This window comes from Schistocerca americana, chromosome X, assembly GCF_021461395.2.
Source record: "Schistocerca americana isolate TAMUIC-IGC-003095 chromosome X, iqSchAmer2.1, whole genome shotgun sequence".
Classification (NCBI taxonomy): Eukaryota; Metazoa; Arthropoda; class Insecta; order Orthoptera; family Acrididae; genus Schistocerca; species Schistocerca americana.
In genome coordinates this window covers 874744917-874817005 of record NC_060130.1, presented here as the reverse complement: position 1 = coordinate 874817005, position 72089 = coordinate 874744917, and the positions used below count along the sequence as shown (strand labels likewise).

The 72089-nt window shown below is 39.5% G+C and overlaps 1 protein-coding gene across 1 annotated transcript; it reads right to left on the bottom strand.

Annotated features, from left to right (window-relative positions):
• Positions 1-15346: 15346 nt before the first annotated feature.
• LOC124556516 (omega-amidase NIT2) lies at positions 15347-49121 on the bottom strand. The gene is made up of 6 exons (XM_047130471.1): positions 48872-49121; positions 40591-40737; positions 38732-38916; positions 20861-21029; positions 20548-20781; positions 15347-15698 (listed from the first exon to the last, which is right to left on the bottom strand). The coding sequence occupies exons 1-6, from the start codon at positions 48882-48884 to the stop codon at positions 15604-15606; spliced, it is 843 nt and encodes a 280-aa protein (XP_046986427.1). The 5' UTR covers positions 48885-49121; the 3' UTR covers positions 15347-15603.
• Between the last annotated feature and the right edge of the window lie 22968 nt (positions 49122-72089).

Here is a 72089-nt window from a genome sequence, read left to right as displayed (position 1 = left end):
TTTGATGTACCATCATCTCCTGAGCTGTTGAGAAAGACATTGTCTCACAGACATAAAGAATGGAGTATTGAAAGTGCAAGGTACCAGTTCACCATGCCTTGACTTTCTTACCATAACTCATCAATGTTTGACGGAGGGTCAGCTTTGCACAGGAGAGCCATCAAAATAAGGGGAGTCATAGGCATTGGGATGACTGTGGCATAATGCCCATGCATCCTCGACTATACGGTGACAGTCTGGGATCGTCATGTTGGCGACACTGAATTTCCACAAACCAAGACTATGCCAGACACACTGTTGGAGGAGAGTGACATTGCAGATGTATACTTCATGGTCTGAAAAGGCCATGGGCCAGACTTCTACATGGTGGATGCCATCAGCAAGCGAGCTGGTGAGGTAGATGTGTCCAGGTGTCAATGAGTTGTGGGTGATCGATGACCACCGAGAGAGCCGCACAAGATGAATACTGCAGGAGTTGGCCAGTAGTTCCTTGTTTCAAGTTGGAGTCCTTGAGCACCAAATTGGCTTGTGGGCCTGTAAAGAGTGGTGTGACCTTCTTGACAAAAATGAATGTTGGTTATGACAGCGGCTAGAGCCAAATAGGGCAAGTGCCATACCCCAGGCAGTGGGTAGGTATACAAAGTCCTCAGCAGGGAGCCCAACGTGTAGGAGGATGGAGACGCCACTACCAGTGTCAGAGGCATGAGAAATATGGGCAGTGTGCCCAGTGGGCACTTGGAAGTCAGTGACCAACACTTCCTGTAGGAGTGCAATATCAACATCTGCATTGTATAAGGTGTCTCAGAACATGACCAGTTTGTCAGGAGCACAGATGGTGGCAAGATTCATTGTGGTGACAAAATATTGCTGTGTACAGTCCATTGCAGTTGATGCAGAATTTCTTATGGAAGCCGCTGGGTCCTCTGCAGTGGCTATGATTACTGGCAGGGCACCAGGTCAGGCATCTCCATGGGGTGCACCCACTCAGACACGCTGGCAAACTGATCCATTCCGTCTTCAATGTCATGGGCCCAGGATGCTGAAGTTGAATACATTTGACGCTCATGTACTCTTGGAATGGGTGAAGTGAGTGCTACGACAAAAGCTGTGGGGGGATCAATTGTACTCATATACTGCCTACACTGAGTACATGTTCTGGATTGAGAGAGGATCTGTCACAGAAGGTGTGCCAGGACTGGCCGCACTGTTTCATTGGACACAATATGGGAGGTCTTTGTCAGACATCCGGTTGTCATCTCACGAGGACATCTGAAGGAGGGCATTGTCGGAGGGTGTTCGAGATTATTCCTTGCTCTTCTGTGGCTACCACTTTTTCCTAATGTGTTGTTCCAAATCAGAATGTGGTCACCCATCATCTGATGCCGTACTCGTCTGGATAAAGGCAGAAGTCAGCACGACATTTGTCTTCTGTCATGGTCCTCAGATTGGATGATCCTGATAAGAGCACTGGAGGTGACCCAGAAGTGATCTCATCAGTGTGTTGTAATGCAGTGAGTGGTGTTGAAGAGTCTTCATGCATGTCCTGGAGTGGTATGGCAGGGTTCCATGCCACCACTGCGCAGGTAATGGTGAGGGACATGAGCGTCAATGCCAGGGTCGCTTCACTCAATGGTATCTGTATCGGACATTGGTGTACACATTCAGACCAGACATGTCCTCCCTGGCCACATCCTTTGCATGGTTGTGGTTGGCTATCGTACATTATGATGGCACAACACTTAGAAGGTGCAACGGGTCTACTAAAGAGACTGCTTACACCACACTTGTCAGCCCCATTCTGGAGTATTGCTGTGCAGTATGGGATCTGCATCAGATGGGACTCACAGATGACATTGAAAAAGTTCAAAGAATGGCAGCTTATTTTGTATTATTGTGAAATAGGAGAGATAGTGCCACAGACATGATACATGAAATGGAGTGGAAAGCATGAAAACAAAGGCGTTTTTCACTGCGATGGGATCTTCACACGAAATTTCAATCACCAGTTTTCTCCTATGATTGTGAAAACATTCTGTTGGAACCCACCTACATAGGGAGAAATGATAACCACAATAAAGTAAGAGAAATCAGAGCTCGCTCAGAAAAATTTAAGAGCTCGTTTTTCCTGCATGCTGTGCAAGAGTGGAACAGTAGAGAGACAGCTTGAAGGTGGTTCATTGAACCCTCTGATTATTATGAATAGGAGAGTAATCACGTAAATGTAGATGTAGAGGAATCATAAAGGATAACGGAATGTGTTTCGTCAGCTCAATTTTGATCTGCTTGGTGCCACTTAACACTGGGTAGGTTGTAATTGTTTACCACTTCTCTACAAGATGGCAGTGACCACTTCTTGAGGTACTTTGAATGGGATCTCAAACACCTGCAAGGTCGGGTGAACGAATCTCTCATCGTCCACTGTCATTGCACCTACATATCCATCAGAGTGTTCAAATTTTAGTCTGGTGACATGTTGTTTGACAACTTCAGCACATAGAGCACACAGAGACAGCAAACAGCTTGGGTGAACAGTTGACAGAATGGATAGTGCCTTGAAAAGAGGTTATAAGATTAATATCAACAGAAGTAAAACAAGGGTATTAAATCAGGTGATGCTGAGGGAATTAGATTAGGAAATGAGACAAAGTAGTAGATGAGTTTTGCTGTTTGGACAGCAAAGTAACTGATGATAGCAGCAGTAAAGAGGATATAAAATGTAGACTGGCTATAGTAAGAAAAGTATTTCTGAAAAAGAGCAATTTTCTGACATCAAATACAAATTTAAGTGTTAGGGAGTCTTTTCTGAAAATGTTTGTCTGGAGTGGAGCCCTGTACAAAAGTGAAAATTGGACGCTTAGCAGTTAAGGCAAGAAGAGAATAAAAACTTTTTAAATGTGGTGCTGTAGAAGAATGCTAAGTAGATTGTGTAATTAATGAGGAGGTATTCAATCAAATGGGGGAAAAAGAAATTTTACGACACACCTTGATTAAAAGAAAGGTGTGGTATCGTCCAGAGATCATGGTGCCACACCAAAGTCGGCAACGCAATTCAATACCACAGACATTAGTGAGGACTCACTGCAATCTATGGTAGTATCCAGTAGACCACACCTCCCTCTTAGCATCAACAGCACTCTCGCACTGAGGTCAACACAGTATTGAGCATTCAAGAGCTCTCCCAGTTTGAGACCTCAACCCTAGCAGTCATCATCATCATCGAGTAGGACAGTTACAGTTAAAATTTCAGACAAACTTGTAGTGCTCCTAATGTTGAAAATTGAACTGCAAGAGAACAGTTTGTTAATGAGTGCATCAAGTGATGTTTTGTTAGTCAATGACAGTTTTAAATTATCCAGTACTCCCATGGCAAAAAGAAGTGTGTCAAAGTTAAATAAATCTTTTATTCTGTAATGTGAACTAATATCTCATGTGTTCTAGTGTAATGAACCTTCTTCCAGAGCAATCAAAGAACCCACAGTTGTGGCCAGACAAAGTAGTTTCACCTGGTTGCAGCAAATAGTGACAATGACCAGCATTAAACTGACTCGTAATACACGTCAGCTGTCCTGCCTGTTGCGCATATCTTTTTTTGTAAATTTTGTTGCTTTGCCTCTGTTCACTAGTATTGTGTGTCCTATGCCATTTCAACATGTCTGAGCTGCCACAGAAAATGTCTCTAACCAAAACTGCACAGTTTCAAGTGCAGCAGATAGAATGCCTGCTGCTCACTGTCAGCCAATTGGTGTAACTACTCAAAAAACAAGCAGCAGTGCCATCGGCAGCTGCTCCAGAATTGTACCCATACCACAGCCAGGACAAAGAATGGTTGGACTTCAGGGTGTAATTAGAGGCACACTTCACCATCTACAAAATAACAGTTATGGAACACAATGCTTTTGTCCAGTGTGGGTCCTGCGGGGTGTAACCTCTGAGCGAATTTGTATGCCAAAACTGTTCCCATGAAAGCCACATATAATGGTTTATGAATTGCTAGATGAATATGATGACAGTCAAATCCATGTAACAGCTGCATGGTTTAAATTTTTTCTTCTGAAGCAACCATATGGTAAGACAGTCAAACAGTGGACCCCGAAACTCAAAGATTTCACCAGGCATTTCAAGCTTAAATATTTGTGTGGAATTAACTATAGTAAAGTAAGGTTGCATGATGGCATTACACAGAATGAATCTGATGCATGCTTTCATACTTGACTCTAATTTAAAAACAGTACTGTCCAGAGTGGAATCTCAAACAATTGTGGAGTCAACAGAGGTTGATTTTGAGGCTCCAAGTATTTTCTTTGTTCATAGTGCACCAGATACTCAGTCTCATGTAACTCAGTCTCATGTACAGAATAGTGTCCAGGTGACTCAGAATTGAGCTCAGACAAGCAGTAAAAACAGTAAGAACAGAAGAAGTAAAACTTTCAGGCTTGTAGCACACAGAGTGTGTTAGAAATCTCTGAAAGAAAACTGTGCCCTCAGTGTTTTTTGAGGCATGATTAGAAAGGTTGTCTGAGGCATAAAGCTAGTTGCTTTCAGTGTGTATGTGAAGATCATATTCAGATTTTGTGCTTACATGGCAGGCAAGGAAAAAACAACAGCTGCCATCGTGCTATCAGATGCTCTGGTGCAAGCCAACCCAAGTACTATGATATCGTTTGACTCTTGTTTTGCAATATGCAGGCAGGGGAACAAACTTTTTGTTCATGTAAAAGTGGGAAATAAGAGAATTAAATTGGAATTCTATACTTGTGCTTCTGTTTCCCTGATAAATAAAGAAACTTATGTCAGAATCAGTAGCTCACTGCTAAAGCTGCCTACTTCTATTTTGTCTGACTACAATGGACAAGAAATTCCAGTCCTTGGTTAGTGTAGCTTTCCAGCAACTTTTCAGAGAGTGACAAAGTGGGTTTCTTTTCATGATATTGTCATCACAGGTCATACATCTATTGAATATTTAAGAAATTTAGTCTGTCTGTTTCAAGTTCTTTCTACAGCTGGCTTAAAATGCAAGAAGGAAAAGTGTTCCTTCTTTCAGGAAAAATTTAACTTTTTGGTCATGTAATAAATGCACAGGGTATACATCAAACTACATTGCCCTTGGCTGCAATCAGAGATCTGCCAGTACTCCATAATATTAAGGAGCTACAGTCAGTTATTGGTATGTTTACCTATTATTTCAAATTTATTCTTAACACTGTGCCAATTGCTGCACTGTTTAACCAGCTTCATTGAAAGATTGTTCCTTTTGTGTGATCCAAAGAGTGCCAGAACACATTTCATCAACTGAAAGAGGCATTTTTAAGTCGTATATTTTTTATTCACTTCGACCCAGCTTAGCCTCTCATGTTTCCACTCAACTTTCAGTGTGTTACTGAGGCAACTGCTTCTGATGCAGCTCTTCAGGTTGTTTTGCAATATATTCACCATGGATGGCCATGCAGTTTGAAAGAAATTCCCCACCCAGTGGCATAATGTTATTTTTTGCCTTGTCACACTTTCCATGCAGTTTGAAAGAAATTCCCCACCCAGTGGCATAATGTTATTTTTTGCCTTGTCACACACTTTCCGTGTGATCAGGTGTTGTGCTATTGAATACAGAGAATGATGATGCATGGGCTGTCATTTCTCAGTCCCTATCTTTATTGTACCAAGATCATTAGAGAGTAGTTTGCATGAAGCAACTTGCCTGTCATCATTGTACTTGGCGGGGCATGGACACTCAGATTGAGCAAATGATCCCTCATTGCAGAGTTTATGAGGAAAATCAGTCAGCTTCACAACATTTTATGAGTAGCCATTTCCATACAGATTGTGGTAGCATTCATATTGATTTCACAGGTCCATTCTGGAACACATCATGGTTGTTGGTGGTAGATGTTTACAGTAAGTTTCCTTTTGTTATCCCCATGACAATCACCTCTACTGCAAGTACAGTATCTGCTTTGTCTTCTATTTTTTGTCTTGAAGGTCTCCCTGAGGTCATTGTCTTGGACAATGATCCATAATTCATGCCAGCCAATTTCCAACAGTTTTGTGCCATCAATGGAATACACAATGTGACCTGTGCACCTTTTCATCCACCGCCTAATGATGGAGCTGAATGGTTCATTTGAACATTTAAAAGTCAAATGGAGAAACTCTGTTACTCCAACGCACAGGACCAGGCATTGATAGCTTTCCTGTCCTCCTGTCGCTCCTTGCCATGTGACAGGGCATTGCTGGTAGAATTGTTACATGGTCAAAGGCACCATTCTCTGTTACATCCTGTTGGCCGCCATGGAAACAATTCATTCTGCCAGCCTGGGCAAAGTTTCAGCTGCAGGATGCAGTCTTTTACAAAGTCCTTGGCAAGAAACTGTCTTGGGTGTGTGGAGTGAATACCAAAGCTATCACACACATGTCTTATGTCTTCCCTGCTTCTGCTGGGCTACTGTGGCACCAACTGCACCATGCATATGAGTATGTCAGAGGTTCTGCTATAGAATATTTGTCCACAGACCCAGCATCTCACTGGGGTCCTCATCTGCAGTTGCAGCCATCTCTGTGCTGGCTGCAGCTTATACCATTCATTGCGGTGCCCATGGACGTGCACACTCCATTGCTGCGGCCACTGATATCACCAGTGCCGGCACCCACCCAACTGCCCAAACTGAATCTGTGGACGAGCTGGCACCAGAAGGGCACCCCAGTAGATCCCCTTTCTGTCCAGCCACTCATAGTGTCTACATTTCTGGATGCAGTCACCCTGCATCTGGTTTTTCGGTTGGTGTTCCTGGATGCCCTCACGGTGGATACCTGGATCCAGGCAGTGAGGCACCATCAGCCACAGTTACCCTCCCTGCCTCCTCATCTGTATCCACATTCAGTCCTCCCATCACTGTCATCACGTGCATCCACCCTACACAATGACAGAGCAGAGGTTTGGGAGGGGGAGGGGGATGGGGGTGGGGGGAGGGAGGAACGTGCTATCGTCCAGAGACTGCAGTGCCACATCAAAGTCAGCAATGCAAATCGATACCACAGACATTAACAAAAACTCACTGCAATCCACAATGACATATGGGAGGCACTCTAGGAGACCACCACTTCCTCTCAGCAACAGCAGCATCCAAACACTGAGGACTGTACAGTATTAAGCATGCAAGAGCTCGTCCAATTCGAGACCTCAGCCACAGCAGCCAACATCATCACGTAGGACAGTGACAGTTAAAGTTTTAGTTGAACTTGTAGTGTTGTTAATGTTGAAAACTGTACCGCAAGAGAACAGTTTGTTAATTAGTGCATCAAGTGATATTTGCTAGTCCATGACAATTTTTAATTATCCAGTACTCCTGTGGCAACAAAGTGTGTCAAAGTTACATAAATCTTTTATTCATTAATTTGGACGAATATTTCATGTGTTCTAGTGTGATAAGCCTTCTCCCAGAGCAATCAAAGAACCCACAGTTTTGGTCAGATGAAAGCAGTGTCACCTGATCACAACAATGGGATTATTCAGTAGGACTCATCCTGAGGCATCAAGAAATCATCAGTTCAGTAACAGAGGGAAGTGGGAGGGTGGGGGAAGGGTAAAAATTGTAGAGGGAGACGAGCAGATGAATACAGTAAGCATGTACAAATGGATGTAGGTTGCAGTAGTTATTCAGAGGCAAAAAGACTTGCACAGGATAGGACGAGTGTGGTGAGCTCCTTCAAAGCAGTCTTCAGGCAGAAGACCACAAAATCTGGAAGCAGATCAGTGAAATATTATGCTGCAGTTTATGTAACAACACAAACTGTGATCTGGAATTATAGTGGACCTCTAATTTTTCTTTAGTAGTTAGCATGGTTTTTCATTGCCACTTGATGGCAAACCTTACATATGATGGCAAATAAATGAATAATATAAATGTAATGACTCACTGTGGTGATTCTCTTTTGGATAGTGCACTATCTGATAGATGAACCCAAACAGCAAACTGGTTGACCAGACTAAGTAATAGCGGCAAGGACAGGAACATGTAATGAGAAGGTTTACTTTGTTGGATGACAAGACAATATAATTACTTCAGCCAAAAGTAACTTATAATTACTGAAGCAGGGAGGCAAAGGTACAGCCCTGCATCAAAATTTGTGTAGTAAGGTCTATGGGGAGGAGAAATAAGTGGGATGCTTTTGCACAAGATTAATAATAAGTCTCTGTACTGAACTTTGCCTGTCAAACACTAAGGGAGACCTCCCCCCCCCCCCCCCCCCCCACCCAAAAAAAAAAAAATTAAGAGCATGTTATTTGCTTCTTATTTCCTTTGTACCTAGGTGGCTACCCTAAATGATTGAGTTGCCCTTTCGACTTATCTCACTGTTTATGGACTTGTAGAGAAGCCCATTGTAATGTACTTTGAAAGTTTAAGATCTCTTTATTGGGCTTATAAAATTTTCACTGTATCATTCCAGATCACAGTTTATTTATTTTTGATAACAGGTTTTAGCCACTATAGTCCATCATTGAATCTAAAAAGCTGTTGCAACAACTGTTGTTTACCATCAAGTGAGCTGACAACATGCAACAGCTGCTACACAGCTTTCTGGATACGAAGATGCTTATTTTCATTTGCCTGTGACATACAGTAATTCTTCCCATTTAAAAAGAGTATTTTTGATTCAGAAATGGGCAGTTGGAGCAATATGTGGTGTAAGATTGCAAAGCTCGGGTGTTGACCCCTGTTCATGAGTCTAGAGAATTCTGACATTTGCATCCCATATCTATTTCCCTTAACGTCATTAGTAGTTAACAATATGAGCTTATTTCCAAGAATTAACTGCTTTCACTCAATTAATATGAGGCAGCAATCCAATCTGCATTTGGAGTGCACCTCCTTGACTCTTGTGCAGAAAGGCATGCAGTATTCTGCTGTATCCATTTTTAGAAAGCTACCATGGTTCAGAAAATCTTAGCAGTATTCCTCATACATTCAAGTCCAAACAGAAGAATTTGCTCATGGATCAGTCCTTCCATTCTCATGGGGAGTTCTCATTAAGAAAAAGCTAATTACTGTGTTAATTGTGAATTATGGTAATATGCAGGGCTATTACAAATGATTGAAGCGATTTCATAAATTCACTGTAGCTCCATTCATTGACATATGGTCACGACACACTACAGATACGTAGAAAAACTCATAAAGTTTTGTTCGGCTGAAGCCGCACTTCAGGTTTCTGCCACCAGAGCGCTCGAGAGTGCAGTGAGACAAAATGGCGACAGGAGCCGAGAAAGCGTATGTCGTGCTTGAAATGCACTCACATCAGTCAGTCAGTGCAACGACACTTCAGGACGAAGTTGAACAAAGATCCGCCAACTGCTAACTCCATTCGGCGATGGTGTGTGCAGTTTAAAGCTTCTGGATGTTTCTGTAAGGGGAAATCAACGGGTCGGCCTGCAGTGAGCGAAGAAACGGTTGAACGCGTGCGGGCAAGTTTCATGCGTAGCCCGCGGAAGTCGATGAATAAAGCAAGCAGGGAGCTAAACGTACCACAGCCGACGGTTTGGAAAATCTTACAGAAACGGCTAAAGCAGAAGCCTTACCGTTTACAATTGCTACAAGCACTGACACCCGATGACAATGTCAAACGCTTTGAATTTTCGGCGCGGTTGCAACAGCTCATGGAAGAGGATGCGTTCAGTGCGAAACTTGTTTTCAGTGATGAAGCAACATTTTTTCTGAATGGTGAAGTGAACAGACACAATGTGCGAATCCTCACGCATTCGTGCAGCAAATTCGCAATTCACCAAAAGTTAACGTGTTTTGTGCAATCTCACAGTTTAAAGTTTACGGCTCTTTTTCTTTCTATCTGGACATGCTGGAAAATTGGCTCATGCCACAACTGGAGACCGACAGCGCCAACTTCATCTTTCAACAGGATGGTGCTCCACCACACTTCAATCATGATGTTCGGCATTTCTTAAACAGGAGATTGGAAAACCGATGGATCGGACGTGGTGGGGATCATGATCAGCAATTCATGTCATGGCCTCCACGCTCTTCCGACTTAACCCCATGCGATTTCTTTCTGTGGGGTTATGTGAAAGATTCAGTGTTTAAACCTCCTCTACCAAGAAACATGCCAGCACTGCGAGCTTGCATCAACGATGCTTTCGAACTCATCGATGGGGACATGCTGCGCCGAGTGTGGGAGGAACTTGATTATCGGCTTGATGTCTGCTGAATCACTAAAGGGGCACATATCGAACATTTGTGAATGCCTAAAAAAACTTTTTGAGTTTTTGTATGTGTGTGCAAAGCATTGTGAAAATATCTCAAATAATAAAGTTATTGTAGAGCTGTGAAATCGCTTCAATCATTCGTAATAACACTGTATACACACAGTTTGTCATCTGCAAAAGGATTCATCTACATTTTATTTTATCTATGTCAATTTCTTGTACTGACTTGTACTATGACCATGGAGATATGCTCCTCAGTTTGGACCTACAGAACTAGATATGTAACAAAAAAATAAAAAAGAACCTATACTTCCTGAAACCCATCATCAAAAATAAATAAATTGTGTTGTAGACTGTGTTACTCAGACAACTTTAATATCAAGGCACGGTTCACCTGCTGACTGTGTATGATCCTTATCCTGAGAACCTCTTCAGAATCACGAAAGAGTATGTGAATGTAGAATTGATGGATTCGCAGATTATGTAGTATTCTACTGTCCCCTGTAAAACAGATACAAACAAGAGATGGAATGAAAGTATCGATTAAAATATTACAGTCAAATATCCAGAATTACGAGAAGTTGTAAATAACACAGTAGATGCCATTTCTAATCAACTGCAAAGAAAGTACTTCTTTGGATGTCACACCAACCTGTAAGACAGATTTTGAAGGCATCACATTCCCAATTTCAGTGTCAGACAAACTGAAAGAGTGAATTATGATGTAATTAAAAGAATGGCACTTGCAGAAATGCTAGGGGATACAACACATTGTGCTGGAGTGCCTGCTTTGCTTGCATCAAACACAATGTCATGGCCATTGTCATCATCTACTGAAATGCCAACAGCCGCAGGCAAGTGCAGTGGATGACCCCTGAACATTTACCTCAGAACTAAGCAATGGATTCGAATTTAGTATCTTTAAAGTATTTTGATAGCTTTATTTATTTCTAAAATGCAAGCAGTATTTACTGTGTGATATTAACCTATCACAGACTTTACTACTGGAACCATGCATGAATTTCACAGATTTGGTGAAGTATGCCAGTAGCAGTAGGTCTAGTTCCTACTGCAAAAAACACTATACGTGTATGAGTAGATCTGAAAGTTTCCAAGACATTCTCACAATTGGCAAACAGGTGGTGGGAAACAGTGGGTGAAGATAACTTTTTCTTTTTTTAGTAGAGTAGACTTATTCATAATTAGTTATTGTATATAGTGTTCCTTGTTTGTCTTTAATACTGTAAATTTCTAAAGCCTAATTAACTGTACATCATATAAGATGATGAAATAATTTTGGTCTTGTAATTTCGAAACTTTAGTGAGCACAATGAAAACAATTTTTGAATACAAGGTAATGGGTTTAATACATGCAACAATTCAAATGTAGACCAATAAAAACTGTATTTCATTTGACACTTCAGTTTTATGACTCCTGAGACGACATGTCAGCCATTACCCCAAATGATTGTAGCAAATAAGAATTATTAGCACTGATCGACAAGTAGTTCTGTTCGTGGGATGCTCTGTTCAGAACATCAGTTGTGTCAAATACTCTCAGTATCTGTCACTCAAGGAGTAGCTGGATTTCATATTCTGAGGAGGAGATATTCACACTCCAAAAATGTTTGTTTCAGTTTATGTCTAAAATTCTAGAAAAGCAAAGCATTAAATATAAAAACTACTTAATGGTGGGTTGTGGATGATACTTTGTGTACCCCTATAATTTCTCCTTCATTGTTCCAGTCACAAATGGTGCACAGGGACAATTGTTGGTAAGCCTGTGAGTGAGCTTTAATCTGTCTAATTTTACCTCTGTGATCTTCTTGTGAGATATACATAGGAGGAGGCAATATATTGGTTGACTCTTCCAAGAAAGTACACTCACAGAATATGCCTGAAGATTTTCTCTCTGTTGAGAATTAAATGCCATGTTCTAATTGCTAGCAACTCTTCACTCCAGCCACAAAGTTGTTCTTATATTCTAAATGCTGGTATGTTCTTAGTTGGGCAACTGTGAATACTTTTGATGTCCATCATTCTGACATTCATGTTACAGAGAGATTTCTTTATTATTGTGTACATGGTATTGTGGACCATAACCAAAAATTACCATCAGATCATACAAACAAAAGTCTAGGTGATTGAAGAAAGGCTGATGTTTCTGGCCATTTATGATCAAATAAATATGTATGTCCACTCCTGCTAAATTTGTCAACGCTCTTATGTCCATTTGAAATCTGACTTCCTGGTTGAAAATGAAAATTAACAAGTATAGTTTTGTCAATGACTGAGAATCTGGAAAACAGTAGTAATAATGTTGATGTTCATGCCTATAGACCTGTATTTCTGAGCTTGTTTTCCTTTGTGACTGTCATACAGTGGCTATATGACCTTTCATCTTGCAGTAACGGTGCATCACTTTGCAGAATGGACAAGAGGTAGTACTATGACTTAATATAGTCAGAGCATGGTGGATTTTGTAGCAAAACTGCATCTTATTTGTGCCATAGCAAAACTGCATCTTATTTGTGCCATAGTGGACACAATGTTGAGTCGAATTTTTCCTGCTCATGAGAGTCTGGCTGCTTCTCAGTGTTTGGCTGCTGTCACCTTGTGCTAAACATACTATCCATTTACTGTCCTGACTAGTAAAAGGAACACTATGTTATTCCTGGTTTTACATATTCTGATGAACTAGAAAGCAGATTTCTGATTTTTTGCAGTTTCTAAACTGTACATTATCTGTCAATTACTATTTCAAATGACTTAAAATTGTTGAGAGCTTCTGAATATGTAATTTAGGGAAGAGTCTATAGATTTCAGTGCCTCTTGCTGTATTTCCTTTCCTAGAGCTAGGCATAGTACTACAACTTGGATTAATGTATTCGTATCAGATTCTTGATAATGCTGAACTGCAATCAATAATGGTAAAGTCTGCGCTGGTTGCTGTGAAAGCTAGTGGAATTTCATTCAAGAGACGACAACATTGCTTAACTACATAAGTATGTGCTTAACTTGTTACATATTTCATTTAAAGACAAATCTACAGTATCAGCTAAGGGTGCTTGTTTGTAAAGAAGACTAAAGATCTCTCGGTTTGGCTTATATGAAGAAAACGATTTTTGAACTTCATCATGCGTTACCTTGAAGGTGGCAAAATGTTGCCACAGATGGTGCAACTATGAATCCCAACCTTCTTTAAGAGTGGTCAAGACATGCAAACACTAGAAGTGGCACGTGAGATAGTGAAGTAAATGTCTAAGTTTGCTGTAGCTTGACAAATAGGTCTACCTGCTGCTGTTGGGATTGTCACTGTTGTGACATGTGCTGTTGTTACAGTTTATAGTGTTTTCCTTGACATGCCACTTGCTGTTGATGTTCTAAGAATGTGAGAAATGCCTGATGTATTGTTTGGCACTTTTTTTATCCAGGGGGGACTACATGAGCTTTACACTGTTCTGCACATGAAAACCCATGACGTTACTGTCCTTGTTGATCACAGGTGAATATTGAAAGCCCTTAACACATCTGATGTAACTGTAGTAACAGTTAATCAGTAACATATGATTGGCAGCTACACTGAATACTCATACATAGAGAAAACTGTCTGTAGTACAGTGCTGGAAGTACACTGATAAAATCACTGAATAAGTGTTATCAAAAGAGAACCCATTAAGGTATCTGGTCATCATAAGTAGTGCACAGAGAAAAATATGAATGAACATCTAAATCATAAACAAATGGTGCACAGAAGCTGTCATAGAATAACAAGCCACGACAATACTACATCTTAAACGCTAGTGAGACCCAAGCGAGGCCAGCTAAGGTGGCGCAAGCTTATTTATGTGCATACAATGGTGGGTGGCTCTGCCCAGAGGACACACCTCCTGTGAAGCAACTGGTGGTGATGTATTTGCCCTTTACAGCAAAACTGTTTCCATTAGCTCTGTTTCTGTGTCAGCACTGATGTTACTGGTCGCACTAGTACACCCATAGACTATCCACAGACGCAGCAACAGAACACTGGTGGCACTGAACCTATTTCTCTATAAAATGTTAGTTGGGAAATATTTTGTTGCAACAGTTGGCATTTGTCCCGAATTCAGTCCGTGTTTTTGCTGATTACTTGTTCATGATGTTTCAATGATGGAAAAAGTATTGTTACATTGTAAAAATGCACTTGACCATGATGTGCAGGGAGTAAATTACTGAACAACAAATACTTTAGTACATGTTCTTCCACTGTATCCAAACAACACAAATTTTATTTACATCTCGATATTTGCAAAGTCCCTCTACCTTTTAGTAGTCAGCAGTACAACAGCATAAATATGGAATCCTACACTATTTAAGAAAGAACTAAATCCATTAAATAATGAGACAGAATTTCTGACTAGTACTTACCTTAAGGAGTGAAATATTTACATACAAAAGTAAAAAATATATGATGGTATCAAAGCTTTCAGAACTATTTATTCCTTCCTTGGGGAGGAGAGAAGGCTGAATTGGTAAGTCACACAGATCCAGGGTGAGGCACACACCTGAAGTGAGGATGTGGGTGGGGTCTGAGTGACCTGCCCCTCCTTTTTAATGAAACGTGTTGCTCTTCTTTGGAAATTTTCTATTTATAAATTCTGTCTGGTAAGAGTCAAAGACTATCATTTTCACTCTAGAATATCAAAGCTCCATGCTTTACTGTACTTTTTTAATTAAGTTAATAACATGTAATAGCATAGTCTATGACCTTACACCATTCACACTGAGATCTAACTCAATAACAATCAAATAAATGAATGATAGCAGACTATGTGAAAATTGTGACTTTGTTGATAGATAAATCCACAGTTAAGAATTTAATCATGATCTTTAAGATCCATAGATAATTTCTTCAAGAAGCTTCATGCATAATTTTACAATTTAGATGACATTTTCTTTCTAACAATAACCAAAATTAATTTTCTGGTGGAAACTGGGATTTTCATAAAATCACCAAAACCAGTTTGTTTTGAGTTGACACAAACAAAAAACTGAAAATCTCTTCAGAAACACCAGAGGAATTACAGCTGATGACTTTTAGGAGGGAATGTAATTGGTGACATCATCAAAGTCTAGAAAACACAAATTTTTTGTTCCTGATAAGGCATCCCAACAGAAACATTTATTTTCAAATCAAAATTCATTCACAATGACACCATCCCTTAGATACATCATATCAAAAATATTATTTTAGATTGTTTTCATATCAGTAGATCAATGGCAGTTACAGGTGTAGTACGCCAGTTGAACAGCAGAGATTCTGAATACACAGTACAGATTTTCCATTTCATTACAAATTATTTGTAACTACACAAAAGCATGGCACCAAACAAATAATTTTACACGGCAAAAATCAGTCAGATTTCACCTTTTTTAACAGTGTCATACAAATCAGTTCGTCTCTGCATAGAAACTGGTATCTGTTGCCTTACTTCTTTCACAGTGGATAAATCTGAAAAGAATTTTGTGTTTAAAATAATGAACATAATCAGTTCAAAAGCAACAACAATAAATAAATTAGAGACTATTGCAGTCAAACTGGAAAAACAATAAGGATGTTTCTTTCATGTGCGGTATATTCATTCACGAGTTGTTAAATTAGCAGTGTATACAAATCTATGGAGAAAGCAGAGGAGAAAGGAGGATAAAAACAATGAATTCTAATGGTTGAATGAGTGCAAGCGATATGATGGATGGTGAAAAGTAACAAGAACCACACGCAAAAACTGGAAAAAATTTTAGGGTAAACCAGAAAAATGAAGGTTCAGGAATAACAACATACAGCTGTTACATTAAGTTCAATTTAGATCACATTTTTGTTTTGTTAGTCACTGTTCATTTTGTGTATTGGAAAAGTAGCATTTTCTGGTTGTGGAGTAAAGGTTACTTACGTTCATCATCTGATAACATGACAGGTGAATTTTATGGAACAATAACTGAGAAAGTGCTTGCTTTTCAATGGAAACTAGTCACACACTTATTTTTCAAATGCAAGTTAAATAATTATAGATAAAGGAATCTTTTATATGTGTGCATATGTATTCAACGCAGTGTTAGAGAATATTAAATGTCTTGTCGGATGGTAGAGTTCAAGAGTGAATTAAAGAACTCTGCCTTAGGCTGCTACTACTACTCTGCTCAAGAATATTTTCACATGAACGTGATGTATTCTAATTTAAAAGGGTTATAACATACTTAATATTATTATTGTAATACTACTATATTTGATAAAGTTAAGTTTAGCTATTGTATTGTACTTGATGAGTATCTTCACAGGGATTCTTAAAATTAGTATTTATGTTATAATTCAAATTATGTAAATACTCTAGGAGTAAAGGAGACCATTCATGAAATAGCAGAGGTGGTGAGACAGGCACACGCAACAGAGAAAGAAAATCATGTTTGGTGCATGCATTAATGCAATACCTGTTTTATGTTCCCAACAGAACTGGAAAGTGATGTTAATTCACTTGCTATTATTCTACTCTTCTTAAATAACTACACTCCTGGAAATTGAAATAAGAACACCGTGAATTCATTGTCCCAGGAAGGGGAAACTTTATTGACACATTCCTGGGGTCAGATACATCACATGATCACACTGACAGAACCACAGGCACATAGACACAGGCAACAGAGCATGCACAATGTCGGCACTAGTACAGTGTATATCCACCTTTCGCAGCAATGCAGGCTGCTATTCTCCCATGGAGACGATCGTAGAGATGCTGGATGCAGTCCTGTGGAACGGCTTGCCATGCCATTTCCACCTGGCGCCTCAGTTGGACCAGCGTTCGTGCTGGACGTGCAGACCGCATGAGACTACGCTTCATCCAGTCCCAAACGTGCTCAATAGGGGACAGATCCGGAGATCTTGCTGGCCAGGGTAGTTGACTTACACCTTCTAGAGCACGTTGGGTGGCACGGGATACATGCGGACGTGCATTGTCCTGTTGGAACAGCAAGTTCCCTTGCCGGTCTAGGAATGGTAGAACGATGGGTTCGATGACGGTTTGGATGTACCGTGCACTATTCAGTGTCCCCTCGACGATCACCAGTGGTGTACGGCCAGTGTAGGAGATGGCTCCCCACACCATGATGCCGGGTGTTGGCCCTGTGTGCCTCGGTCGTATGCAGTCCTGATTGTGGCGCTCACCTGCACGGCGCCAAACACGCATACGACCATCATTGGCACCAAGGCAGAAGCGACTCTCATCGCTGAAGACGACACGTCTCCATTCGTCCCTCCATTCACGCCTGTCGCGACACCACTGGACGTGGGCTGCACGATGTTGGGGCGTGAGTGGAAGACGGCCTAACGGTGTGCGGGACCGTAGCCAAGTTTCATGGAGACGGTTGCGAATGGTCCTCGCCGATACCCCAGGAGCAACAGTGTCCCTAATTTGCTGGGAAGTGGCGGTGTGGTCCCCTACGGCACTGCGTAGGATCCTACGGTCTTGGCGTGCATCCGTGCGTCGCTGCGGTCCGGTCCCAGGTCGACGGGCACGTGCACCTTCCGCCGACCACTGGCTGGCGACAACATCGATGTACTGTGGAGACCTCATGCCCCACGTGTTGAGCAATTCGGCGGTACGTCCACCCGGCCTCCCGCATGCCCACTATACACCCTCGCTCAAAGTCCGTCAACTGCACATACGGTTCACGTCCACGCTGTCGCGGCATGCTACCAGCATTAAAGACTGCGATGGAGCTCCGTATGCCACGGCAAACTGGCTGACACTGACGGCGGCGGTGCACAAATGCTGCGCAGCTAGCGCCATTCGACGGCCAACACCGCGGTTCCTGGTGTGTCCGCTGTGCCGTGCGTGTGATCATTGCTTGTACAGCCCTCTCGCAGTGTCCGGAGCAAGTATGGTGGGTCTGACACACCGGTGTCAATGTGTTCTTTTTTCCATTTCCAGGAGTGTATTTTTTTCACTTTCATCTGACTGTGTTTGTACACAGAACACTGTACATACAATATTTCTCATTAATTTATTTTTCAGGTGGTACTGATTAGAATGATATAGTTAATTTTGCTGGAAAGCATGTTAATAAAGAAACTGACAGTTGAAATTATTACTACATTGTGTAATGGTCAAAGTAATAAGAGCTAAGGAGAAGTTCTGAAAGAATTGACATCACTCATTAGAAAGCCCTCAATTCATTCTTTCTGGCAACCTCTTTCAGTTTTCCAAAAACTAATTTAATTAGAAACTAACTACCTGTAATTAGAGATCAGTCACACTCAACTTTACTTTTGTGAATTGAGCCACTGTACTTGTTAAATTCCACGACTGTACTTTATATCTGTGTTGCTGTAATTTTTCTAAACCAGATAACACTCTTCATTATTTAGTTAAGCCATTACTACTGAGTCCAGTGACTGTGTGATTTGACACCAACTTTGTGATGTCTACCTGTCAGAGTACATATGTGAAATTGCCCTGTATACACTTAACCATGGTCAGTCTGATTTGGAGGTGAGAGTTGACTGACACTGGTCACCATGTTGCTATGAATGTTAATAAATGTGGAAAGCAGTTATGGTAATTATATTGAGAAATCATCATAAAACTATTTTACAGCAATTTGGTGAACTTCTGCTGATGGGACACTGAGAGCAATTCAGTGATCACAGGATAGTACACTTACAAACTCATGTGGTGTGATAAAGTTCACAAGCCACTATATTCACCTGTGAGCAACTGAAGTGGAGAAATGTTCTGTGTTTCAGAAAGAGCAATCCCATCACCACAGTGAAGGGAATAGTTAAAGACGTCATATGACTCACGTGTCACAATTATGCAGCAAGGCATTCAAATACAGTTAGATCATGTAGTCATGTTGTATGGGATATCTGATCTCTGATGACATGAAGGCTCTGGATTTTTTGCTTGTTACAATGTCAATGGCATACCCCGGGTACATTGATTTGTGCTAAATTGACACAGCCAGAGGCAAATGCCACGGGCTACAACAATACGTTTCCAACTATTGCAGTTTGTAACAGCAGATACCTAAGCCACTGTACAGGAGATCATTCACAAATTCAGTGTTGAATAGCAACAGATGAACAGCAATGCCATCCAGAACCAGCACTTTGCTCCAGGGCACAGAAATCACCATCACATAGGTATAGCTCCACTTACTGCATGTTATAGGAGACAGAGATTAACAGTGACTCCGAAGTATAACCGCTTGATACTTAAAGCATGGAAAAAGGTTGTCTGTAGTCACAAGTTGTGGTACATGTGAGTACACACTGAGAGCTGAGAGGAATAGGAGTTCATCAAAAACTATATAGGGTGACACATGCTGTTTACTGCAGGGCAGGTGGTGGAGGTATTCCCATGTGGAGGATGTTTACATGGGATGATTGGAGCCCCTGATATCTGTGCCATCATCTCTCATCAGTTATCAACACAAGAATGTACTTTTTGATCACGTGAATCCTCACATCATCTTACAGGTGATCTGTAGCTTCAGCAAGTCAACACTGTGTTCATCACCATCAAGCTGGATCAGAATGGTCTGAAGAACACTCCACAGTCAGAAGGGCGCTTTGGTGATCCCCAGGTTATCTGACTATTATCTTATTGAATGCAAATAGCATGCCATTGAGCAAGAATCTCCAATGAATCTCTGTGAGTTGTGGATGGTGGCTGAGCAGTTATGAATCAGGATAATGCCCCAAAACTTAGATGTCTCCTGGAGTCTGTACCAAGATGCCTTGCCATTGCATTCCAAATGAAATGGCTTGGTATATGCCACTAATTAACAGTCTTTAATTCAGTTGCTCCTAAGTGTATTCTCTGTAAAGTCACTGAAAAATTTAAATTTCATCTCATAAACCTTAGTTTGCAATTGTACATTTTAAGAAGTTAAGGTAAGAATTTAATGAGGCAATCAAAGCAGTCTTCATCTGGTTACTTTAGCCTCCTTGCTGAAATTCTACTTTACAGTTATAGTTAATTTTAGTTTTCTCTTGCTTCATAGAATGAAACATCAGTGACTGAAATAACAAAATTTCAGAGAAAAGGATTTAGGATTAGTGTGAATTGTATCAATGATATTCATGGACGTCTATATCTTATGGTCAGTGTATCTTTGTTGAATATGACTTTGTAAGTGTATGTCTTACCAATTATCTACAGATAAACATTTAGGGTAAACCACAGGAAAATGTTGTCAACTTATTTAAGACTGAGTTTCAAAAATTGTGAAGTAACTTAATGTAGACAGAACATTTAGAAGATACTTGACTACATAAGACATCACATTTTTCTTGTAAAACGTACCAATATCACCATACAGAATTTCTTCTGAAAATTCTCCTTCAACTACTACTTTGCCCCAGGGATCAACAAGAGTAGAATGGCCCCATGAAGTATAATCTGAACCTTTCTCAGTCAATGGTGCAACACCAGCAACATACACCTGGTTGTCCACAGCTCTAGCTCTCTGTAGCAGCTGCCAATGTAAAGGTCCCGTTGTCATGTTAAATGCTCCTGGATACACCAATAGCTGACAACCTAAAATATAGGAATACTTTTTTACAAATGTAACTTGATGAATATAAGTATACTACCAAAACTGCATAACAAAACATACCCATGTTTCTATAGATGCGAGCCATTTCTTCAAATCTAATGTCATAGCATATTCCAACACCTATTTTACACATCTCTGTTTCAAATACAGTTAGCTGGTTTCCTGGTGATAGTGTCTCAGATTCCTTGAATGTTATTCCACCAGGTATATCAATATCAAAGAGGTGGACCTTAGAAACAGAAAACAAAAATATTCATTAAACATTGAGTAGAAGGAGTAATTCAGCAGTACACATTGATTGTGATTATTATTACAATTAATTTTACATGACAGGTGCATTCAACAATCAACGTGCCCAACCATACAGTTGAAGAGAGAACTTTTACACAGCAAAAAATGAATAAGATGAATTCTCATTTCCTTTTTTATTCAAAACATAGATAAGTGTTACTAATTCATATCAAATAAGCAAAACAAAATGGTACTACTTACTCATTGTCCCACCACTATAAATGATAAAAACATTTTCAGAGATCAGCTCAAATCCATATATCAACTCAACATTAAAAATTACACAACCATAAAAATCTTAAAATCATGAAGTCTAATATGCACCAGACAATACACAAATGCAGAATGCTCAGTGGAAACAATGGCAGTGATGATCTGTGGTACAAACTGTTACTTACAGACTAGTTCTGTACCTATTTTAATGCATGAAAGGAATACAAAGAAGGTAATCCTTCAGTCTGAAAAGTATCCTGTACTGACAATAAAAAAGTGACATAAACTCTTTTGAGGGAAAGGTTAACAATAACTCAAATACACTACTCTTTGAGTACTTTAAGTTGAGTCTTGCATGTGTGTAGGATATCTAGCTATTGAGCCATGTGTATATGTAGAATACTTGGCTACTAAAAGGAGGTAAGGGATAGGATGTTAATGTAATGGCATGTCAAGTAACAGGCTTGAAAATGTTGTTCCTAATGATGCATAAAACAGCCACAACTACAAAAAAAGTTATGGTATGCCTGACCAACAAAATTGCACATAATGCATCTTGAGATTTTGAACAAACAAAAAAAATAAAAAATTGGTCAGTAGGAGCAGCAACAATATATTGCTGGCAGTAAAGGCAAAGAATAAATGGGAGGTGTTGTAACCCTATATAGTGAGCATGCACAATCAATCAGCACATGCCTCTGCAGCCAGCCTACAGTCCTTATGTATTTTTACTGCTCCTCGAAGCCTAGGAGCTGACAGCTTCATTGGTACCAGTGTTCTCTTGGTATATACATTAGGAAATACTTTTGTGGTCATGAGAATTTTCCTAATATTTGCTGCATATTTGGCTGTTAAGTCAAACATCCTTTTATGTATATTGTTCTCATCTAGAAACTGATGAGATAAAGAATTCTCATTTCCTTTTTTATTCAAAACATAGATAAGTGTTACCAATTCATATCAAATAAGCAAAATAAAATGTTACTACCTACTCATTGTCCCATTGTCCTCGATGGTGAGTGTTCATCAGAGGTGAGGGTATCATCTGGAGTGCCCCTAGGGAAGTGTGGTAGGTCCGCTGTTGTTTTCTATCTACATAAATGATCTTTTGGATAGGGTGGATAGCAATGTGCGGCTGTTTACTGATGATGCTGTGGTGTACGGGAAGGTGTCGTCATTGAGTGACTGTAGGAGGATACAAGATGACTAGGACAGGATTTGTGATTGGTGTAAAGAATGGCAGCTAACTCTAAATATAGATAAATGTAAATTAATGCAGACGAATAGGAAAAAGAATCCCGTAACGTTTGAATACTCCATTAGTAGTGTAGCGCTTGACACAGTCACGTCGATTAAATATTTGGGCGTAACATTTCAGAGCGATACGAAGTGGGACAAGCATGTAATGGCAGTTGTGGGGAAGGCGGATAGTCGTCTTCGGTTCATTCGTAGAATTTTGGGAAGATGTGGTTCATCTGTAAAGGAGACTGCTTATAAAACACTAATACGACCTATTCTTGAGTACTGCTCGAGTGTTTGGGATCCCCATCAGGTCGGATTGAGGGAGGACATAGAAGCAATTCAGAGGCGGGCTGCTAGATTTGTTACTGGTAGGTTTGATCATCATGCAAGTGTTACGAAAATGCTTCAGGAACTCAGGTGAAAGTGTCTGGAGGAAAGGAGGCATTCTTTTCGTGAATCACTACTGAGGAAATTTAGAGAACCAGCATTTGAGGCTGACTGCAGTACAATTTTACTGCCGCCAACTTACATTTCGCGGAAAGACCACAAAGATAAGATAAGAGAGATTAGGGCTCGTACAGAGGCATATAGGCAGTCATTTTTCCCTCATTCTATTTGGGAGTGGAACAGGGAGAGAAGGTGCTAGTTGTGGTACGAGGTACCCTCCACCACGCACCGTATGGTGGATTGCGGAGTATGTATGTAGATGTAGATGTAGATGTAGATGAACTTAATATGCATACTAGTCTCCAATATAACAACAGCTAACTTAGATTTATCAGCTTGCATTATAAGCACACCATTATCCATAAACTTCCTATAGATATTCTTAACAATAATATTCTCTGAGCACCATGTCATCAAAAGAGTCAGAAGTACTCAAGTCCTCTGAATAAGACATTACTACTTTGTTTACACCTACGGTTACCTCGCTGTGCAGTGCAGTAGGCAGCAGCCTGCCATCTAAGGTCTAAACTGTATGAGGTATTAGTAAACTTAGCTGTGATGCTATCAAATGTGTGTTACATGAGAGTGCTTTGTCCAGGAGTTTCAGTTCATTATGGTAAAATTGATATTCTGTAAGTTACCTGTTTCAGAAAAAAATCTGATACGGGTGTACTATTACTGTACGGAATTCTACCACAAAGTTTTTTTTTTTTAATTTTTATTTTATTTTGATGGCCTCGCACTAAGGGGTTCCTGACATAACATAAATATTGGTCTATATGCTGCATAACCAAGTCAATCTGTTGGTTGTTTATCAGCATCAAGAGGAGGAGGTGTGCTTGATCCAAGTTCCTATTTATACAGCCCTTCTTGATGTACAATGACCATAATTCATTGTATATACAAAATAACATAATGTTGCGAGAGTTTGTTACTGAGACCAAAATATTTATATGAAACATGTGTTTTACACAGTTAGAAAAAATACTGTTTACTGAACTGAATATTAGCTGGCACTTTCACTACGCTTTTCTTTAAGTTCAAGGATTTGAAGTAAGTCCATTTTACCATGCTAGGCAGTTTTCAACATGTAACTTTAAAATCAGGACAACCACAGTTGAAATTCTGCATGATTAATAAAAACTTTTCCACACAGGCTGTTTAAGTCCTTTATTGAAAGGTTTCTACCAGTTTTGATTCTTAAAATACATCATCAGGTGACCTGTACATTGGAGGAATAACATATTTACTCCTCAGAATAACCAATTTTTTTTTAAAAAAACTAAGTGATCATAATCACATAAAGCTGCTAAGACTAATACAATTACATTAGCTTTTAAATCATTGTATTATACAGGAAAAACAGTTATTGCCAAGTCCCACTGTTCATCATCAAATCAATAAAAATAAGGAACTCACTGTAAAGTAATGGTCCAAGTTAAAATGATTGGGCCCAAAAAGCAACTTATTAAATAAGGGCATATCTCAGTAACTATGGTAAAAAAAAAGAGTAAATATGTTATTCCTCTACTGTTCAGTTCACTTGATGATGCATATTTTAAGAATATGAAACTGATCGTGACCTTTGAACACAGAACTTTAACAGCCTGGGCGGAAGACTTATTATTCAACATGCAGAATTTCAGCTGTGGTTGCCCTCCTTTTATAATTATGAATGTGGATGCCACTGACTAATAATGAATGTCTGTTTGTTGCCCTAAAGGATGAGGGCATTACTATCATCTGTTACGACAGTAAGCCCACCGATGCCGTAATCCAAGGCACAGGAAAGTTGAAATTTCTAGGTAAATTCATGGGTACAGTGCTCAAATGGTGGTGCATTTGACCATGTAATACAAATCAAAATCTCCAGTAGTGACATTGTACCTAACCTACACATGGAAATTGACTGCTGCACTGTAAATAATGAATAGAAGGATACCAGAGAACTTAAGCTGAACTTGCCAATACCATATCAGGAAATAAGTTCTATCAGTAACTTCTTGATAACTCAGTTCACTTTCTGGAGTTACATGAGCTCTGGCACAGTACTTATAGATATTATATGCTATCTTTGTAAATACTATAAGTATAATATAGATTGTTTTGAATTCATATTCACTACGTTGTGTGATGACTGCTGCAAGCAAATATGTGTTAGGAAGACTATTGTAAATCAGCAACCAGATAGGGACATAGTGCAGTGTCATCCTGCTTGAATGACATTGAGACACAACAAAGATATAATTTTTTAAAGCTCCAGTATGCCTGTTAGGCATGTCTGAACTGAAACTAGATATGCACAGTGTGAAGATAAATCACAGCTTCTAAATGCTATAGCTAAGATAGACAAGGTGCAAAATAAACTGTAATCATGATATGAAGTGTCAATTATTGTAAAAGTAAATGTCCATCTCACTCGGGCAAAATATTTGTAATCATGGTAGAAAGCATCCATCATTGTACAGTTATTATGTATTTTCTTCAGCTAACCAGAATTATAATCATAGTAGGCCATAATTAACTGTGCAAAAAAAGTATTCATTCATGCTAAGGCAAGCTAACAGAATAAAACTTACATAGAAATTTGTAGTCACAGAGGACAGAGCCAGCACGAGGAATATAACAACCGTGTCACCTGTGGCACTCCAGTTGGCCACAGAACAGCAAGTCAGAGTGACTTCATGTATAGCAAGCCTCAGTTTGAGACTTATAATTTACTATGACTTTGCTGTGCTCCATAATAGCCATGTGTGCCTTCCTCCAAGGGAAGCCTAGCACACTTTCAAGCATTCGCTCAGGTGAGCAGTAAAGACTGTTACTCAAGTACTGTCTTTTTTTGCTTGTATTTTATTGACTAAGTTCTATAATGCTCAACACATTCAGTTAGCCAATACCACAGTTAGCTAAGTGAACGGACTTCCCTGTATATTGTCAATCAGTGTCTAGACCATTCACTGGACACAACAGTGATAGTCCTGATACTTAGATGTTGGTGATAGTCCAACACTTTTCTCACTGAAGAACAACTAGAAAGTTTTTCAGTTCTGATGTCTATTTTTCAGTATTTGAAGGCAATGTCCCACTCAAAACTTGAATAAAAAAGAGACCATCCTTTACAAAGGGTTCATGTATTTTTTCAAGGTTTTCTGTGCACCTTTAATCTGAAATGTACATAAAATTTTATTATGTAAAATAAATGGGTCCAGATTACACTGTATTTTGTCATGTGACATCTCAAAGAACCAGAAACTTATTTAACTAGCGATCAAGACACATTAGAAGTTAAGATGCACCCCACTCTGATAATGACTTTATAAATATACCCACCACCACTACAAGCTCCATTTTAAGTAGAAATGGAAACTTGGATATTGGTTGCATGTCTTCATTCCAGCCACGTACACTGGCATCACATGGGCAAAGTCTCATGCAATCGTATGGACTCCCAGCTTTCTATGTACACCAGTTACTGTGGAACTCTAACCTCTCTGTGACGTACTTGTAACTATCTTAATGATCCACCCGAAATGGGACACTGTCTTGGCCTTCAATTCAGGAGATATGCAAATACCAGGGCACTAGTTAAGAGACGTAACTTATTACATAATAGGTATACAAAAAATAAATCCAGAGATATTAACAGAAATGTGCTCAACCACTGGAAGGGCAATGAGTGAAGTCTTCCATGACTACCATAATGAATGATAATTAAGGAACTGTTTCAAAACAGTACAAAGTTTTGCTTATAGGATGAGGCCGTTAGTGACACAAAAATCTGTGTCTAGACATTTGAACAAGACTAAAACTGATAAAATACAAAGCAAAAACAGAAGTCAAAATGTTGAATTCTGTGTTTGTATGAATAAATTGCATAGTAATCAACAGTACCGAAATTGAGAAGCTACCTAAGCTTAATAACGTTTCATGGAACCTTTGTCAAGTTCTATACAGGATTTGCAAATGAATTGGCTCCACTATTGATCATATATACTACCAATCTCTTGAACACAAAAATATTTCCAGTGACTGGAAAAGAATACAGGTCACTCTAACCTACACAAAAGGAAGAGGAACTGAGTCACAAAACTACCATACCATATTATTCCCATCTTCTTGTAATAGAATCTTAGAACACATTCTGAGTTCAGACTTAATTACCTAACTGGAAAAAATAACCTTCTCCAGGGAAATGAGCACATGGTCTGAAAAGGCCGAGCTTGGAAAACACAACTTGTTCTCTTCATATGGCTGTTGTTGTGGTCTTCTATCCAAAGACTGGTCTCATGCAGCTCTCCATTCTAGTCTATCTTATACAAGCCTCTCCATCTACAAGTAACTACTGCAATCTACAACCTTTGAGCCTGCTTACTGCATTCATCCCTTGGTCTCCCTCATTTTTACCCCCACACTTCCCCATTACCAGACTGATGATTCCTTGGTGCTTCAGGATGTCTTCTATCAAATGACTCCTTCTTTTAATCAAGTTATGTAATAAATTTCTTTTTTCCCCAACTTGGTTCTGTAGCTCCTCATTAGTTACTCTATCTACAATTCTAATCTTCAGCATTCTTCAGCCGCACCAAAATTCAAAAGATTCTATTTTCTTCTTCTCTGAACTACTTACCATTCACATTTCACTTCTGTACAAGGCTACACTGCAGATAAAAACATCCAGAAAAGACTTCCTAACATTCATAATAGATTTTAACACCTTCCTCTTTAATGCCTCATTTGCTAATATAGTCCCCTCAGAAATGTCTGATTTAATTTGAATATATTGCATTACCCTTTTGTTAATGTTCATTTTATAAGCACTTTTCAAGACACTATCCATTCTAGTCAATTGCTCTTCCAAGTCCTTTTCTGTCTGACAGAATTAAAATGTCATTTGCAAACCTCAAAGTTTTTATTTTTTCTACTTGAACTTTAATTCCCTTTACAAAGCTGTAGTTGGTTTCCTTTACAGCTATCTCTATATACAGACTGAATAACATTGGGGATGTGCTACAACCCTATCTCACAGAATAGTCTTTTGTATGTGGTGGGTCCACAGCCTCAAGATGTAGCTACATTTCTCTGGAACCCAAACTGACCTTCCACAAGGTAGGCCTCTACCAGTTTCTCTATACTTCTGTAAATAATTTGTGTTAGTATTTTGCAACCACGACTTATGAAACTGATAGTTTATTAATATTCACACCTTTCAGAACCTGCCATCTTTGGAATTAGGAATTAGAATTATTACATTCTTCTTGAAGTCTGAGGGTATGTCACCTGTCTCATGTATCTCACACTTCAGGTGGAATAGTTTTGTCCTGGCTGCATTCCCAGGATTCTCAATAATTCTTGGGCTATGTTATCTGTTGTGACTCGCCGATCTTTCAAAGTGCCGCCACACAGTTACGCGTGTCCTCTACATGCGGTGCTGTCTGCCAGCCATGCAGCAGCAGCGCCACCTAAGCGGCCAGCCAGCCAGCGGCTGCTAGACTTGGACTCAGTTATGATTTGACTGTTAAAGTGTACACACATCTTATTCTGTTTACTTGATCTGTGACTTTCATGTATTGCATCTTCCTTGAAATATATTTGTTCAACTTGAAGTTATAACAATTGGCAACGAGGTAGTGTTTTTTCTTTTCCATCGTTGACCCACGTGTTTCCATGGATACTTTAGAGCAACTATTGCAAGGTCTCATAGAACAGCAAACGCTTCTCACAAATGCGATTCGTGATTTTGTCACAGCATCAAATGTGGGGCATCCCTCGTCATTGTCTCTACTACTTTTCCTCCCTACGACGAGATGGCAGAAGACTGGTCTGATTACGAAAAACGTCTTTGACGGCACTTCTTGGCATTTCATGTCGCGGACGAACAAACATGTAAGTCTCTGTTCCTTTCATGGATTTCACCTCAAACGTATCGGTTGTTGTCGCAATTGGCTCCTTTGAAAGATCCTGCGTCTTTATTCTTTGCTGAAATGTGCTCACTTCTGTCCGTCTATTTTCAAAAGCAAATGCATGTGGTAGCCTCTCGCGTTGCCTTTTATCGTTGTCAAAAACAACCGAATCAATCCTATCACACTTGGGCTGCTGAACTTCACAGCCTCAGTAGAAAGTGTCAATTTGTTACTGAGGTTCACAAAGAATCCTACACTGATTCCATGGTACGGGATGCTATTATCCGATCGGCGCCCGACAAAGAAGTTAGGCAACGTGCCCTTCAATTGGCAAATCCGACTCTAGATGAAGTTCTATCCATTGCCCAGTCTTTTGAAATTTCTCGCGCCACTGGAGCGCAAACAGAGGCATGGGGCAATGTCGGGGAAATACAACCTCTGTGCGATGTTGACAAAACGTGTGGTGTGTCCCTGCCGGCCGACGTGGCTGCAGTATTAGCTCCCAAGCGCAGCCTCGGCCTAACCATAAACAAACATCTAAGAAACTGCAGCAAAACCCACGGCAACTTCCTTCATGTCCGCGGTGTTTTACGAAACATTCACGAGAAGATTGTTCACAACGTTGGGCCGTGTGTCACAAATGCAAAAAAAAGGGTCATGTGTCATCCATTTGCAAATCCGACCGCATACATGATGTTCATAAACATGACGCTGATTCTGATTCTGTGTTGTCTGTCAATTGCACTTTTTCCCTTTCAGGGAAGTTATTCCTCACTGTCCAAATACTTGGTTGAGATGTTCGCATGCAGGTGGATACTGGTTCTGCTGCCACTATCATCAATTCTCAGACGTATCTTCAGTTGGGTTCTCCAATCCTGTCACCTGTCACTAGGCAATTACGGACTTACAATAAACAGAATATTTCTCTCTTGGGACAATTTGATGCTGAGGTATCTTACAAATCTGTCGTTCGCACTGTTCCCATATTTGTGGTCGACCATAGTAACGTAGAGAATCTTTTTGGTTTCGATGCCTTTCGCGTTTTTGGGCTTAATATCTGAGCTGTTGACATTGATATAACTGTTTCTCTTTTCTCCAAAGGTCTCTCTAATTTTCTTATAGGCAGCATCTACCTTTCCTTTAGTTTTGCATGCTTCTACAGCCTTTCAATTGTCCTCTAGTCATACCTGCTTAGCCATTTTGCTCTTACTATCAATCTCATTTTTAGATGTCTGTATTCCTCCTAAGCTGGCTGCGGTGGCCAAACGGTTCTAGGCGCTTCAGTCCAGAACTGCGCGACTGCTACGGTCGCAGGTTCGAATCCTGCCTCGGGCTTGGATGTGTGTGATGTCCTTAGGTTAGTTAGGTTTAAGTAGTTCCAAGTTCTAGGGGGCTGATGACCTCAGATGTTAAGTCCCATAGTACTCAGATCCATTCCTCCTAAATGCCAAATACAGAGGATACCAGGATGGCCTGGTGTTTCTTGACTTCCAGAAAACTTTTTATTCAGTATTACATCAACACCTAAGGAAAATGGGTTTATATGGGATACCTAAACATGTTTGCAACTGGATCAAAAACTTCTTGGCAGGCACAATGTAACATATTACAGTTATATATGGCGACTGAAGTAATGCCCAAGGGAAGTGTAATAGGGCTATTACTGCTCATGTTATTCATTAATGACTTAGCAGACAGTAATAGCTAAACTCTCAGACTTTTCATTAGGAAAATCTACCTGATAAAATTTGAGAATACACACACACACACACACACACACACACACACACACACTCTCTCTCTCTCTCTCTCTCTCTCTCTCTCTCTCTCTCGGTAAATGTGGATAACACGAATGAATTTAGTATGAACCCAACAATTCACAACCACAACACTTATCCACAAAGGTTATGTAGACATCCCTTGCTAGGGTTCAGAAGGACGTTTTACTTTCTGGTGCAAAAGGTGCAGGTTCCTAGAGTACATCAGGAAGAAAACTGAAAATCCCTAAATATTTAAAAACAAAGTAAAAGAATATCTCATTAGCGACTACTGCTACAATGTATCAGAATACCAGGACTCAAGAATGCGAATTCCATGTAACCCTAACATTTGTATTAGATACATCCTTACTTTCCCAGTATATAGATATGACTGTGGTCCTTGCTAAGTCACATAAATGCATTTTTTGCTATGTTAGAGAAGAACAGGAGCTGAGTAGCATGGGAGGTGCAGGAGCAATGGCTTTTTTCTAAAGTAGCTGTTTTTCTCCCAACAAAGTAGTCTAGAGGTTAATACCATAATTATAGTTTAAGTGCACTAGTCATAATTTGTTGTTAATATACTATACAGAAGTAGCCACTGCCTGTTAACATATAAGTTGACTTATTTCACATCCCTGAAGGCTCTTCTTCATCGTGGAACTTACAGAACACACTATCAAACAGTTACCTGTTGTGTACATTACTTAACATGGTGGGGGGCCAGCTTTTAAAGACAGAAAAGCTCTATAACACTCTTGTGACCATCCAAATTTGTTCCTGCATTAGGAATAAATTTCCCATAGTAGTTCACTTTTCCCATGAAAACTTGCAGTTCTTTCTGGTTTTAAGGTGTAGATAATTCATCGACACAATTAACATGATTATTCATTAGGTTTAACTTCTCCTAACTTCGTATGTATCTTAAATATTCAACTCTTGCTTCAAGGAAAAAACAGCACTTATTTAAGTCTGGCAACAGACTCAATAATGTTTCTGGGTTTTTTGTAGGCTGTTCCTCTTATCTCCCTTCAATAATAATATTGTCAAGAAAATTAATTCACTGAGGGTCATGTTAATCAACGGTTACAAACAATGCTGGAAGAATTTTGTCACTCAAGTTTCCTGATTGTGCTACTGTAATACTGGGTGATTTCAACTTGCTATGTATAGAAAGGCAGAGTGATGCGATCAAAAATGGTGCTGCATACAGGGGTTCATCTGACATTATTCTGAATGTCTTGTCCAAAAATTGCTCACTCATAAAGGTAACATCTTAGACCTCCTAGCAACAAACAGACCTGGAACTTTCAAATCAGTTAACATAGAGGAGGGTATCAGTGAACATAAAGCTGTGATAGCATCTATGACTACAGCTACTACAAGGAATGTTGAGGAGAATAGGAAAATATGTTTGCTTAGCAAGAGTGATAGGATAAAAATCGCCGAGTATCTGAGTAGTCGACATCAAATATTCAGTGCTGAGAATGAGGATGCAGAGCACAAATGGAAAAAAAATTCTAAACCATCATGCACTATGCCTTGACAAGCTTGTTTCAAGTAAGGTCTTAAGGGATGGAAAAGATGCACCATGGTTTCCTAATCTCGTTAGAAAACTGCTTGTACACAGAGAGAGGTTCATCACAGATTCAAGAGAAGTCAAAACATAGCTGACAAATAAAAGCTGAATGAAACAAAAATAAGGGTAACAAGAGCAATCATTGCTGCCTTCAGTGACTATGAAAGTAACCTTCCGCCAACCGATCTGACTAAAAGCAATAAGAGGTTTCGGTCTTACATTTATTTATTTATTCATCTGTTGAACAATATACATTGTATGGATGACGTGAAATGTTCGTACAATAATTCTTATTAAAATAAACATTCCTCTTACAGTATTTATAGCTCCTATACTTAGTTCTCCTTTTTTAATCATGCCATAAATTGTTACATAGCACAAAGTTCATGAACATTAAGTTACTATTTATGGTTATTTTTAATATTCATTTACAGTGTGCAAGCTATTATTTAGTAAATATTTTTTTAGGTTTTGATGCTGAAGATGTGTGGATCACTCCAATCTTTTATTTCTTGTGGCAGTCTATTGTACAATTTTATTCCATGGTATAATACACTATTTTGAGTTTTTGACTTGTTTCTTCTATTTATAAGTAAATAAGTTAGCATATCAAAATCATCTATTCAATCACTCAGGAATCATACTGGTACCAAAATGGAAGATAACAGAGAGAAGTCTAAAGTATTGAATTTGGTCCACTGAAATTGTTTCACCAAAGAAGAGCCTCCTTTCAATCACTGTATGAACACCAAAAGGGCAGATATTAAGGTAAGGGATCACAGAATACAAAAGACACTACAGATGCTTAGTAGTGGAAAGACATCAGGGGCAGATTAGATACCTGCAAGATTCTGCAGAGATTAAGCTAAAGAGCAGCACTTTATCGTAGGTCACTGGAGTGACAGAGGGTACCTAGCAAATGGAAGAAGTGCAGGTCATTCCCATTTTCAAGAAGGGTCGTAGGACAGATGCACATAAATATAGACCTGTATCTCTGACATCAACCCACTGTAGAATTACGGAGCACAGTCTATGGATGTATGTATTGACGATTTTGGAGAATGAAAATCTCCTCCACAAAAATCAACATAGATTCCACAGAGATCTTGCAAAGCTCAGTTCACTCTGTTCCTCCATGAGATCCACAGTGCTGTAGACATCAGCACTTGGGTTAATTCCATGTTCTTAGATTTCAGGAAGGAATCTGGACAGCCATACTTAGTGAAAAAATATGAACTTACAATGTATCAGACCAGATTTGTGAACAAATTTAAGACATCCTTGCAGAGAAAATTCAACATGTTAGTCTTAATGGAACAAAATGGATAGATGTAAACATAATTTCAGGAATACCCCAGGAAGTGTTATAGAACCATTGCTGTATATATGATCTACTAGAAAATGTTGGAAAATCCACATGGGGCTATTCACAGATGATGCAGTCATCTGCAACAATGTAGCAATGCCAGAAGAGTGTAGCAATTCACAAAAAGGCCTGCAGAGGATTGATGAATGGTGCAGGGACTGGCAGTTGACCCTGAACATGAATAATTGTCCTTTTCCTTATATTGTTGGTATTGCAACCTGGAGTTTCCATTGTTTAATTGTAATATGTTGTGCATACAAAGGATAAGAAATCCACTATTGTACAACTACACTATTGATGACAAATTCCTTGAAACAGTACCTAGCATAAAATATTTAGAAGTAATCATTCAGAGTGGCCTTAAGTGGTATGAACACATTAACACAAATAGTAGTTCAACTGAAATTCAGAGGAAGAATCTTCAGGAAATGTAACTTACCAACAAAAGAAGTGGCCCACAAAACACTTGTTTGATTGACTCTTGAGTACTGCTCATCACTCTGGGATCCTTACCAGGTAAGACTAATAGAAGAGATAGAGAAGAGCCCACAAATAATAGTGTGTTTCATCACAGAATCATTAAGACAGCACAAGAGTATTATCAAGGTACTCCACAAACTCTAGTGCTAGATGCTACAAGAAAGGCATTGTTCATCACGGAGTGATTTACTATTGTAATTCTGACAGAGTACATTCCAAAAACAGAAAGTCTCTGAAAAGCCAGTTTCAGAAAAAAATACTGGTTCCAGGCTAGTTTTGATGTGAATTCTTTGGGAATGAGGAAGAGGACACATATCAAATTATCAGATTTACTGTAGTTCAAAGAGGCCACATAGGCAAAGGTTCCCACATCACTTACAATTTATGACCAGGCATGTAGGAGGTTCATACAATTTCTGCAGATTTGAAGGAAAGATCAATTCTTCAGTGCTACATGTGCTTTGTAGTTTAATTGACATTCCAGTTCTGGTTCAAACATTGATTACATAGTTCTTTTAGGTTACTGTGTAGCATATAACCCTTAGTTCTCTATGACATGAATCTGAAAAGCAAAACTCAAAAAAATTATAAAGCCAAAAATTCTCTCCTTTGTGGAAGACACAGTGATGAGAAATGTCAGACCTGCTTTAATTTCTTGTATGATAAGGTCATTGTTATTTGTTCTATGAGGTGAAATTCCTTTTCATTATAATTCAGGAGATGTTTCTCAGTTTGCTGTAATGGCAGACAATCTATTTTACTGTACATATCTTAACCATTTAAGGAAACCACTGCATAGGTATCCAGCTAGAATTTCATAGGTGTGCCAGGCAAGCATTGCATAGTGGGCAATTTGTTCATCAATTCCATTTACAGATTAATAATGGGCTTAACACGGTTTAAAATATGTTGCTGTCATGGATGAGCTGCTACCATGCTGTGGTGCTTTCATTTTTAAACAAGAGCTAAGTGGCACCACTTCTGACAACATGCATACACCATGTTTTGATGTAGACAGCAGTTACAGCTGTATGCACTAAAACAGATGGTATATGCCAAAAAGATTGAATCATACTATTTGTGTTATCCATTTACATTGTTGTCAGAATTTACTGTAGCTGACAATTATGATGAAAAATTGTAGTAGTTTGTAAAATGAAGATTTGGTGTTGGTCTTTTACTGTTGTTTGACCTTCACTGCAATTTAACGGTTATTTCATGTACTGGACAAGTTCCAAACTTTATGTTCATGATCAACAGTCTATTACACATATGTGAAAGGCACATTACTTTAGATTATTATAAAAAAATCTAAATTTTAAAAGCAAAAAAGTTAAATCATATAGATACCTGCACTAGTAGAAATAAAAATGTTAATGACATTAGAAACATTACACAGGGCGTTTCCATGAAAGCACGCAAAAATTTGACAGGACATAGAGGATGCTCCACAGAACAATTTGAGGTAGAGAACCTGGGGTCAGAGAAGCCAGCTTAATTTACATTAGTTAAGTTAACTGCAAATACCAACATTGACACAATGAACATACCATTTGTACTGCATCTTACAAAAGTGCTGAAACTGATGGTCATCAACCTCAATGCAGGCATGACATCACCGAACAAGATTCTGATGCACCCTGACAAATATCCCTGGTGCATTTAAAATCCAATCAGAGGCAGCTACAATTCTGGCAACTAATTCCATCACCGTATCCGCTGGGGTCTCATACACAAGTGACTTTAGACATCCCCATAGGAAATAATCCAGGGGACTCAGGTCGGCTGACCTTGCACTCCATGGGATAGGACCTTCCCTTCTAATCAGGCGAACAGGAAATACGTCCTAGTAATCAGGCTCATTGTCCTCATTTCCTTGCACAAAACGAAGAATGTACATGCAAACTTTTATGTGTGTTGGTTGTAAATAAGCTGGAAAACAGTAATGCTAGGCAAAGAAGTAGAAAAGTTTACTTCCACATCTCCTTATTAACATGGCATCTCCAACCCCACGTTCCCTGCCTCAAATTGCTCAGCGGAGCATTCTCTATGCCCGGTTACATTTTTTGAGTGCTGTTATGGAAATACCCTGCATTAGCTTCCAAGTACTCCTGGGCACAAATCTTGCAATGTAACATAAGGAAAACCAATGTATACAAAAATGTGCAGACATCATCATACATTGCATTATCCTGAGTCGACTGCAAGAATACACAGAAAATTCTACTCTTTACCTACGTTATACATGTCCCTGTATACACACATACATACATAAATAAATACAGAAACTGGGCCTCATAAACACCATGTGCCTTGAAGTTAAATGATAAATACAGGGTGTAACTAAATTCCATTTACAGATGTTAAGGAGTGTAGTGAGGTCCAAGACGGTTAAGTTCGGTACAGGAAGTCACGTATGGAAATGTACAGTTTCCCTGCTACACAGAAAATACCACAACATACATTCAGATCCCCTGCATTTTCAGTGCCACTGACTAGGGTATTATGTTGGTCATTCACAGATCACCTTATGTCCCATGCTCACTACAAGTTTGTTTACATGCCATTCAGTTGAATTTGTGATCTACTCAGAGAGGTTTGTACGTGCTGTTGTGCTGGTTGTCTTTGTTCACACTGTACTATCATGCACTAGTAATCATTCACTACAGTACAGAATGCAAGCTGTATGTACATTTAATTTTTAGTGTGTTACTGGTGACCATAGTGAACTACATGTTTGCAGAATATACTGATATGATCTTACTGTACAGTGAAGTTCAATGCAATGGGAAGGCTGAACATCAGTTGTATGCACAGGGTTTTCCACATTGTTAGACACCTTTGCACTCCCTCTTTGGTACAATGTACCAGCAGGCCTCAGAAACATGTAAATTCCCCACTAGCAGGCCCGACTGTGGTGTTCCATGGCAGTGCCACATATCCAAGTTTGAAGAGGCTGTACTTCATGCAGTAGAATAAGATGCAATGATGAGTCCCAGAGACATAGCAGGTAGACTGACTGTGGATCACCAAACTGGCTGGCATGTTACACATGAACAGCAGTTACACCAGTACCACCCCCAGAAGTTACAGGCAATGCAGCCACAGGATTTTACATCATGAGCCCACTTCCACAGGTGGTTCTTGTAATGTTGTGTGGTGAAATCTGACTTCCCAAGGCAGATCCTTTTTACGGATTAAACCCAATTTACCAGGGAAGGTGTTCTCAATTACCACAACAGTCATGTGAGATGATGAAAATCAGGATGCTGCTCGCCACCATGGGTTTCAGGAACAATATGGTTTGAACACTTGGACAGGGATACTGGCTGGACATGTGACTGGGCAATACCTTAATCGACCACATCTTATGGGTGATGCATACTTGTCATTTCTTGATGGCATGCTGCATGGGCCCTTGGAAGATGCACAACTGCATGTGCATCAAAACTTGTGGTTCCAGCATTATGGTATACCACCTCATTTCACATGTGTGTTCCGAGGTCATAGGACTAATGATTTGGGCAATAGTGGATAGATGGTCACAGTGACCTGACTGTTTGGTCTGCATGTTTGCCTGACTTGAACCTGCTTGACTTCTACGTGTTGGGTCACATGAAATCCTTGATTTACAAGACCACTGTGGGGTCTGAAGAAGACCTACTGGTATAGGTTATGGCTACAGTGGGTGCCGGAGGACCAGGGATTGGTGATGAAGTGTAACTGAACATGGTACAAAGGTACCAGTGTTGCTGTTGGTAATCATCACATGGAGCGTACTTATTAAGTAGACCTAGATAGCACACAGCAAGAGTCAGAGAGCAACATTTGCTGTAGTATTTTGTGAGTAGCAGGAAAACGATGTATTTCTGGACACGAGTTCCAATGCTAAACTTAACCATCTTGGTCCCCACTACAAGTCCTCAAAATCTGTACAGGAAATTTTATATTGCAACCTGTATATCCATATATGGCCAAAATAATTTTTTTTATAAACAAAACATTTGACTAAAGCATGATCCTTTCCCAAGTGTTTCACAATTTCTCTTGGAGTTTTTTCAGATTCTGAAGAAGTTTCAACTACATTTCCAGACTACAAATATTTCTCTACCATCCCACTCTCAAACAGCATGTGGGAGAAACAAACATCTAAATCTTTCCAAGCTAGCTCTGGCTTCTCTTATCTTATTATGATGGACATTTCTACCTATGTAAGTGGAAGTTAACAAAACGTTTTGGAATTCAAAATAACTAGCTAATGGTTAAAATTCATGGAAAGATCTCACTGTAACAAAATGCACCTCTGTTTCAATTATTCTCACCCCAGTTCACTTATCAAACCATAACACCACATCTGTTTTAGGGCAAACAGAGTAATGTGCTATACCTGATAAAGTATATGCTTCAGAACTGTTACTCTGAGATTATGTAAAAAGAGCATCACAAATTTTTGATACTGAAAAATCAACCTCATTGACATTCCTACAATCCCTAGTATTTATTCCTGTGGGTAAATATTATTATGTGCCAGACGGTTAATGCGCTACACATTTGCAACATGTTTAAAACTGTTCGATGAGCTGTGAATTTAACTTTACGTCTGTCTTTTGTGGACATTTGTTTATTTACCAACTGGAATCAGTAGTTTCAAGTTACCTTTCGGTGTTTAGCCACCATCTGGCCGGATCTATTCCAGATTGTGCAAGTGTTATATAACTTATTTCCATCCCGTTCAGGAATAGACCCACCAATTAAATAGACATTATTTTCTTTAGCTGCTTGTGATAATGCTTTGCTTGTCTCACCACTGGGAATTTCCTCAGCATAACTGGAGAAATATTCTGAAATATGTCAATTAATAAATCAAACAATGGAAAGTCCAGGATGGAATGACAACAATATGGGAAGGATAGATTGCTACATATCATGTGGAGAAGGCACTGACCCTCAGACAGGCACAATGAAAAAGACTGTGAAAGTAATAAAGCTTTCAGCTAAAGTCCTTCTGCAGTAGAAAACACACACATTCACACAAGTACAACACACATAGGCACTGTCTCAGGGCACTAGCATGTGAATATGTGCATGTTTCCTACTGGAGAATAAGGATTTTATCCAAATTAACATTTTAACAGTCTTTTTCATTGTGCCTGTATACAACTGAACACCTTTTCTATATGGAGAGTAGCAATCTGTCCTTCCAAATCGTCAACAAATAAATCAGAAAGCTACACAATAAAAACTTTAAGAATACAAAGGATACCAGCAAAACATAAAAGGATTCAGCTAAAACATTCTCATTCTCTCTCTCTCTCTCTCTCTCTCTCTCTCTCTCTCTCTCCGCCAAAACATTTCAAATTCTAGAAAGAGAAATGGTAGTAAAAAACAGTCAAAACAGACAGAAGGAAAAATAAGATCATGGTTTCATTTCTCATTGACAATAAGGTCATTTGTGATGGAGGACATGCTCAAAATTGGGCATGATTAGGAAGGAAACTGGTTCTGTCATTTTAAGATGACACAATACAGACTGCTGAAAAGAAATAAAAATGAAGAGGTGGGATGATTTTAGAAAAGAATGAGGAAGCAAGGAAGAAAGAAAACATCAAGCAGATGGTGAGAACAATGTGCATTTTGAGAAATTACTTGCCCTGTATGGAGCACTGGCATCGAATAGAGGAACTGAATAACCCTAGGGACAAAACAAGTAACCCAATGCCCATTGTTACATGTACAGTAAAATATAATGAAAATTTGTTTGTGTACACTTAATTTGGCTGGGAGTTAGCTCCTATCATTCTCTTCCTCCTGGCAAACTTCCTGTTGGGTTTCACACCTACAAAAATTATCCTACTGGCCAGTTCAAAGCTATATGACGCGTAAAACACTAGCTGCATAATAGTTAACAGCAAACCATGACAACAGCATGAACATAATTCATAACTACTTAAAAGTCTGTACACAATATTTCTGCTCTTAGAAAACAACTAGTGAATCCAGTCAAAATGTACAGCAGTGAGTAATTATGGAAGAAGCAGCACAGACTTTAAAAGTGCAAAATAAACCAGAAAACAATAACAGATTTAACAATAAATGACTTCAGCTCAAAGTGCAAGAAACTCAACCAGCTTAAAAATTTCTGAACAGAGCATACTAAAGATACACAGTCACAGAAAGCAAGTATTGGTAATATTAAGCTACAATAACGGACAATAATAGCAGCTGCCATTTTATATATTACAATTTCATGTTCTGTTGTCAATGACATCATTCAGGATGGTGAACCTCCTCATCTTTTTTAATTAGGAAAGTAGAAATAATTGGCCAGTCTTAATGAATGAACCGTATAAGCATTATTTCACTTCTAACTTCAATTTCACCAATTATCTGCAAAAAGTTAGAAATTTTCCCCACACATTTAAAGCTGAGAGAGAGAGAGAGAGAGAGAGAGAGAGAGAGAGAGAGAGAGAGAGAGAGAGAGAGAGAGAGAGAGACTGAAATTTCTGTGTTCTTACTTGTTCCATATGGTGAGTTGAAGCATTCAGGAAGAATGACAACATCAGATCCTTTTTCCTTCGCTTGCTTAATGAAGTCTATGGCTTTTTTTACATTATTTTCCTTTGTTCCACCAACCACAAGTTGAACCAGTGCAATTCTGAACTCTAAGAAAAAAATAAAATAAAAAGATGATAATTTTATTAATAATCAGTGATGCCTCACACAAATGTTTTTCATATTTATATCACTAGTGACCCACTGCAGCTTTGCAGGGGTGGTTCTAAGTTTCTACTGTTGGACAAATTGTCTGGCATAGTGGTGATAAATTACACACACAAACCTTCCTCATCAATCAGTGTATCAATTAGTGAAACCTGTATCAAAATCCCTACACTAGTTCCTGACATTAGCCTTCACATTCAGTTAGAAAAATACCGCTGCAGACTTCAGTTTACAATATTTATAGGTGTGCAATGTGAAAGATTGAACCCATTGTAGAAGTAAAATTATTAATTTATACTAAGAGTAATCTATTTTTAGTGATCACTGAAGACTGCAAATTGTACTAGATGTTTTACGTGGGCTATGAAGTTCTCGCTGTTTCTATGATGATTTGAGTGTTAAGTTTGCCTCTAGCTTTCATTTTTATAATATAGGAAAGGTTATTGTTTGATGTCCCACCAACATTTAGATCATTAACAACTGAGCACTACAGTACACTGGCAATGATGAAGAAGGAAATTGCTTGCGGCTTCACTGATGAAACTGTAACCATCACCTGCATGAAATTAGGAAAAACCATGAAAAACATAGATCTGGATAGTGTGTCAGGGATTTGTACTCCACTACAAAATACAATCCAGTGTCATAACCACTATATTTCAGATCATGAGAAATCTGATAAGCTTTATATTTTTAAGCATATCAAGAAAAGTATTTTAGCAATTCGTTTTTTGTTTAGTAAAGCACATGGAAAAATGAACACTTCTGTTCGTAGTTCCAGTGGCTAATATAACTGACTGTTTTATTAAACTAAGAAGGAAATGCTACTCAAGTTTGCAAGCTATAAAATCCAACTAAATTACAAATACAGCATTACGTTATTAACATGCTATTTTTGCTGTAGCGCATCACTAGCCCCACAGCTCTTCCTGTGGCAAGCACACTGGTGACTTCACAATGATGAAATATGTTTTCAGTAGGGGTGCACAGTTGGAAAGTTAGTAGCACAAATAAACAAATGACTATCCTGATTTTTCCTACCAATGACATGATATTCTCTCTTTGGTTCATTTACAGCATCAGTCGCACTCATTGCAGTCTCCATGGCATCATTCACTCATTTTCACCACTTCTTGATTGGACCTTGATGATATGGTCACACTGTCAGTAGTTGCCCAGCTAGTGATAATCCTATTACCAGCTGGGATTCTCTTGTGACTTTTGCAGAACATTACTTTCATTATTTTTTCCAAAGAGGAACAACATGACTATATAAATTTATCTCTGGTTGTATTGTACAGTCTCACCTTACTTTCTGTGTTACTTATACATATTCTAACTCGGGTAATACATTCCTTAGGTATCCCGAACTGTACCATGTAGTACTTTAGGCTTCTAAAGTGAATAATGTCATATGGCTTCCTTGAAGTCCACAAAAAGCACATGCACAAAATCTCACTGAGCTGTCAGAGCACACAGATGTGGATGAATCTTTCTGAAAACCACCCGGGTACTCATCTTTCCTCCCCCCCCCCCCCCCGCCCCCACTGATGGCCTACTTCTACCTAACACACAGCTGGGGAAAAATCTGCACAATGTATGGAGGAGAGAAACTGTGTGTACATTTTTTACAGTCAACCTCCTTGCAAATTACACACATTATCACTGGTCTCCAACCTCCTACACTTTATTACACTGTCCACATCTTCACTATTAGTTGGTGAAGTTTCTCTTGAATTGCATTCTGCTCTTCTGAACACACACAAACTGGATATCATCGGCACCTGGGCATTATTTCTTCAACTCTTTTACTATGTCTTTATTTCCTTCAGTGTTGGTTGATACTAGTCTGGATCTACAATGACAAATTGTTGATGACAATTCCATTTCACAGTTATATTATATATTCCATATAGTGGAATTGCAATTATGTACATCATTGAAACTTCCTGGCAGATTAAAACTGTGTGCCGGACTGAGACTCAAACACGGGACCTTTGCCTTCCGCGGGCAAGTGCTCTACCGACTGAGCTACCCAAGCACGACTCACAGTTCTACTTCTGCCAGTACCTCATCTCCTACCTTCCAAACTTTACAGAAGCTCTCCTGGGAACCTTGCAGAACTAGCACTCCTGAAAGAAAGGATATGTGGAGACATGGCTTAGCCATGCCCGCGAAAAGCAAAGGTCCCGAGTTCGAGTCTCGGTCCGGCACACAGTTTTAATCTGCCAGGAAGTTTCATATCAGCACACACTCCACTGTAGAGAGAAAATTTCATTCTATGTACATCATTGTTCCTTTTCAACTGTAGTGGATTATTTGCAACAAACTTCATGAGGGAATAAATACACTGTCAAGCAGTAATGGGAATGCCTAACTCCTTAAACAGATCTCTACAAGACGATTATGAGTGAGAAGCATATATTATTCTTACAGCAGATATTTGAGCAATTGAGACTTTCTTTCTTAAAGGTGAGTAACTCAAGAACATTATTCCATACGAAATTTTGAATGAAAATTTGTCAACTTACTGATTTCTCTCTCCCCAAGATTTGCAATGATTCTAAGTGCAAAATGTGGTTGACCTGGATTGTTTTAAGAGTTCCAAAACATGCTTTTTCCAGTTAAAATTCTCATCAATAAGGACACCTATTCTCATCAATATGGACACCTAAGAATTTTGAAGTTTCCACCCCATTTATTATTTCCTCTCCATGTGTTACAGTTATCATTGGTGTAGTGCCCCTAGGTGTGCAGAATTGAATATGTTGTGTCTTTTTAAAACTGAGGGTGAGACAATTTGCGTAAAACCAGAGAATCACACTTTAAAGAATGTTGTTTACCATTTCTTCTACTTCTGTATGTATGTTTGGATTGCTTACAATAGTAGTGTAATCTGCAAAAAGAACTAATTCTGATTGTTAGATATCAGACGGAAGAGCATTTACTATACCATCAGTTCCATAAAACTTCAAATTATCTATGAGAATACTGTGAAGTACACAGTCAAATGCCTTAAATATGGTGCAGAAAATACCAAGTGGCAATGCAAAATTTGGTGAATGAACATGTAAATGGCATTCTCAGTACAGTAACTCTCCTAAAACACAAACTGGGATTTGCTAAGGATATCATTGTTGCAAAGATGAGATATTATTGCAGAACACCTCACCTTCTCAAAGATTTTGGAAAATGATGTCAACAGTGAAACATGTCGGTAGTTACTGACATCTCTCATATCACCTTTCTTAAAGAGGGGTTTAGCAGTGGTATATTTCGGTCTTTCTGGAAAAATGTCTTGATTTAGTGACGTGTTACATATTTCACATAAGACCAGGTTTATTATTTATATTTATTTATCCATCCATCCATTGACAATGTAAATGTAAAATACAGGCACAGATATACATAAATGTACACAGTTACACACATAAGTACATACATACACTTCGTGCCTTACTGTATTTCACTGTTCTACTGAACATACTGTAAAATGGCTTTTAATTGTCAACAAAATTTACACATCATTTCAGGTATTCGTTTACAGTATAAAAACACTTCCTCAAAAATAATTTTTAAGGTATTCCTGCAGGCATATATTTCACTTTTGTCTTTGATTTCTAGTGGTAGTTTATTGTGCAGTTTAATTACATTATATAAGGCACTATTTTGGGTTTTTGTTTTGTTTATATTGAGATGTAACTGGTGGGTGGATCTGGTTCGATGTTTGTGTAGAGACCTGTTTGTTAGATACTGATCAACATCTTTTTTAATGTGGATCAATATTTGCAAAATATACTCACATGGAACAGTCAAGATTCCCATTGATTTAAACAACTCAATGCAGTGAGTTCTCTTGCTACTTTTTCACAATGCATACAGCCCTTTTTTTTAGCTTAAAGATTATCTGTCTGTTCTGCTCATTTGTTCCCAACAACATTATCCCATAACTCATCACAGAAGGAACATATGCAAAATACGTTGTTCCAGTGCATTAGCTACTACACACAGAATTTGTTATTCTAAGTGCAAAGCATGCTGAAGCTGTTTATTTACCAAGGGCAGTAACACGCTCAGTCCGTTTTAGTTGTGCATCAACATGCTTCACTAGAAGTTTTGTTTGTAATACACACTCTATGAGCTGATATTTCACTTTTAAAGAGTTATTTTTGTGTTTTCCGCTGATGTGGAAACTAATGCTTTCTTTTTATGCGGAAACTAACACTGTCTTTTTTTTTTACATTTAAAGTTAATTTGTTTTGTCTACCCATCTGCATATGTGCATAAGTGTTTCTTCAGCTTTGTACATTTGTTGATGTTTTACTGATTAGAATGTTACTGTCATCAGCAAACAGTATGGTTTCACTACGTTTGACACTCTGGGTGAAAATCATTGATATATACCTAGAAAAGTATTGATCCAAGGACACTTCCTGGGGGACTCCAATATTAATGTATTCTGGGTTAGAAATGCATTTTATGACATTATCGAAGTTTTTTATTTTTTTAAAAGGTATGAACGAAACCACTTATTTCTTATTTGGTACCCCTCTTATACCTAGAGCTTCCAGTTTATTTATCAGAATTGTGTGGTCTACTCTACCAAAGGCTTTGCTGAAGTCTGTGCCAGAGTTCATCAGTCATAATACCTGATGAGTGAAATATGCTAGTCCTCAAGCAATCCTTGCCACAGGTTTTCATTTGGGAAGAGATCTGGAAACTGTGCTGGCCAAGGCAAAAGTCAAATGCTCTTTGTGTGTTGGTAGGAGAGGACAGCATGAGCAATGTGTGGTACTGAATTATCTTGTTGAAAGATAACATCTTGGAGACAGCGCACAGCCTCTGGCCTTAACACTCCAAAAATGTACTGCTTGTAGAATAAATTACCAGTTACACTAACCAGAGGTGGTCATTTTGTGTACTCAATGGCGTCCCATACCACCATGTCAGCATGAAGGTGACAAACACAGTCTGGCAATGTCCATTCTCCTTGGAGCTGGCACATGTAGAGACATCCATTGTGATGCTGACTACAGAATGGGACTCGTACGAAAACATGATGTGGTGCCACTCATGTGTCCAGTACTGTTGTTAGGTGTACCACTATCAATGAGACTCGCTCTGCTGTCGCATCAAGGGAAACTGCAACATGATCGTCATGCTCACAGTCTGTGGAGATTCAGACATCATTGCACTTTTTGTGTGGATACTTGTATTGCTGCAGAGACGACCGTTTCCTGAATAAAAGTATGTGATATGGCTGTAAGGTCCTGCACAGCAGAGTAAACAATGTGTCTGTCCTCTCAAGCACTAATAACATGGGGACACTGACATTCTGCATGACATTTAGTATGGCCCCCTTGAGCGCATTGATACCACATTCGCATGACAGTTGGGGGTTTCAACCAATGCGAGGAGCAACATGGCAGAATTACAAACCTCTATCTTGATAGGCAATGATTCTGCCACTGTTGAATTCTGACATGTGCTGTTAAACATTTATTCTTCTTACATGAAGCCTAACTTGATGATCTCACAAATAACCAACTTTCAAATGTGATTTCTGAATGAAAAGCCTCATCTTATCTTTTATAATGTAATTGGCATTACTAAAATGTGCTTTCTGTTGAAACGCTCATTATATCTGCATCCAAGCATGTAGTACACTTCATACCAATTTGAAGTTTTTTGCATGTTGCCTTCAGGGAACTGCAATTTTAACGGCTACTAGGGTATATACCTTTGCTACCATGCTTGTAACTGCTTTGACTGCAGAAACACTTCAGCTCAACCAATTTTCTGAGCAACTAAGTATGACATTAGATTCAAACTATTCGCTCATCTGTTTATGCATACAGTATTTTATCATCATTTATATTATAGATATATGTGAAATAGGTTCATACTTAACCAGGGTGCCATGTCTCCTTTATTGTGAACTGGTTTGACAACAGAAATTTTCAATAATTATCTTAATTTAATATTTTATTAATTATTTTAATCAAAGAGATTACACTGTCTTTACTTGGCATATTTAATGGTTTGAGAGGATATAATTATCTTCTCTAGAATTACTTAGCTTAGCTACTAGTTCATGGAGTACTTTGTTACACAAATCCACAAAAATTTGTTTATTGTTCATTACTGGTAGTGTGTCTGTCTTTCTTGCACCTGAAATTACACTGTCATCTCTTTTGTAAAACTCTAGCACAGAGTAAAGGGTATACATGGGCTCCTAGACAGGTCAGGATAACAAAATATGTACACATTCACAAACTCTGGAGTTAAGGTTCTCTACATTCAAAGAAAAGTTGCTGTGCTTTCATGTTAAAAATTCTTGTACAGAAAAAAAACAGTTCTTTATGACAAACAGCTTTAGTTTGCTCTGTAATATTGACTTTGGAGTGATTTGTACTTCTTCTAGTGTGTTATAGCATATTTTAACACCACAGTAGAGTACACTTTCTTGATAGGATGATGTTTTGGAAAACAGCTGGTAGATTTTGATTGTCCTCTGGTACTATAACAGTGAATATCATCTTTTTGCATTGTTTTACAAGTTTTCATGAGAGAGTTCCTGTTGAGTAAGTGTGTTTCATGGATAAAAATACGTGAAACATATATAACACCAACCTCAGTGAAACAAAATTCACAATTTTCTACTTTTTTAAAGCCATAAATTACCTTCAACACACTTTTTACATTCTAAATATGTTTATGCCCTGAGTATCATTTCCTCAGATACATAAGAAAGCAGTGAATGAAACTGTGCATGGTATGTATTGTTTGTTTACTTGTTGTATCCTCTATTATTTGGTTTGCTGAATTCAGAGATCCCAAATTTTCTTAGGGCGCGAGTTTCAACAATTTTCTCTTTAATGTTTCTTGGATACATTTATTTGTTTTTGAGCAAACTGATGTGAAGTTAAAGCTCACATTTTTTCAGTAGTTACAATTTGTTTGTTTCTGTTTGAATACTCATAAATTCAGAGTTTAATACCCTTCCATCATAGTACATTTTTGGAGGCTCGTACATTAAAGGTCGTCATCCACATGAACTAGACAGTTCCAGGATCAAAGCAGAATAATAAAAATCAACAGCTCAAGATAAATGTGCACAATATATTTAAAATAAGTATGCCTTATGACGATGGGGTTTGTAGATTTTAGAAGTCAGCAAATTTTTGAGAAACTATATATTTGAGTGACAACTGGAGAATGAACATTTAGAATGTTAGATGTCATTGTTTTTTGGTGTATGCCTACTTTACCATCACAATTTATTTGTTTCAATAAATTGTAAATGAACAAAAAAGGTACTAGTGTGAATCATCTACAAATTACAGTGCAACGTAGATATGTTAAAAATGTGAAATTCAACATAGAACACTCAACTTGTAAAACTTTAACACACAACCTAAAACAGAAAGTAAAATACGGCACAACTTACGGTATATGTCTGCCTAGAAAAAGGTCATATTAAAAAAGGAGCAATACTGAAAGCCCAGTAACATTACGTAAGATTTTAGATGAATACATATCGCTACGTTTTTCTTATTTCGAAAATGATGGAAGAGATGCAGAAGAGGAATAGTGAAGAAAAAGGACTTGAATAGTCAGGAGTGCTCCAAACAGTACTGTTGAACAAATAATACAATTTCAAGCTTGATTCTTCCTTACGTTTTTATTTTCACTTTCAACTCTTGACGGTGGATCGAGAGAAAAATGAGGTGGTACTGATATCAAGTTTCGGCATTTGTGTATGGCAGATTAGAGTCAAATTATTGGTGCCCGAATTGTATACTCGAAATATTTTTTTTCTGGTAGAATGTGACAACCTATAATGTAATTACACATAACTGCACTTCTCTGGTCAGAAAGTACGAAGAGTCAAGGGCTTGAAGTCTACAACGTACACATAGTTGATTATAAGCCTTGATTAAGGAACGAACTTGTTGAGAAACCTACCGCCCTAACTGAACATAAATGGGTGCAACACACTAGAAATGACGCCAAACAGCGACTGAATCATTGTTGTACACAAACAGAAAATATGGTTGGAAGCAAATTTCTCACTGTTTGAAGACATCGTTGAAAACTGCCGGCGTTAGATGCTACCTTCAGCCGAATTCGCACGTTTCTGACAACGCACGATATGCAGGAATGACTTGTGAACAACAAAATCCTCTAATAATTCTGTTATCTGTTTAACACGTGACCGTCAAAGTTCAATGTCAACTGCACAGCTGGAAGAACACAATGTTTCGAAGAACCAAGACCGTGGATCCACTAGCTATTTTGTTTATTACCATCTACGCTCATGGAAACAAACATCCAACCTTCCGTATAACATTTATATTTTTTATATCATCTAGTCATTCTCAATGAGCATGCGTTATCACACCGCTCGTGTGTTTCTTTTTGTAGTTGTGGCGATGTTAATTTGTAAACACTTCAATCAGCTGTCTACATTTCTGTCTGAACGTCTGTAGTGCGTGTTAAATGTTGCACATACTGTAGCATAGATAGCGCAACCTGTATTTGGTGTTTGGCGCTTGTTCAAATTGGTGTGGGGCGGTTTGAAGACGTGCAAAAATATCTAGAAGAACTATAACTCTAAAACGAGAAGAATACTCCAAATTATTGGTCATAATATCGTACCTGTGGTGTAATGGACGCTGTTTTGTACAGAACATCAAAATATCAGAAGTGTTAAGGTCTCCGTAAACGCGCAAGCCTGTTCGTCAAATCAGCCCTTGCCTAGTCGCGGATTTGTCAAACAAATCCGCACAAGTAAAAAGTATGTCAGTTTAACTATACTCTGAAGCAGACGCTGTTAGTGTTAGCGAGTCGTTTAACAGTAGTGAGAACAGCTACAAATGCAGACAAAGCAGTCCCGGCATTGATTTTGGCACTGTATTTAAAATAGAAGAAAACGAGACGTTGGTCCAGGGAATGCCTTAAAATAAGAGAGATTTACCTATAAAAATTTGCTAGGAAATATTACTCTCAGAACCCGATGATTACAGCAGCTTGCTTCTAATGGACAATTAAAAAAACTCGTTGAGGCTCTCGTAAAAAGAGGTAAATTGTCTGTTAAATTCGCTCTTATATAGCCACCATTGTGTCAAACAAGCCCGTACACGTACCAAGCACGCTTGTCTATTTAACGTTACATTTGAAGTAGACCCTTCTCGTGTGTACTGTATTTTGGACTAGTGGAAATGGCTACAAACGCAGAAAAGGTATTTCTGACATTGACTCTGGCACTATGTTTAAAGCAGCAGAAATCAAGAGATGGTCCAGGAAATGGTTTAAAATGAGGAAGAAATATATACATGAGAAACTGTTAATGTCAGTGTTACACCTGGCACCTGATGATTACATCAACTTTCTGCGGATCGACAGTGAAACTTTTAATAATTTGTTTAGACTTATTTCACCCTCACATTGAAAAAGAGGACAAAAGATGCGAAATTTTATTCTCTTCTACTTGCTTCTCTAATGATCTCATTAAATTACCACAACGTAGGAACATATAACCCACATAGTCAGTGGAAGAACCGAAGAATTTCTACACTCCTGGAAATTGAAATAAGAACACCGTGAATTCATTGTCCCAGGAAGGGGAAACTTTATTGACACATTACTGGGGTCAGATACATCACATGATCACACTGACAGAACCACAGGCACATAGACACAGGCAACAGAGCATGCACAATGTCGGCACTAGTACAGTGTATATCCACCTTTCGCAGCAATGGAGCCTGCTATTCTCCCATGGAGACGATCGTAGAGATGCTGGATGTAGTCCTGTGGAACGGCTTGCCATGCCATTTCCACCTGGCGCCTCAGTTGGACCAGCGTTCGTGCTGGACGTGCAGACCGCGTGAGACGACGCTTCATCCAGTCCCAAACATGCTCAATGGGGGACAGATCCGGAGATCTTGCTGGCCAGGGTAGTTGACTTACACCTTCTAGAGCACGTTGGGTGGCACGGGATACATGCGGACGTGCATTGTCCTGTTGGAACAGCAAGTTCCCTTGCCGGTCTAGGAATGGTAGAACGATGGGTTCGATGACGGTTTGGATGTACCGTGCACTATTCAGTGTCCCCTCGACGATCACCAGTGGTGTACGGCCAGTGTAGGAGATCGCTCCCCACACCATGATGCCGGGTGTTGGCCCTGTGTGCCTCGGTCGTATGCAGTCCTGATTGTGGCGCTCACCTGCACGGCGCCAAACACGCACACGACCGTCATTGGCACCAAGGCAGAAGCGACTCTCATCGCTGAAGACGACACGTCTCCATTCGTCCCTCCATTCACGCCTGTCGCGACACCACTGGAGGCGGGCTGCACGATGTTGGGGCGTGAGCGGAAGACGGCCTAACGGTGTGCGGGACCGTAGCCCAGCTTCATGGAGACGGTTGCGAATGGTCCTCGCCGATACCCCAGGAGCAACAGTGTCCCTAATTTGCTGGGAAGTGGCGGTGCGGTCCCCTACGGCACTGCGTAGGATCCTACGGTCTTGGCGTGCATCCGTGCGTCGCTGCGGTCCGGTCCCAGGTCGACGGGCACGTGCACCTTCCGCCGACCACTGGCGACAACATCGATGTACTGTGGAGACCTCACGCCCCACGTGTTGAGCAATTCGGCGGTACGTCCACCCGGCCTCCCGCATGCCCACTATACGCCCTCGCTCAAAGTCCGTCAACTGCACATACGGTTCACGTCCACGCTGTCGCGGCATGCTACCAGTGTTAAAGACTGCGATGGAGCTCCGTATGCCACGGCAAACTGGCTGACACTGACGGCGGCGGTGCACAAATGCTGCGCAGCTAGCGCCATTCGACGGCCAACACCGCGGTTCCTGGTGTGTCCGCTGTGCCGTGCGTGTGATCATTGCTTGTACTGCCCTCTCGCAGTGTCCGGAGCAAGTATGGTGGGTCTGACACACCGGTGTCAATGTGTTCTTTTTTCCATTTCCAGGAGTGTATTTTGTTTATTTCATTGCACTCTCGCTTTTATGTTATGCGTTACATAGTGATTTTGTCGCTGATAACTTCGGCGTTGAGCGCCCGTAAGCTGCTTCCTACAGTGCTTTTGTTTGTAATCTATTCTTGCGTAATATATTTTGGTAATTGTCAGTGCTTTTTTTTAATCCTTTATCGTAGTTTCCATAGTTGTGGAAACTCACAATACAGTGAGATAAATTGTAATAAAACGATTTTTCGCCAAACATATTGTACAGTGCAATCTTTTCGTGGGCTGGTCACAAGGCCTGTCACTAGACTACACTGCTGCATGGTCCAGCTCAGTGACAAAGGGAGAGAACACACATTAAATCAATCATTTTGACTTCACATGTAGGTTATTAGTTACATTACCTTTCATTTGACACGCCGCTCGACCTGATAAAATAATTATCTCAGAGATCGTTACCTTAATCTTCAATTATTTGACCTCAAATTAATTTCCCACGACGTTTTGGACCACAGTCAGCTTGCCTAAGCAGCAGACCAGGGGTTCGTGGGGGCGGACGAATTTTCAGGGTCCAAATTCAATTCATTCTACAATACCGTAAGATTGCGAATATCTGCAGACGCTAGCCAGCCGTTACTTTCAAATTCAGGCCACGGATACTCGCCGAGGAAACCTACACTAGGGCCGGCCGTTTCCGTGGAATTTTCGCCACAGCAAGAGCACCAATCACTGGGCCGGGGCTCTGACCGATTCACAGGGGTGTTAACGGTAACAAGCCCCATTGGTTGGGTGGGCTATACGTCCCTTTTATTGTTGGCGGATGCGTACTGTGTTGAGGGTTCCTCGGCCAGTAAAAGTGACGAAAGACTGCAGGAGAAGCCAGCTGGTACTAGTAAACTGAGTGGACCGGATGTGAACAGCAACGACGGTCGTCAGCTCGGAGCCAACCGCCATCTTGGCGTCGGTGATCAAGTTTAGTACATCGTTATCCGCGGTGGTCGTTCCACTCGCGAGATAATAATAAGTTCTATCAGTACCTACATTCAGCGGCATTCAGGGCTATACTGGTTATCGTGTGGCACGCCATAGACAGGGTGCTGTTCAAAGTGATTACTGGGCTTCTATTACCTTTCTTGCTGATAATCAACATTCTTCGTGGTTTCTCTCCTCCCACTCCTGCATAGTTCAGAAGATTGACCAAGCTAATTCAAGGCTTTACTATCATTTTCTGTGTAGTATTTTTGGCCTGCAGCAAGAAGAGATATGAACCGCTGTTTATAAATGTACTGTCATACTTGCAAATCAGGATAGCTTACGTTTCCTTTATGTGCTACTTGAAGTACAATATACTATAAATTTACCAGAAAAGATACATTTTCTCGGGTATGCAGCTCTCTCTGTTCTCCCATTCATCATTTCAATTAACCATCAACTGAATCTCTGCTAGAAGAAAAGAAGTTCGGTGTCAGCTACTGTTGGGACACTGCCAACAGGTAGGTGGATGACAGATCTAACAGCTTTCAGAGAACAGAGAATTCGTCTGCTCCAGTATGCACCTTAATTAAAGTTCATTAGTTATCATGCCATTCCATCTAGCATACCACTAATGGCTACAATATGCGGCGAACCATCGACACAAACAACTTCCGCCATCTTGTAAAACCCTCCGTCAATCAAAATTCCTCGCACACATGTCAAACACACTCTATGCTTCACAAGCACATCAAACAGCACCATACACAGTCAAATATTTGGCAAACATAGTGAAATTTGGCAGGCCCTTCACGATATGGAAACAGAGAACAACAGCAGCGGTCCTTGTGGCCTGGCAGTAAACTCTGAATATGAGAGAACATGGTGTGAAGATCCGTATTTTTAATTCGAAAAACGGAATTTAGGTGACAACATTTTTCATTTATATTTTATGGATGGATCTCATTGTCTAGTAGGCTTACCGTTTACAGTGGAGAAAATTCTTGTTCACTGATGCTAGTACACTTGCAGTGTATAACAGACTTGAGGTAAGATACGTTTAGTTTCGTTACTAACTTTTTCCTTGAGTAATCTGCACACCAGATAAAGAAACGAATCAAGTTAATAACTATTTAAATAATTTGTGGTTAAATGTGGTTCCATGCTGATCAATTACACATGAGTGTAGATAACACCACAATTATTTAGCTTGATAATAGAAGTGACTATTTTATGCAAAAAGACAACACACACAGTCATAGACCTGGACAGAAACTTCTCATATATAGCACACCCATGATATATTTAGGGATACCCAGTAGTTTTCAACCATACTGATGTAGTGTAGTTGATAATCAGACTTAAATCGCTAACTGCAAAGGAATCTGTATTTGTGAATTTGACGAATAATAAATATTCTGTTGTAAAGGCGTGATCCTGGTGTTCTGCTGGACAGAGTGTCATTTTGTATGAATGTGTACCTAGTCACACAGTTGGAGAAAGAAGAAATGAAGCAAATTAAAATCAGGCTGACACAGCATGCTATGCGATATCCTTAATGGAGCACAGTGGTAGTAGGAGATCTGAAGATAATTTGTTAAACAAACTGAAACCAGTGACAGCACAAATGTACTTATGATTGTGGCAGATAATAAATGTTATATAGAAGAAAATATGTAGATCTAGTGACTATAAAAGATTTAGTCGGCTAGATATTGTGGATTTGGAGTTTCTTTAGGAGGTAAATCACTGCACCAACTAGAACACAGGCAGAAAAAACGAGTTAAAAATGAAACACATTTGGTCAAATAAATTGAAATTTTAAGTTTTATTCTATTTTCTACATGAAAATGTTCAGCCACCCATGTTTTTTGACATTTAATGCTGTCAATAACTTCTTATGCTAACATAGACCATTATGTACCCTGGTTCAAAGACATTTTATGTAGAAGATTGTGTAGGCTTGAATTACAACAAAAGTATCATCATATAGGGAAGCCTGAACATTGACTCCAAAAACTACATCTACATCTACATCTACATCTACATGATTACTCTGCAATTCACATTTAAGTGCTTGGCAGAGGGTTCATCGAACCTCAATCATACTATCTCTCTACCATTCCACTCCCGAACAGCGCGCGGGAAAAACGAACACCTAAACCTTTCTGTTCGAGCTCTGATTTCTCTTATTTTATTTTGATGATCATTCCTACCTTTGTAGGTTGGGCTCAACAAAATATATTCGCATTCGGAAGAGAAAGTTGGTGACTGAAATTTCGTAAATAGATCTCGCCGCGACGAAAACCGTCTTTGCTTTAATGACTTCCATCCCAACTCGCGTATCATATCTGCCACACTCTCTCCCCTATTACGTGATAATAGAAAACGAGCTGCCCTTTTTTGCACCCTTTCGATGTCCTCCGTCAATCCCACCTGGTAAGGATCCCACACCGAGCAGCAATATTCTAACAGAGGACGAACGAGTGTAGTGTAAGCTGTCTCTCTAGTAGACTTGTTGCATCTTCTAAGTGTCCTGCCAATGAAACGCAACCTTTGGCTGGCCTTCCCCACATATTATCAATGTGGCCTTTCCAACTGAAGTTGTTCGTAATTTTAACACCCAGGTACTTGGTTGTATCGACAGCCTTGAGAATTGTACTATTTATCGAGTAATCGAATTCCAACGGATTTCGTTTGGAACTCATGTGGATCACCTCACACTTTTCGTTATTTAGCGTCAACTGCCACCTGCCACACCATACAGCAATCTTTTCTAAATCGCTTTGCAACTGATACTGGTCTTCGGATGACCTTACTAGACGGTAAATTACAGCGTCATCTGCGAACAACCTAAGAGAACTGCTCAGATTGTCACCCACATCATTAATATAGATCAGGAACAGCAGAGGTCCCAGGACGCTTCCCTGGGGAACACCTGATATCACTTCAGTTTTACTCAATGATTTGCCGTCTATTACTACAAACTGCGACTTTCCTGACAGGAAATCACGAATCCAGTCGCACAACTGAGACGATACCCCATAGGCCCGCAGCTTGATTAGAAGTCACTTGTGAGGAACGGTGTCAAAAGCTTTCCGGAAATCTAGAAATACGGAATCAACTTGAGATCCCCTGTAGATAGCGGCCATTACTTCGTGCGAATAAAGAGCTAGCTGCGTTGCACAAGAACGATGTTTTCTGAAGCCATGCTGATTACGTATCAATAGATCGTTCTCTTCGAGGTGATTCATAATGTTTGAATACAGCCGGCACTGAGCAGCGAAGGAATTGACTGCGTCTTGCCGCTTGTGTACTTTACATACGACCAGAATTTCTTTGGATTTTCTACCAAATTTCGTTGTGGAACCTATTAAAGGCATCTCGCATTGAAGTCCGTGCCAAATTTCGCGCGTCTGTAAATTTTAGCCAATCTTCAGGATTTTGCGTTCTTGTGAACTTCGCATGCTTTTTCCGTTCCCACTGCAACAGCGTTCGATCTGTTTTGTGAACCATGGGGGATCAGTTCCATCTTTTACCAGTTTATGAGGTATGAATCTCTCAATTGCTGTTGCTACTATATCTTTGAATTTGAGCCACATCTCGTCTACATTTGCATAGTCAGTTTGGAAGGAATGGAGATTGTCTGTTAGGAAGGCTTCTAGTGACACTTTATCCGCTTTTTAAATAAAATTATTTTGCGTTTGTTTCTGGTGGATTTGAAAGAAACGGTATTGAGCCTAGCTACAACGACCTTGTGATCACTAATCCCTGTATCAGTCATGACGCTCTCTATTAGCTCTGGATTGTTTGCGGCTAAGAGGTCAAGTGTGTTTTCGCAACCATTTACAATTCGCGTGGGTTCATGGACTAACCACTCGAAATAATTTTCGGAGAAAGCATTTAGGACAACCTCGGAAGATGTTTTCTGCCTACCACCGGTTTTGAACAAGTATTTTTGCCAATATATCGAGGGAAGGTTGAAGTCCCCACCAACTATAACCATATGAGTCGGGTATTTATTTGTTACGAGACTGAAATTTTCTCTGAACTTTTCAGCAACTATATCATCGGAGCCTGGGGGTCGATAGAAGGAGCCAATTATTAACTTACCTCGGCTGTTAAGTATAATCTCCTCCCTAATAATTCGCACGGAGTATCTACTTCGACTTCGCTACAAGATAAACCACTACTGACAGACACAAACACTCCACCATCAATTCTGCCTAATCTATCTTTCCTGAACACCGTCTCATACTTCGTAAAAATTTCTGCAGAACTTATTTCAGGCGTTAGCCAGCTTTCTGTACCTATAACGATTTCAGCTTCTGTGCTTTCTATTAGCGATTGAAGCTCAGGGACTTTCCCAGCACAACTACAACAATTTACAACTACAATTCCGACTGTTCCTTGATCCAAGCACGTCCTGTATTTGCCATGCACCCTTTGAGATTGCAGCCCACCCCGTACTTTCCTGAGGCCTTCTAACCTAAAAAACCGCCCAGTCCACGCCACACAGCCTCCGCTACCCGTCAGCCGCCAGCTGAGTGTAGTGAACTCCTGACCTATTCAGCGGAACCCGAAACCCCACCACCCTATGGTGCAAGTCAAGGAATCTGCAGCCAACACGGTCGCAAAACCTTAAATAATTTACAGAACGGTGAGAGCTGTGTTTAAAGCTCATTCACTAACTTACAAAACAAGCCATTTGAATTTCACGACTGAAGTACAGCAAAACGTGATTTTTAAGTTTTGGTAATGCATATTGCTCCACTGAGTAATACCAAAGATAGTTGGAAGATTTCATTGGCCTGTGTATGTTGTAATAGAACACTTGTCAGCTAGAAGAGCATTCAAAAGTAACCATGAGTGGTCATACACAGTTCTATATGTGGTTTATTCTGCAACTCATTAAAACAAATTTCAGAATTAGGGCTCTGAAAGTAGCCACTGAATTTCCCAAAAGAGAAATCAGTAAATACAGTGATTCATATCTGCATATCAGAAGGCTATGAAGTGCGGGTGTTACAAAGCAATTAGGAGTAGTGAAGCTAGTCTGAAGAAGAGCCAGCCGTCCCCCCTGAACAACGAAATCACATTTAATATTTCTGTAACAAGTTTATTTTGACTGACAAAGGTAGTTAGCCACAGAAATTTTCAAAAGAGAAATCAGTAAATACAGTGAATCATATCTTCAAATCAGAAGGCAATGAAATTTTGGTGTTACATCACTGAATTTAATGGCAATACATAGTCTGGTCTGTGAGAAATACAGACCTATGGCCCAAAATTCTAGTAGCAACCACTGAGTGGTAAATGGGGCAGTACTTGTATATGGGTGCATAAATTCGACCAGAGTGGGAAGTCTGCACCAATTTTAGCGTAAGTGTTCGTCCAAACAGCAGAAATTAAAAATTTAACTGTCTGAATACATATTTGTTCAGTGTCCAAACATTTTTTATATTCAAGATGGATGGCTAATTAATATTTTATGTTATTTGATGTAATGTGTTTAATTTTAAAGTAGATAATTTTGTCCATCTACTATTGTAATTATAGCCATTATTATTCTTCCTGAAATTTAATCAACTATTTACAACAAAAATTTCATAAGAGAATATATGTACAGCAAAACTATATTTAGAATTGTCTATGATATGATTGTTGCTGAGTGCCAAATATTATACTTACTGCACTCTTTTCATCAATGGAATTTTTTTCTGTAGATTAGTTACACCAGGAATAATTTTATAACAGGTTTCTGAATTTAATTACGAATACATATAAATAATTGGTTAGTTCCAGTCCCAGGCTCACAGTGACATGAAATGTAAATGTAGAAAAAGTGAGTTGTTTACGAATCTCTAAAATTAATCTTTTTTCAGTTTAAGTTCTCCTCAACACACTGATGATTCCACCATACTTATTAGCTCTTGGCCATGTACTAAACTTTCCATTGGTTTTGCATCCACTGATTTGCAGAACTGAATATAATGTACGATTTTTGTTTTTTTTTTGTTTTTTTTTTAAACTTTAAGGAGAAGCTGTTAGTGGAAACAACACTGAATGATCTTTCAAAGAAATAATTTATTATTCCTTTTGGTATAATATCTATTGAAACAGATTATAATGCTATATCATCTGGAAAAATAACTAATACTAATTTTTTTCATATTAAACGAAAAGTCACCTATATATATATGGGGCTGGGTCTAAGCAATTGTCTAATAGAATTGTGTTGATGATTCCACCAGAGGCAGAGGTATCTCCCTCTTTACATTCGTTGGGGTGTACAGCACAACTTCAAACATTGTTTTCATTAAATATAGTGGATCCGTTAATTAGCTACACAATTACTGCTATAGAAACTCAACTTTTCTAACAAAATATTGATTTACATGGTGAAATATTTTGTACAGGTCATAAAGTTCACTAAAAAGTACAGTTCTGTTGATTAATAGCTGTAAAATTTGATAATGAAATGTGTGAATGGTATTATCTATTGAGCAGGTTAACTTCTTATGAGGTATGAGAACATGTATAAAACATACTTTCTATAAGTAGTTGAAAAGCAACATTTGCTTGTGTCATGTGATTAACAAATCAGTAACATGTAGTTGTTGAAAATGAGTTGTACTTTAATTATTGTTCTGTAAAAATAAAAAAATGCAAAATAAAATCAACTACTGCTTTAAGCTCCTGTCGCTTTTCATCATCAACAGGAGGTGGCACCCATACTTCGATTTGCATACTAGGTTTAGTTTATGAACCAACACAGTCTCAAATTAATTAGTTTCCACATATTTGATGCTTATCAAGTGTCACAACGTTCTTTCCAAGTCTAGAAGGCGGCAAAAATACGTCAGCAACGCAAAAGAGTGCAATATTTACATCACATATCACAATATTGTTTTCCATATACACATATACCCATCAATTTGGTGCCTAAAACATTATTGTGTAGTCTAAAGTAAGTACCCCAATACTGTTTTCGTGTATAAATAGTTACAAATAATATGCTTATCAGACAGTTGACATCAGAATTTAGGCATAAAAGTTTGATGTCATAAGACTAATCTTACCAAGCTTATAAACACAAAAAATACATGTCATCTAAACCACTACAGTAAGCAGGTAAGCACAAAAACAAAAAAGTCAATCACAAGTATTGGATTCTGAATCTAATTAATCAGGTCTAGTTTTTAAATCACAATAAACCCACAAATTAAATACTTCCACATGCAAATTGCTCTACGATGATTGTCAAGTGTTACAGTGGCCTGTCCATGGCTTAATTACACAAAGGGTGTTGAGAAAATGCTGTTGGTGGTTCGTAGAATGTACTGTCATTACCTTAAGTTTATACAACTTATTCGGTAATGTTTCAACACCAGTTTAGGGGGTAAGGAGACAGTGTATCATTAGAAAAATATAATTGATGATATTGATTGGAAATTATTACAAATGATTAGGTGTAGTCGAGGTTAAGTGCTAAAAATAACTGCTGCAATCGGAACTACGGCTCTCTAAAACGTTTACAGACTGTATGCCCTATGGGTATCACTGCTGCTTTGACTTACAGCCTAAAGTGGAATGTGAATAAGCAAAATAAACAATGACCACATCTCATGCTTAAGTTGATACATTTTTGGGGTAACTTGATTCAATTTTGGGCTAAGATGAAACATTCTGGGGTAAACTGATACATTTTAGGAGTAGGGACAAATTAAAATATTTTTGGGGTAAGTTGATACAATTCTAGTGTAAGTTGATACAATTCTAGGGTAAGTTGATACATTTTTTACTAAAGTTGATATATTTTTGGGGAAAAACTGATACATTTTGGGGCAAATTGGTACACTTTTGGCGGACAATTTGCAAATGCAATTGAACCGTGTTCATCCAAACAATTATGTAAAGCAGCATTTGCAAATTGTCCGCCAAAAGTGTACCAATTTGTCCAATATATATATATATACACACAGGGTGTTACAAAAAAGTATGGCAAAATGTTCAGGAAACATTCCCCACACACAAACAAAGAAAAAATGTTATGTGGACATGTGGAAATGTGTCCAGAAACGCTTAATTTCCATGTTACAGCTCATTTTATTACTTATCTTCAAATCACATTAATCATGGAATGGAAACACACAGCAACAGAACAATGTGTCAATCCTCATTTCAGTGCAAATGTCCTCTTTACGGATGAGGCTTCATTCCAACGTGATCAAATTGTAAATTTTCACAATCATCATGTGTGGGCTGACGAGAATCCGCACGCAATTGTGCAATCACGTCATCAACACAGATTTTCTGTGAACGCTTGGGCAGGCATTGTTGGTGATGTCTTGATTGGGCCCCATGCTCTTCCACATACGCTCAATGGAGCACATTATCATGATTTCATACAGGATACTCTACCTGTGCTGCTAGAACATGTGCCTTTACGAGTACGACACAACATGTGGTTCATGCACGATGGAGCTCCTGCACATTTCAGTCGAAGTGTTTGTACGCTTCTCAACAACAGATTCGGTGACCGATGGATTGGTAGAGGCGGACCAATTCCATGGCCTCCACGCTCTCCTGACCTCAACCCTCTTGACTTTCATTTATGGGGGCATTTGAAAGCTCTTGTCTACGCAACCCCGGTACCAAATGTAGAGAGTCTCCGTGCTCGTATTGTGGACGGCTATGATACAATACGCCATTCTCCAGGGCTGCATCAGCGCATCAAGGATTCCATGCGACGGAGGGTGGATGCATGTATCCTCGCTAACGAAGGACATTTTGAACACTTCCTGTAACAAAGTGTTTGAAGTCTCGCTGGTACGTTCTGTTGCTGTGTGTTTCCATTCCATGATTAATATGATTTGAAGAGAAGTAATAAAATGAGCTCTAACGTGGAAAGTAAGCGTTTCCGGACACATGTCCACATAACATATTTTCTTTCATTGTGTGTGGGGAATGTTTCCTGAAAGTTTGGCCGTACCTTTTTGTAACACCCTGTATATATATATATATATATATATATATATATATATATATATATATATATATATATATATGTATATATATATATATATATATATATATATATAAGTGTGTGTGTGTGTGTGTGTGTGTGTGTGAGGGAGATCCAATGATACTACATGCACCACCCATTCCCCCAACCACATCCTATGTGTGGGTGATGGGGGCAAATTTGAAGTCTTCAATGGGAACCACCATTTTTTTTATTGTGCGTTACGATCCTATGGCAAGATCCAAATACCCTTTGTCTGAAGCATTTTCTTCGTTTTGCACAGGTGGCGCAGTAATCAGAGGAACAGAAATCGGTACACAATCGTAATTCAATTTCAATTTAAACATTACTTAATGTCCCTTGAATATCCTGTGGCACATGGGACCACATCACCATCCTGCAAGGGTATAGCCCTTGAATATCCAATAGCACATGGGGCCACATCTCCATGCTGCGAGGGTAGGACAGGTCGGTATTTCATAACCCCATAGGAAACAACATTGTATTCCTCTGGCATATGGAACAGGGTACCACCTTGGCCATGTAGCAAACTAGAACGTATGATAACAGGCAGTACACTGCAACCGGAGCTCACGTATTGTGCAGATGTAGAAAAGATGGTAGCTCTAAACGTTACGAAACTTGTGCAGTGTTTATTGCCTGCACACCTAACTATCATTTGGAGAACAGACATGCAAGTGAATGATAAATGTTGCAACCACAGAAGAAAAAACCGAAATGATCCTGATTTACGGAGAATGTCGGAAAAATTTTGAGGCTACTGTTGTCTGGTACGCCAAGCATTTTCCAGAGAAATCTCATTCTCATTCGTTCTTTTACAAGGCTGTGAGCGCATTTATGCCTAATCGCAGCATACAGACTGGCAAAACGAAACGTAGCAAACGTGTTACGGGAGAAGATAATGAAATAGCTGGTATTTGCTGAGGCACTACTTTCCGATGAGTCTACATTCACAAACCACGGTAACGTTAACTGCAATAACATTCATTACTGGAGTGTGGACAGTCCTCGCTGGTTATGACATGTTGACCACCGACGAAAGTATGGTGTGGCATCATGGGCAACAAACTCATTGGTCCGCATTTTATCGACGGCACGTTGAATGGACGCAAATATCGAACGTTTTAGGAACAGAAACTTCGGGTACTAGTGCAGAATGTTGCTCTCGACGTTCAGCAACGTCTGTGGTTTCAGGGTGATGGCTGCCCAGCACCTTACGCAACTGAAGTACAGGAGATATTAGACTGTGTTTACACTGGTTGGTGGATTGGCAGAGGTGACCCTATTTATTGGCCTGCTAGGTCGCCGGATTTGACGTCGCCAGGTTTATATCTGTGGGGATATTTAAAATTTAAGGTATACCAGCTTGTGTCAACAGGTCATGTAGATATGATCGACCACATCAGAAACGCCTGTGCTGACATTCACGCAGACATGCTTGTGTCCTGTCTACAGTCATGTAAAAAGTGGACCATTAATTGTATTGAAGTTGGCGGTACTGCGTTTGAATACTTTCTTTAATCGGAAAAGTAGAGTAGCATTCACCTTGAGCCATGGCCACAGTGGCACGTCGAGTAGTCCACTGTTCGATATGTCAGAGGAGTACAACTTGCAAATGACGTTTAGAAGTAGAATTTATCAAATACTGGCCTGTCCTACTCTCGCAGCATGGAGATGGGGACCCACGCGAGATTGGATATTCAAGGACCATTGAGTTGTATTTACATTTAAATTAAATTACGATTGTGTACCCATTTCTACTCCTCCTATTTAATGGGCCAACTACATGTGCTTGAGACAAAAGGTTTGTAGATTCTGCCATAGAATCATGATCTGCAGGTTCACATCGAAGTTTTCAAAGTTTCCCACCACCATCTACTTATAGGGTGGAGTGGGGGGTCGACTGTGGTGTCATTGGATGTACCCCTTCGACACAAACAAATTTGAAGTATAAAGTTTTTTGGCGTGTTGTGTAGTTTTCGAGAGATATTTCAATTTCTTTATTTAAAATCAACACCATATATATATATATATATATATATATATATATATATATATATATATATATATATATATATATATATCACAAAGCGAAAAAAGTGGTCCAATTAAAACATTGATATTTCTTTATGTACTACAAAAATGGGGGTTCCTATTTAAAAAAACGCAGTTGATATTCGTTTGACCTATGGCAGCGCCATATAGCGGCCAACCATAGCGCCATCCCTTCAAGCTAGACGAGTTTCGTTCTTTGTAGTTTTTTCGTTTGATGCTTATTTCCTTATTTCGTGAGATATTTAGCCCGGTCGCTATCAATGGACCACCCTATATATATATATATATAAACGTGATTTCTGTTTTCAATTACAGAGTAGAATAGAGTGTGTCCCGACATGTCAGGCCAATAGATGTTCAATGTGGTGGCCATCATTTGCTGCACACAATTGCAATCTCTGGCGTAATGAATGTCGTACACGCTGCAGTACATCTGGTGTAATGCCGCCGCAGGCTGCCACAATACGTTGTTTCATATCCTCTGGGGTTGTAGGCACATCACGGTACACATTCCACAGAAAGAAGTCCAGAGGTGTAAGATCAGGAGAACGGACTGGCCAATTTATGCGTCCTCCACGTCCTATGAAACGTCCGTCGAACATCCTGTCAAGGATTAGCCTAGTGTTAATTGCGGATGTGCAGGTGCACCATCATGCCGATACCACATACGTCGACGCGTTTCCAGTGGGACATTTTCGAGCAACGTTGGCAGATCATTCTGTAGAAACGCGATGTATGTTGCACCAGTTTGGGCCCCTGCAATGAAATGAGGACCAATGAGGTGGTCGCCAATGATTCCGTACCATACATTTACAGTCCACGGTCGCTGTCGCTCTACCTGTCTGAGCCAGCGAGGATTGTCCATGGACCAGCAATGCATGTTCCGTAGTTTCACTGCCCCGTGATTTGTGAAACACGCTTCATCGGTAAACAGGTAGAACTGCAACGCATTCTCTGTTAATGCCCATTGACAGAATTGCACTCGATGATTGAAGTCATCACCATGTAATTGCTGATGCAGTGACACATGAAACGGGTGAAAGCGGTGACAGTGCAGTATATGCATGACACTACTTTGACTCAGTCCACCGGCTCTCGCAATGTCCCGTGTACTCATGTGTGGGTTCATGGCAACAGCAGCTAACACACCAACTGCACCCGCTTCTCCTGTGACGGGCCTGTTACGGACCCGTTTGCGTGCTACGACCATACCTGTTGCATACAGTTGGCGGTAGATGTTTTGCAATGTGTGGCACGTTGGATGCTCTCTGTCCGGGTACCGTTCTGCATACACGCTGCAGGCTTCAGCTGCATTTCGTCGACACTCGCCATAGATGAGTATCATCTCCGCCTTTTCAGAGTTCGAATACATCATGGTCACAGTTCCTACAACACTACAATATCACAAATTCAGAATAACAATAGCAGCAAGCGCTACATGCGGACACTGCGACAGCTAGACCAAACCACAATAGTGCACTACAGCCACACTCGTAAACACGGTCGTCATCGTAAACATGTGCCTGCAGATGCTGCTCGCCGACCGTGGCCCGTGTTTGTTACAACACGCAACTGAACGTCGAAGGTTTCAAGCGTCAACGTTAGGTTACAATATCTCCGGATGTAATAAACATTTTACAATGCAACAAACGGCACTGATTACGTATTTGTTTATATGTTCAGATGTGCTAACAAAACTAACGTGGTTCCATTTAAAAAAACGTAGGTCTGTGGAATCGGTTCGTCAGTATTTGATGTGGTTTACGAAATATATCCAGCGGTAACGTTAGGTGACTCACCCTGTATATATATATACACAGGGTGTTACAAAAAGGTACGGCCAAACTTTCAGGAAACATTCCTCACACACAAAGAAATAAAATATGTTATGTGGACATGTGTCCGGAAATGCTTACTTTCCATGTTACAGCTCATTTTAATACTTCTCTTCAAATCACGTTAATCATGGAATGGAAACACACAGCAACAGAACGTACCAGCGTGACTTCAAACACTTTGTTACAGGAAATGTTCAAAATGTCCTCCGTTAGCGAGGATACATGCATCCACCCTCCGTCGCATGGAATCCTTGATGCGCTGATGCAGCCCTGGAGAATGGCGTATTGTATCATAGCCGTCCACAATACGAGCACGGAGACTCTCTACATTTGGTACCGGGGTTGCGTAGACAAGAGCTTTCAAATGCCCCCATAAATGAAAGTCAAGAGGGTTGAGGTCAGGAGAGCGTGGAGGCCATGGAACTGGTCCGCCTCTACCAATCCATCGGTCACCGAATCTGTTGTTGAGAAGCGTACGAACACTTCGACTGAAATGTGCAGGAGCTCCATCGTGCATGAACCACATGTTGTGTCGTACTTGTAAAGGCACATGTTCTAGTAGCACAGGTAGAGTATCCCGTATGAAATCATGATAACGTGCTCCATTGAGCGTAGGTGGAAGAGCATGGGGCCCAATCAAGACATCACCAACAATGCCTGCCCAAACGTTCACAGAAAATCTGTGTTGATGACGTGATTGCACAATTGCGTGCGGATTCTCGTCAGCCCACACATGATGATTGTGAAAATTTACAATTTGATCACGTTGGAATGAAGCCTCATCCGTAAAGAGAACATTTGCACTGAAATGAGGATTGACACATTGTTGGATGAACCATTCGCAGAAGTATACCCGTGGAGGCCAGTCAGCTGCTGATAGTGCCTGCACACGCTGTACATGGTACGGAAACAACTGGTTCTCCTGTAGCACTCTCCATACAGTGACGTGGTCAACGTTACCTTGTAGAGCAGCAACTTCTCTGACGCTGACATTAGGGTTATCGTCAACTGCACGAAGAATTACCCCGTCCATTGCAGGTGTCCTCGTCGTTCTAGGTCTTCCCCAGTCGCGAGTCATAGGCTGGATTGTTCCGTGCTCCCTAAGACGCCGATCAATTGCTTCGAACTACTTCCTGTCGGGACACCTTCGTTCTGGAAATCTGTCTCGATACAAACGTACCGCGCCACGGCTATTGCCCCGTGCTAATCCATACATCAAATGGCCATCTGCCAACTCCGCATTTGTAAACATTGCACTGACTGCAAAACCACGTTCGTGATGAACACTAACCTGTTGATGCTACGTACTGATGTGCTTGATGCTAGCTAGTACTGTAGAGCAATGAGTCGCATGTCAACACAAGCACCGAAGTCAACATTACCTTCCTTTAATTGGGCCAACTGGCGGTGAATCGAGGAAGTACAGTACATACTGACGAAACTAAAATGAGCTCTAACATGGAAATTAAGCGTTTCCGGATACATGTCCACATAACATCTTTTCTTTATTTGTGTGTGAGGAATGTTTCCTGAAAGTTTGGCCGTACCTCTTTGTAACACCCTGTGTGTATATATATATATATATATATATATATATATATATATATATATATATATATATATATATATATATATATCTGTGTGTGTGTGTGTGTGTGTGTGTGTGTGTGTGTGTGTGTGTGTGTGTGTGTGTGTGTGTGTATGGGGGAGTGGAGGAGGGGAAACGAAATAAAGCTTTCAACACTAAATTACTGCATTTCTTTGTGAGAGAGATATAACGTGCAAAGAATACTTTTTTAGATTTATTTGATTTATTGAAACTAAATTGTAATTGCACTGCCTTATTTTTATACTACCCTGTGACTGTTTGGATAGGAGGAAGGGAAAGACTACAAAGCACAACTGGATTAGTTAAGAAAATTTTCCAAATGTATTATGTTCATTTATTGAAACTACAATGTATTCTGGCTGGCTGTCTCTTGTTAATACTACTCTGCCATTTGCTGGATAGGAAAGGGGTAGGCGTAGGGGGAGGGGAGCAGAGGGGGAAAATGGTATGTATTAACGATCTCATTGGTAGCAGGGGACTGTTCAAGCTGATGGAGGCTGTACAATGGTGTTGGTCATGTACAGTTGGAGTGATATAGGATCCCTGACACATCTAGATCCGACTCTGACAGGTAACACGTACCTAAGCATCCTGTCTGATCACCTGCATCCATTCATGTCAACGTACATTCCGACGGCTTGGGCAATTCTAGCATGATAATGCTATACCCCACATGTCCAGAATTGCTACAGAGTGGCTCCAGGAACACTCTTCTGAGTTTAAACACTTCTGCTGGCCACCAGACTCTCGAGACGTGAATATTATTGAACATATCTGGGATGCCTTGCAAGTGCTGTTCAGAAGAGATCTTCACCCCGTCGGACTCCTGTGGATCTATGGACAGCCCTGCAGGATTGAAGGTGTCAGTTCCCTCCAGCACCATTTCAGACATTAGTCGAGTCCATGCCACGTTGTGTTGCGGCACTCCTGCGTGTTTACATGAGCTGTGGGCGATATTAGACAGGTGTACCAGTTTCTTTGGCCCTTCACTGTATATTAATTACAGAGATATTGAAATTATTTTCGCTTTTTCAAATATAACTGCAGTAACATCTTCAGCTAGTATCAGAAATCTGAAAGACATGAGTTCCACCTCGTTTCATTCTCTGAAATTCATCAAGTACTTAAGAAGAGATTACAATAACAAAACTAGGATTTATCTGTTGTGAACAGCAAACCAATTGCTGCCTAATACAGAAGTAAATTTGTATTATAATACAAAACTGTTGTGTCCATCTGATGGGGTGTCCCAGATTGACTCAGTTAAGAGAGTGTAATTAAGAATATGGAATAGTTGAGAAATGTTTAATTTAAAAGAGATAATAATTACATGAGGGTTTGTGTGATTGTATCCATTGACTATCTGAAACGCAAAGTATGTGGCATCACAGGTTGATCCACCAGTTAACGACAATGGTAATTCTGTCCTTCTGTATCCTAAAACGTTGAAATAAAAGTGTTTGTCAATGATTGGTACTAAAAGTCCAATTATTGTAAGTTTAAAACGGTGTTAGGTCAGTTGTCCTACGTGTAAAATGTCATCTAAACAATTTCTCTCACTTTTCTGGTGTCGCAGTTCACTGACAGCTTGCAGGTTTCCAACTTAAGTTTAAAACCGAAGAGCTGACTTGTCCTAAATGTGTGTGTAGTAGGATAGCAATGTTTAGTTAGTTAGTTACGTGATCCATTGATCAATAGCACGGAAAAACCGTTATGATGTGGAACGTGTCAAATGCATAAGAAATGCGCACAGGAAACAAGTGGTTTTTTTACATTATAGTGTTATACCTAAATATTTCCATTACCTATCCCATTCCCTTAAATGGCACAAAATGCATATGTTATATCTCCAGATTTATTTACTCATATTCAAGAATTCATCTATGGTATAGAAGGAGTTGTCAAGGGGGTATGATTTCAGTTTGTTTTTGAAACTATTACTGCTGTCTGTCAGACATTTATTTCATCTGGTAATTTATCAAGAAGTTTTAGAACAGCATATTTTACCACTTTCTGTGCCAAAAGTATGTTAAGTAAAGGATAGTGTAGGTCTTTTCTTCTGGTATTGTAATCATGAATGTCGCTGTTGAGAAAAAATTTCATTACTGAGTAAATGTACTGTGAAGCAGTTGCAAGAATTCCTAACCTTTTAAACAGATACCTACAAGATGTGCGACTATGAACCCCACACATTATTCTACTTTCTTTTGAGCAGTGAATACCTTTTGCCTAAGTGTTGAGTTGCCCCAGAATATTATTCCGTATGACATCAGAGAGTGGAAGTATGCAAAGTATGTTAGCTTACTAATTTATACATCCTCAAAATTGGCAATTATTCTGTTTGTAAAAGTTGCTGAACCTAGTCGCTTTAGAAGATCCAAAATATGAATTTTCCAATTAAGATTCGCATCTATATGTACACCCAAAAACTTAGTATGCTCTACCCTGGCTACTGACTTCTTTTGATGTGTTATGTTTATTGAAGGAATTATACTTTTTGCAACAGGAAATTGGATGTACTGTGTTTTTTCTAAGTTCAGAGCAAGCCCATTCGCAGAAAACCAATTAATAACTTTTCCAAAGACCTTATTTGTATCATTTTCTATCGGACTTTCTTATCTGGATTAATAATTATGCTTGTATCATCAGCAAACAGTGTCAGTTCAGCATCTTTTTTCACATAAGAAGGGAGGTCATTCACACATATCAAGAACAGGAGGGGACCCGTGATCGAACCTTGTGGAACACCTAATGTAATTTCACCCCAGTTAGATGAAGTAGCAAACTCCTTTGAATCACTTGAAGCATATAAAGAGCCTTTTTGCTGACTGTTCTGTAGATATGACTTAAACCACTCATATGCTGTTCCATTTATACCATAGAATTGTAATTTCTCTAAAATAATATCATGGTTCACACAATCAAATGCTTTGGATAAGTCACAGAATTTTCCTACTGGTGACATTTTACTATTTAAAGACTCTATTATGTGGACAGGGAAATTGTATATTGCTGTCTCAGTGGAACAGCATTTCTGAAATCGGAACTGTGATTTATGAAATATCCCATTACTGTTGAGATGGCTAACCACTCTTGAGTACATTCCTTCCTCAAAGATTTTTGAAAATGCTGTAAGCAACGATACTGGCTGGTAAATATTGACATTTGTGGTTTCCCCCTTTTTGTAGAGAGGCCTGACAATGGCATATTTTAACCTGTCTGGAAAAATACCCTCAGTCAATGATGCATTACATATGTGACTCAAAACATCAGCTCTAATTACTCCACATTGTTTTAATAACTTGTTAGAGATGTCATCTACTCCAACAGAACATTTATTTTTCAAAGGTTTAATAATTTTTTTATATCGCAAGAGGTTTTGAGATGAAACTTAATCTTACTAAAATTTTTCAAAACTGGCTCTTCCATGCACTGCCTGGCTTTTTCTTTTAAACTATTCTCAACAATTTTTTATCCTACACTTACGAAGTGATTGTTAAATACATCGGCTACCTGTGTACTCATTAACAGTAATACTACCTATCCCAATGGTTACTTTTCCTGTCTCTCTTCTAACAACATTCCATACTGATTTGATTTTATTGCTGGAGTTGTTAATTTCTCCTCTAACATACATATTTCTTGATTTCCTTACAACTTTTTTCAGTATGTTACAATAATTTTTATAGTGTAAACTTCTTCTGGATCTTTACTAGTTCTTGCTGTCTCATACAGTTTTCTTTTTCTTTCTGAAGACACTTTAATACCTGTAGTAATCCAAGGTTTCTTTGAAAAGTTTATGATGTTACATTTAGTAATTTTCTTTGGAAAACAATGTTCAAAAAGGTATAAAAATTTATCAAGAAATATGCTGCATTTATCATTAGCATTTGGGTCATTATATACATCTTCCCAGTTTACATTTCCTAGCCGCTGGCTATACCCTCTGCTGTGCCTCAGCTGCATGATGTAATATAATGGCAGCTACATGACATCAGGGGTGTAACCCCCTGGCTGGCCACGTGAAGTGACTACCACACCTCCTTATGCCAATGCTTAATGGAAATGCAGGCTTTCACCGAGTGCATGTGACACACTGTGCAGATATTCACCAGTGACACTGCAATCATTGTCTTGTCTGGACTCAGTGAATATTTATGGTTTTCTCTTTATTCTGTTTATAGCTAACACAAACTTGTTTTCCCACTGCAGGCTGAAATCTGCAGCATGTTCCAAACTTAATATGGCGCTATTCATAGCTGACCTACATTCCACAACATGAAAAAGCACTTAGAATGGTCATTATATATACACTCCCGGAAATGGAAAAAAGAACACATTGACACCGGTGTGTCAGTCCCACCATACTTGCTCCGCACACTGCGAGAGGGCTGTACAAGCAATGATCACACGCACGGCACAGCGGACACACCAGGAACCGCGGTGTTGGCCATCGAATGGCGCTAGCTGCGCAGCATTTGTGCACCGCCGCCGTCAGTGTCAGCCAGTTTGCCGTGGCATACGGAGCTCCATCGCAGTCTTTAACACTGATAGCATGCCGCGACAGCGTGGATGTGAACCGTATGTGCAGTTGACGGACTTTGAGCGAGGGCGTATAGTAGGAATGCGGGAGGCGGGTGGACGTACCGCCGAATTGCTCAACACGTGGTTCATGAGGTCTCCACAGTACATCGATGTTGTCGCCAGTGGTCGGCGGAAGGTGCACGTGCCCGTCGACCTGGGACCGGACCGCAGCTACGCACGGATGCACGCCAAGACCGTA

Coding starts and splice junctions, on each gene's coding strand:
- LOC124556516 (XM_047130471.1), bottom strand. Junction 20,782..20,860: donor TCGCATCTATAGAAACATGG/GTATGTTTTGTT, acceptor CCTATATTTTAG/GTTGTCAGCTATTGGTGTAT. Junction 15,699..20,547: donor AATTCTGTATGGTGATATTG/GTACGTTTTACA, acceptor AATTCTTTTCAG/ATTTATCCACTGTGAAAGAA.